General features: G+C 35.5%; 3 protein-coding genes across 6 annotated transcripts; 2 read left to right on the forward strand and 1 right to left on the reverse strand.

The window, feature by feature from the left end:
* The first annotated feature begins 3,392 nt into the window (after positions 1 to 3,392).
* LOC148948309 (heat shock 70 kDa protein cognate 4-like) lies at positions 3,393 to 23,258 on the forward strand. The gene is made up of 5 exons (XM_089094285.1): positions 3,393 to 3,473; positions 13,081 to 13,285; positions 17,240 to 18,357; positions 20,419 to 20,649; positions 22,793 to 23,258. The coding sequence occupies exons 2-5, from the start codon at positions 13,081 to 13,083 to the stop codon at positions 23,180 to 23,182; spliced, it is 1,944 nt and encodes a 647-aa protein (XP_088950411.1). The 5' UTR covers positions 3,393 to 3,473; the 3' UTR covers positions 23,183 to 23,258.
* Positions 9,403 to 11,104, forward strand: LOC148948310 (uncharacterized). Its single transcript, XM_089094882.1, has 2 exons — positions 9,403 to 9,764; positions 9,898 to 11,104. Exons 1-2 carry the CDS (start codon positions 9,403 to 9,405, stop codon positions 11,102 to 11,104), a joined length of 1,569 nt encoding a protein of 522 aa, XP_088951008.1.
* Positions 23,259 to 30,182: 6,924 nt separating the features above from the next.
* LOC148948311 (heat shock 70 kDa protein cognate 4-like) lies at positions 30,183 to 52,507 on the reverse strand. 4 transcript variants are annotated; one of them, XM_089094286.1, is made up of 7 exons: positions 52,492 to 52,507; positions 51,801 to 51,848; positions 47,280 to 47,337; positions 39,460 to 39,664; positions 34,410 to 35,526; positions 32,664 to 32,894; positions 30,183 to 30,524 (listed from the first exon to the last, which is right to left on the reverse strand). In XM_089094286.1, the coding sequence occupies exons 5-7, from the start codon at positions 34,755 to 34,757 to the stop codon at positions 30,210 to 30,212; spliced, it is 894 nt and encodes a 297-aa protein (XP_088950412.1). In that variant the 5' UTR covers positions 34,758 to 35,526; positions 39,460 to 39,664; positions 47,280 to 47,337; positions 51,801 to 51,848; positions 52,492 to 52,507; the 3' UTR covers positions 30,183 to 30,209. The 4 variants fall into 4 exon arrangements, with proteins under 4 accessions (XP_088950412.1, XP_088950413.1, XP_088950415.1 ...); XM_089094287.1 differs by lacking the exons at positions 47,280 to 47,337; positions 51,801 to 51,848; positions 52,492 to 52,507 and adding an exon at positions 51,433 to 51,568; XM_089094289.1 differs by lacking the exons at positions 47,280 to 47,337; positions 51,801 to 51,848; positions 52,492 to 52,507 and adding an exon at positions 44,490 to 44,598.
* Between the last annotated feature and the right edge of the window lie 19,582 nt (positions 52,508 to 72,089).

A 72,089-nucleotide genomic window follows, 5' to 3' on the forward strand; every position in this document is an offset into this window, starting at 1 on the left:
TTAAAACGAACAGAAATTATTACATATATGAGGTGTTTTGCCCCCTCCTTAACACCTCGCTATTCACGCTAAAGCTTTTTGACACTTAAAAAAAGTAACTTATTGTTCTAATTAGACGACCCTTGTGTTTCAGGAGTAATCAATCTACGTAATAAAGGGGTTGGTACTTCCTAATTCGAGATGGCGCTTTTGCGGTGATGGCGCACTGAAATATTTTCGCGGCCTGCCGCCGGTTTTCGGCGTGGCTTTAGGGACTACTTATAGGACCACAAGGAACTCGAGAATATCGAATTAAAACTTACTTCTTAAATGATAGAGCCACTAGCACTGTTTAAGACTATTAGCTACATCATCAATTCCTAAATTACATTTGGGATAAAAATAATCTACGTCTGGGGCTAGCCCATAAATGGATTAATATATAAATTCATCAAATGGTACTGTAATTATAGTTGTTTACAATAAACTAATGATAAATAAATACATCAAATGTAAATGTGTAAAAATAATACATAAATTATACAAATTAGTGCCGTTTATGGGCTCGAAGACTGTGCTGAAAATAGTATATCTCGATAGCGATCTATAGCTTTTTTATCTTATGACGACAATATTCTATTGCCAGCGTTGCCACCGTCCGGGATTAATCCCGGTTTTCCGGGATTTTTTTTTGCGGTCCGGGATTTTTTTGTGTCCGGGACTTTCGGGATTTCTTTAATAAAAACCGGGATTTTTTGCTAAAAACCGGGATTTTTGCTAAAAACCGGGATTTTTTATTAAAAAGAGTTTTTCAACGATTTTGGCTGATAGTCTATTTTTTCTGTACGGTATCACGAATATTCTCTGTTTTTGCTAGTTCCCTCTGGATTTGCGCTATTACACTGTAGAAACAATTTTTTCGTTCCGGATTTAACTTTTGAAAATTGGAGTCGAGCGGCGAATTCGAATTTTAAACGTGCTTTAACCTTGCAGGAAGTATTGAAAGTAGTCTCAACTGACGCCACCGTCAAGAGGAGACTTAAATCTCTCAGGTCAGTGCCCCGTGCAATGCTTCGGGCAAAGTTAAACTCAGAAAAGGTAAGTAAAAAGCGTACGGCATTCTACATATTCTGTATATATATAAGTGGAATAAGTTTAAACAGGGATCTGAATCTCAAAGTAGAGTTTTTCCCTTCGCTTATGGTGCTATTCCCAAGAAGCTTAACTTTATTTTGTTAACTACTGAACTATTGTATTATACAACCTATAAAATTGATCTTTGTTAGGTTACCATGCATAGGCCTAACTTATTAGGTTTCTCCTAATTTTCTTGAACAAGTAGGCTAGCCTAGGCTATTTGATTATGCTGATTATTTTAGCCATATGGATTGCTGAATGTTTTGAATGCATTGATAGTTAATAGTAGAGTATAATGGCAAATACACAATTTAGTTTAAGCATAGCTTAGGCAAATTCAAGAAAATACTGCCCAATCTTAAACACATGATCCTATAGGCCTTGTAGGATACAAAGCCACTCAAACATAAATAGATTCAATCCCAGACATGTGCTGTAAAGAAAAATAAGGCTACTAGGGTTTGCTAACTTTTCTTTAAGCTTAATTTTCAGTATAAAAAAGTTTCTGAGATCACATTGAGCTAATCCCAACAAGGTAATCTAAATCTATACATATGCAAGACTAAGAGCTTGCTTGGAAATGTAGGCTCTATTTGAATCAAATTATGCTCTTTTGTTTGTCCAAAGTTAGTGATTATCCAAACACCAGGGGTGCTTGGATAATATACCCAGTTCTTCATCAGCAGCTGATGTGTATTACCAAATAAAGCTAGTTTAAAGAAAAATCAAACTGTTTTGTTAAGCCTAAAGGTGTATCTGGCTTTGTGTGGGAATAGACAAGGAAATAGAAAATCTAATGGTATATTTCCTTTTTTTCTTTATCTGATTTCTCCCCTTTAATAAATATTAGAGCTAAAAATATGTTTTGCTATTACTAGGCCTAGTCTAGTCTATCTTTACAAAGCCTATCTTTAGTCTACTTAAAATTTCCTTTTCCTGACCTAGCCCCATTTTCCATTTCCTGACTTGAAGTAAAATCAAGTAATTGGAAGCATTGCATCAAGCCACAATGTCCATTGGGCTTGTATACATAATGGGCTGGGGCTTGATGGCAGAATTTGCTTCAACCAACTCATTTTTTTTTTTTTTTTTTTTTTTTTTTTTTTTAAATTACCGACTGGCAGGATCAATACAAGATACTAGGGTATATAGGAGTGCTGTTATTGATGTGAAAAGTAAAGACCACCATCTAGTAGTGTCTAGGGTTAATCTAAAGCTGAAGTCTCGGAAGGGTAACTACCTCCCAGGAAGTTATGATGTTGGTAGACTCCAGGATGAGAATTTGAAACAAGCTTTCCAGGAACAGTTGAATACCAAACTTGAGAGTTTAAAAGTTGACAATGTGGAAGATGGTTGGAATAATTTTAGAAAAGCATTCTGGTAACATGAATTTGTGTGGACTTTTCTACCTCCCACCACCCATTTCCAGACATATTGTAAGATGACCTCTTTTTTTAATTTCAAGGATAAGTTTTTTAGGTAGAGAGGAGGTAACAAGAAAAATCTTTAGTCAGAACTTTTGAGAATCTTTTAAATTTCTTTCTATAAAATGTCCATATAAATAGACTAGCATTAGATTTTATGATTTAGGGGGTCTGCAGTATATTATACTTCTAATCATGACTTATGATGCATATGCAGTGCTCTTTCTTTCTGGAGAAGTTTCTGTTCTCCAATACAGAAAATCCCTATTAGGTTGCGATTCTGCGAACTCGAAATCACGATAGCTCAAACGTCAAAATCGCTGGATGCAAAATTTGACTTTACACAAAAGCAGCAAAAATCGAGGTTTCAGGGAAATGCAAGGATCCCTACAGATCCAAAAGTAGTAGAAAAGCCGAAAGTACTGCGATATGTCCTTTAATTTGAGTCAGAAAAGTTTAAATTGGCCACACAAAGTTTCTGGAAAGTGATTTTGTGCTTGATAGGCTTAGAGAATTAAAAATTAAGTAGAGGAGAATGTTAGCCCATCAACTTTTTTTGTTGGCAGCAGATAGATAGGAATTTCCTGGCCACTCGAGTACCTAGTCTTTAGCATTCTGACTATGTTTCTCTAGCCTGACTATATTTGTGATCATGCATTGAAGGAATAAGACTGTGCAGCCAAAAATCTTATAAGGCTTTATTTCTACATTTAACCTTGGCCTAGGTGGGTCTGAATGAAACAGAAATTCCAGTATCTAGAAAGTATTTGTTAGAAAGAAAAAAGATCATATAATATTCCTCTGACTTATACAGTATGACCGGTGGAAGATTCAATGTATGACCGGTGGACCGTCAATTTGAGTTGAGCTACCACTGGAGGAAGAAGTTTGTTTGAGTTATCTATTCATAAGCATTTATACATTTGGCTACTAGTAAGTTGATTCTTTATTTATGCAACTCTTATTTTGGTGAAATTCTGTATCAGGTGCTCTTCTTCAAAACCTTAAAGTGCTCATAACAGGGAATAGTAACCAAAAGTTTAAAAATGAGTTTCTAGATAACATCTAGTGAGAAAAGGCTAAATATATACCAAATCATTTTATTGAGTTAGGAAGAAAGTGAATACACCATTTGATGCCTTTTATTATGCTGATTACAAATATAATAATCATTTCTATTTGAAATGAATTTCAGCCCCCCCCCCTGGTAAAGTTCTATGAAATCATATTATTGAGTTAGGAATAAAGTGAATACACCATTTGATGCCTTTTTTTATGCTGATTACAAAAAGGCTATAATAATTGTTTCTATTGGAAATGAATTTCAGTCCCCCCCCCCTACATTAAGGGGGGTGGGGTTAGTTTAATCTTACCTCCCATTTACATCAGAAACAAAATTGGTCAATATATACCAAATCATATTATTGAGTTTCATATAAAGTGAATACGCCATTCGATGCCTTTTTTTTTATGCTGATTACAAATATAATAAGCATTTCTATCGGAAATGAATTTCAGCCCCCCCCCCTATATAGGCTATACCTAACCTAACCTAACCCTGAATTGGCATATATAGGGGGGGGGCTGAAATTCATTTCTGATAGAAATGCTTATTATATTTGTAATCAGCATAAAAAAAGGCATCAAATGGTGTATTCACTTTATTCCTAACTCAATAATATGATTTGGTATATATTGACCCAAAATTTGCCACCCCTAATGGAGAAATATATACCCTGAATTGGCATATATAGGGGTGGGGGGCTGAAATTCATTTCCGATAGAAACGATTATTGTATTCATAATCAGCATAAAAAAAGGCATCAAGTGGTATAGGCTATTCACTTTATGCATAAGTCAATAATATGATTTGGTAGAAATTTACCCAAAATGTGCCCCCCCCCCCCTAGGCTAATGTAGAAATATATACCCTGAATTGGCATAGGGTAAAAGACCTCTTTTTGGGAAAGACCACTTTTCTTTGGCATTTTGGAAAAATAGCAATGGGTTTTTGGACTGTCCCTTTTTTACTACTGTTTGACATAATGCAAGTGTAGACCCAATCATATCTCACTAGAGCCAGCCCAGTGGGAGTAATTTGTCATCATAAATCCAATATGTGGTTTCTGTTTTGACAAGCAAGTGAAATGAAAAAAAATATACATTTAATATTTGTGATTTATAGAATAAAAATCAAGAAATAAAAGTTAGATTTTTAGAATCAGAAGACAATCAGCTTTCTATTAATATGTGAATAATACTGAAACATTAAAAAGATATTTACATCAAAATAGGATAATTGGTATTTCCAAAAAGAGGTCTTTCCAGGTAAGTCAATAAACTAATCATTTTCAGTGAATGATCTTAAATAATTTCAATAATAATCATGTTGTTGCATAGCTTGGATTTTTAGCTATACCTTGGCCTATACAAACCTTTTCAACTCTAATTTGATAACAAGATATGAAGTTATAAGTTTTACATAATTTTGCTCAATTGGATACTGGTCTTTTACCCTATATAGGGGGGGGGGGGCTAAAATCAGTTCCAATAGAAATGATTATTGTATTTGTAATCAGCAGAAAAAAGGCATCAAATGGTGTATTCACTTTATTCCTAACTCAATAATATGATTTGGTATTTATTTACCACAGTTCATATAATTATCCAGTAAGCTTATTGCAGATCATTTCTGGTCTTTGTTCTTGGTGCGAACAAAAAGCTCCTCCCACTTCTTTGTGCAGTTATTAATAGCAGGTTTCCACTTGTTTCTAGTTGTTTTGCGTCTGCCTTGTCTACCTGTGAAAAGATGTGATGCTGCTTATGTTTCTATGTTCTCTGGAGCACTTGCACCCTGGTCTGGGTTTTTATAATGGGTGAGATAGGGAATGATCATACTGGATAATTATATGAACTGTGATATTTACCAAAAAAAATTGCCATTTATAGCAGATTTAGGAACATTTTTTCCATTTATATTATTCTTCTTAGCCATAGGCTAATAGTTAAGTGTTGTTTTGAAAACAAATCTTTACCAAATCATTATTGACTTACAAATAAAGTGAATATACCACTTGATGCCTTTTTTTATGCCCTTTCCTAATAAAATAATCATTTTAGTTGGAAATGAATTTTACCCCAACCCCTATATACCAGTTCAGGGTATAAATTTGCACATTAGGGGGGTGGGGGTAAAGTTTAAACTTTCCTCCCATTTAGATCAGAAATAAAATTTGCCCACATCCCCCTAACGTGCAAATATATACCCTGAATCAGTATATATCGGCTAGGGGTGGGGGTACAATACATTTCCTACAAAAATGATTTTTATATTTGGAAAGGGCATCTAAAAGGCATTGAATGGAATATTCACTTTATTTGTAGGCTAAGTCAATAATGATTTGGTAAAAATTTTCCCAAATTTGCACAAATCTTTAAAGCTATAAGCATTTAGTTATGAAATCAGTTTTGCTGTGATGTCATTTTCGAAGGGTTTTGGGCTCTTTTTAAAATTCCTACAAAATTGTTTCAAAACAGTATTTAGCCTAGCCTACTATTTAGACTGCAGAAGAAAAAAATTGGTAAATTTTTCATTATTCATGTTATTGACTTATGAATAAAATAAACATACCACTCAATGCCTCTTTTTATGCTCTTTCCAAATATAGTAATCATTTTTGTCAGAAATGAATTCTACCCCCACCCCCCGAATGTGCAAACATGCATAACAAAAAATTTTGCCATTTTTTTGGAATGGCAGTCTCTTTTCACTAGATAGTTTTTGGAATTGTGTAAGCTTTTGGTTGCTATGGGCTGTTTTGAACCCTTAAAGGTTTCAAAATTAATTTCCTCAGAAGCCACTGTTTGATTATGAAAGGGCCTTAAAAAGGGATCAAATGATGTTCAGTTCTATCCTGGCTAAATATGTTGGAAACTACAAATTTATCTTAAAATAAAGTATTTGGTAAGTATTGAGCAGTTTTATTATTCTCCTGCAATTTAATTCAATATACCACTAGATGCCATGTTTTGTTAACACTAGCAAAGGTTTTGAAAAGCAGTTTTCAACACAATTTAGCTAATATTGAAGTCAAAATCGCTTTGCCTATTTTATGCTATTTCATAGTTCAATTATTGCTTTTAAGAGAAACTTTTCAATACCTTAAAGGGCTAAAACAGCCTATAGTAACCAAAAGTTTCTTACTGAACACAATAATCACTTCTTGCAAATTCAATTTGAAACCCTTTTATGACCCTTTAAAATAATAATTTCATTCTATGTTTTTTTATAAAAATGGGTTGTAGCATTTGTTTCAAACTTACTATTTCATTGCAAATCCATTTTCTAAAAGTTGCACAATTTGCACAGTGATTTGTCAAGATTAAGTTGAAAAATAAAATCCACAAAAATTCTGCCATTTTTTCTATTTATTCTGTTAGGCCACTGAATAACAGCTGTTCTGCCTATACATCAACAAATATTAAAGCTGACAGAAGAAACAAGAGGGATGGAAAAAAGGAGAAATTGTTTTGAATTTTTTTTTCCAACTTGATTGTGACAACTCAATGCTTGTGGACTGCATAACTTTAACAAAATAGATTTAATAATGAAATAGCAAGTTTGAAACCAATTAAACCTCTTGAAACCCTTTTTATGCCAAAAAACAAAGAAATTATCATTCCAAGGGTTCAAAAGAGCCTAAAACTGAATTACAAGAAAAGCAATTATTATATTCAGAAAGGGCATAAAAAATGGTGGTACTTGTCTATTATATAAAACCCACTTGAGATGGGAAGTTTGGTTAATGCTAATGAAAAAAAAATATGATGAAAATAGAATACTTAAATTAGCAAAATTGTGGAAACTACAACTTGTAAATATGTTTCCAGTATGCAGAAATATCCTCAAGAATTGTATTAAAATCAACCTGGCCTTCTGCTTTTACTGCCATCTGCCACATGTACAAATCTAAATATCTTTCACTGGTTTCCCAGGACACTCCACCAACACACACTATTGTGGTAAGATTCTTCCTGCATTATCTTTCTTTTTTGTAAACAAGGATTCATCTATATCCACTACATGACCAATTCCTCCAATTTTCCCACAGTTTTCCTGTTGTGCAGAAAACATGCACACTTCACTGAGGTAGTTATTCCAAATCAACAACCATTTGTTTAGAAATGCCTAGCTCTTGTTGACACCAGGCCACAGAAAACAATTTGTTAATCCAGAAATAAATGAAACAAACTACAGTAAGAAAATGTATTTCACTTTTAGAAAGCCATCCCAAATCTTTTTTGGCAAATCCCAAATCTTAGTTTAAACATCCATGGTGAGACACTATATTCTATCAACAGTCAAAGAAAACTAAGCCGTGTCCTCAAGAATTGCATTAATAATGAACTTCTCTTTGTCTTTGAGATGGTCAGCTGATGCTGAAGCTCCCAATTTAATAATTCACAAATGACTATAATTTCATAATAATTCACAAATGCCTAATTGACAGTAATTTTTATCTTCATCACTTTTTTCATTAGCATTAACCAAACTTCACTTCTTGAGTGTGTTTTATATAATAGACAAGTACCAAAATGGTATCTAGTAGTATATATACTATATTTGCAGGTTTATAATATGAACTGCTCAATATTTACCAGAATTCTAATCCATAATCAGCTATAAATAGCAACTTTTTCTCTTTACTATTTTAGAAACTTATTTTTGCTGTAATCACTTGAAATCAGCTCATGTATTTCAATACTATATCATGACTATAGTTTCTCTACATCAAGGCATGGTAATTGAAATCACATCTAAAATAGAGCATTTTGATATATTCTAGGCCATTTTATTGCAGAACTTGACCAAGTTAAAGCCATATATTAAAAACAGAACATGAATTTCTTGAAAGGTTCCAACAAATAAGAAATGGTTATAAAGCAACTGTATTTACATTATACTAAAGAAAAATATAACCACAAATCAGTATCACAAAAGTAGGCTTAGTCAATGGTTGCTTTTTTAAAACAGTCCATTTTCATGTAGGCACAGAAATGGGAAATCATAAATCTTGTAGTTAAAACTAGTATTTTAGTTCACATAAATTAATCCTATGTGTAAACTATTTAGTGACACAGTAGAAGATACTTCTTGATCTTATACTTGTTCTGTTCCAGCAAGATGCACTTATTGCATCTTGGGAACAACATAAATACCTCAGGTCTTTATTAAACTTGGGTTCAATTTCCAACTTGCAACCACCAACTTCAGGCCATTTAACATACTGCAAGTCTCAAAGCACAGAATTTATATAGTGGTTTCAAGTCAGCCCTTACAATATGAAAAAAGTGGTGAGATTTACTGCAAGTACTTTGTCTACTAGCCTATCAGACAGAGTGAAAAACATAAGTTTCATGTTCCCTAATAAAGGATTAAAAATGTTTTGGCCTGTAGAAGTAATAATATGGGGTTTACATGGGTCCTCAGTGCATGTAATGTGAAATTCAGTGCTCAACTAGATCGTTGAAAACTTATTTTTACTTCAAAGATTTTTTTGCATGGGTAACCCAGTACTAATGCCTACTTTTTCTTCTTTGATTCTATTTTCTTTTCTGTGTTGCTAACAGGACACAAAACATCATTTGTTTACAGTCTTGTTTAAAAGCTAATTTTTGTACCTTGTTAGTTTTGAACTAATTTTCAACTTCAAATCCTATTTTAAAAATAGTCTAGGTAAGAAAGTGTATGGCTTGATATTAATCTTCATGACAAAAAGTCTGTATTGGGTGTATTTACAGAAGCCCTAGCACACCCAGTCTTGAAGAATCTGAATCATCACTTAAAAAAATTATTGATAGAATGGCTTCCTTGGTATCACAAACGGTTGCATCTGATTTGATAATAATTGGCGATTTTAATTTCCCCTCGGTTGAATGGGTGGATGGACTTGGTCATCCGGCATCTGGCGGTGGGGAATCACCATTAGTGTCTTGTTTATCTGCCAATTTCCTTCACCAAATGGTTGAAAAACCCACAAGGCACCATGGTGACCAGAACCCTTCCTTGTTGGATCTTGTAATTCTGAGTGACCCAGACTCTCTCATCAGAAATGAATTTCTTTCTCCAGTTGGCTACAGCGACCACTCAGTTATCCTCTCTGTGCTGTCTATGAATAGTCGTCTTCAAACTAACTTGCACCCTCAAGCTTTTATTGACTATCAGTGAAATACAGCAGGAATTGGTATCAATTAATTGGTCAGACCTCATTACTTCTGATATCAACACGTCATGGTTGAATGTCAAGGAAACTCTCCTGTCAACAGAAAAGAAGCACTCCCGTATTATTTATTGAAGACAACCAAAAACACTTCCGTTTCTCACAAAGGATACAAAGAGGACTATCAATAGGAAAGACAGAGCTTGGAAAAGGTACAAAAAGAAAAAAACACTGGAAAATTGGCTAAGGTATGTGAAGGCTCAGAATCTCGTCTCGGACTCAGTTAGGAAACAGAAGTCTGAATATGAGGAGAAGCTTGCCACTGATATCAAGGCAAACCCCAAATCCTTCTGGAGGCATGTTTCTGCTAAAAGTCCTAACCGTCACACCATTCCTGACCTCAAACATAGTGGGGTAACGCATTCGTCTTGGATAGATAAAGCTACTTTACTGAATGTCCAGTTTGCCTCCGCTTTCACCACCCAGTCTTGTCCAACTATCCCTGCAGCACCATCACATTCTGTATCTACCCCAATGCCTAGCCTGTTAGTTACTGAAGAAATGGTCTTATCTAGCCTCTATAAACTCGATGTTAACAAGTCCAAAGGACCTGACGGGTTACACCCAAGGCTTCTTCAAGAGTGTAGAAATGTCCTTGCTTCTCCTCTGTGCAGACTCTTTCAGCTGTCCCTAAAAAACGGAGAGCTACCTACAGGTTGGAAAACATCATATGTCACGCCAATCCACAAAAAAGGCCCCAAGGATTGTGCTGAAAATTATCGTCCCATCAGCATCACTTCTGCGGTTGTAAAGGTGCTCAAAAGATTTGTAAATAGAGCTCTCATTCAGCACTTTGAAGCTAACAACATACTAACTCCTTCTCAACATGGCTTCAGATCTGGTAGATCCGTGGACACTAACCTAATACAGACATACAAGTATGTAACATCACTGCTGCATTTAGGATTTCCTGTTGATATGGTGCTCCTGGACCTCTCAAAAGCTTTTGACAGGGTATGTCATGAATTCCTGATCACCAAACTGAAGGCAGCAGCTGTTGATGGTGTTACTGTGCAGTGGATACAGAGTTTCCTATCCAAAAGAACACAAGCCGTCAGGGTCTATGATTCTCAAGGTGTTCCTCATTTATCGTCATCCATAACTGTGTTAAGTGGCGTCCCCCAGGGGACCATCCTTGGACCGAGTCTCTTCAATTTTTATATTAATGGTGCACCAAACCTTCTCTCGAACCTCCTCACACTTGCTGATGACTCAAAACTTGTTGGCAAAGTTTCTATACCATCTGATCTCCAATCTATACAAATAGACATTCATATTCTTTGATGATGGGCTGAAAAATGGCTCCTCTGCTTTAATACTGACAAATGTCGTGTCATTCATTTTGGCAAACATAATCCACATCAGCAGTGCCATATCCAAGGTAACCACCTCTCTGCAGTTACTGAAGAAAGAGATCTTGCAGTCATTGTTGATCATCGGCTGAGTTTCAGTACCCATGCAAAATCTGTATCTTCTTCTGCCTTCCAATCCCTTGGACTTATTAAAAGAACTATCTCTAGCCGGTGTCCTAAAGTATTTATGAAGCTCTACAAGGCACTGGTTCGTCCACGCCTTGAGATTGGAATGTCCCTGACGTCCCCCTATTTTAAGAAGGACAGGGAAATGCTAGAAAAAGTACAGAGAAGAGCAACTAAGATGGTTGATGGCCTCAAACAAGGGCCATACGAAGAGCGATTGCGTCATCTGAAGCTCCCTACTCTCACATACCTGAGGAAGCGAGGTGACATGATTCTAACCCACAAAGTCATTTCAAAAAATACTCTTCCTGGTCTCCTTGCTCCCCCAGCTTCAGCAGATTTTAGTCTCTGGATTCATCAGTAAAAGCTTGATTTGTATAGCTTCAATACTTTTCAAGGTTGCAAAAAGCAAATCATTTGCTTATGTCATTTTGAAACAAGTATCACGTTGCACAATGAGGCCTGATGAGCTTTTAGATATTTGGGCCCAAACCATGTTTTTTTCATACTGGATCAATAAATACAATAGAATTCTTGCAAGCCTCCTATTGAGTAAAAAATTCAGAGAACTCACTTTACCTTAGGTCCTCCTGTTCTTCCAGAGGTGCCTAGTGTATCCGAGAAGAGTCGACATTCATCTCTCATTGCTGCAGCTGCCCAGACATCTTCCCATTTGGGTTGGATTGAGGCATTGAGGTCAGCCTGGTAGCTGTATTGTAGGGTGTTTTTGGGGTGTTCTTTTTTTCTGTTTCCAAGTTGCAGCCACTGAAGCCACTGCAGCCACTTTGGTAATCAAGTTTTGTGAATGCAAATCACATGACAAACATATCTCCATTTCCCTATATTTGATCACTTTTGTTAATCAGTGGCTGAGATGTCTTCTGTTGTACAGTAGCATTTGTTATTTTTTGGGTTCCGTGGATATTTAGAATGTACCTTTAACACATGTTTGAATGCAAGGAGTTTCGTTTCAAGTTGACGTGCCAAGTTTCAGAACCATAGCAAAGCATCAAGAGGAATCCTAATTTGAAGAGTTGAAGCATTGCCTTTGGTTAAATGTGTTACATTTAACAGGCCACAGGACCTCTACAAAAATCTTTTAAATTTACAAAAGTTATAGGCACTTTCACTATAGTATTTGTCCAGTTTCTGCTTGATTCTACCAAATTCCAAACAAACCTATAATTCCTTAGACTAAACTAGCTAAGCATGGTAAGCCAAGAAAGTGTAGTAATTCATGAGGTAGAACTGGCTAATTGTGATGACAAGAAAATTGTAAGAAAACTAAGCTAAATCATGGCTTTTTAGAACTTCAAATGTTTCTCCCAAAACCCCTGTTTAGGTGTCCTTGGTAAAGCCAGACAAAGAAATGATGCAAGTCTACGGGGTAATAGAATATGACTGGTCTTTATACCAAAATCTAAAATTGAGGTCCTTTCTTAGCAACGGTCAAAGGATAACTCAGTTTTTGAGCTTTTATCTGTGTTCGTTTTTCTTTCACTACCAAGGATTGCTGAGATATTTGCATTTTTGTCCTTTTTCAGTGGCTGTGACTTCACTTGGTCCCGAAGTTTCTTGATAACCTTGTAATAAGAGCTCAATTGCAACTTTCATTTATTTGACCAGTATGACAACTTCCACTACTGATCAGTATGTATTTAACAAATACTGTTTACACATAATACAGCTATATGGTTGCAATGCCTTTATACATAAAAGGCTTATATGCCCTCATTGTTTGTTTACACTTAATTATGACTGGATTTTTTTTTTTTTTTACAGATGGCAAAGGCACCAGCAATAGGAATAGACCTTGGCACAACATACTCATGTGTTGGCGTTTTCCAGCATGGGAAGGTTGAGATCATTGCTAATGATCAAGGAAACAGAACTACTCCATCCTATGTTGCATTCACTGATACTGAACGTCTTATTGGGGATGCAGCAAAGAATCAAGTTGCAATGAATCCAAATAACACTATCTTTGGTAAGTAGCTAATGTATAATCAAAAGTACATATTTAAAAAATTCAGTTGATTTTAACCCCTTCACTTGGCTTAGCTGTTTTTGTTTTCAAATTTACCCTGAGAAACTCAAAATTCCAAATGCATAATGAAGAATATTTCGTATTCTTCTTGCTTCAAATTTAAAATTGAAGTTAAGAGAGGGACATAAGCAGGAGATATTTTTTGAATTGCCTGGCAGTTTTTATTCAAATTATCAACTAAAATTTGTCTTATGGCTAATCTTGGGCGATATTTTGATATATCGATATTTTTACTCTCGATATTCGATTTTTCGTATCAGTTTTTTGCTAACTCTTGTATTTGCAAAATTTCAGCAACGCAAATTTTGATTAATGGTTATTTTTATTTTTTTTTTTTTTCAAAATTAAAATAATATAAAATACAACAAAAAAAATAAAGTTTTATTAAATAAATGAATATAATAAAAACCCAGATTTGGATTTATTTGGGCCCATGAAAGGAGAAAAATAATCTACTGGCTATTCAAAAACAGCAGCGTGTCAATGTTTTTCTCTGAGAGTCTGTTCCGCCATTCAGTAATTCATCTGACCAGCCTTGGAAAACACTCCTTCAGAAGGGACACTGGTAGCAGGCCCAGACATGAATTTCTGTGTTTTGGGACCTTATAGCACGAGACTTCCACCACTTGAGTGGACAAGTTTCTCTTGAAACTGTTGGCTCCCTATTGAAAGTTTGCAGAGCCATGATATATTCGGCTGCTGTCGAAGCATGTCCTGCATTGACTATAAGGACCTCATCATGTGAACCCCACAAACTGGCTTGATTTTGATATGACTGCATTGCAGGGACTACGATGGTACTTCTATCTTCTGATCGAGATTCTGCAGCCAGCAAGGCCAAATCTATCTCGTTTGCAATTTTGCTCTCAACTTGTAGAAGATCGTCTGGTGAAATATACATTTTCTTGAAACGTGGGTCATAATATGTGGCAATTGTGAAGGGTGTGAATTGACCAAGGCTTATAAACCTGAAATGCATTTATTCAGCAAAGACTTTTGAAGCTCATCAGCCATATCTGAGAATCCACCAAAATCTACCTGAACAAGGTGACGTCTCAAAATCTTAGACAAAGGCAGTACTTTTGAGATGAACGGAAAGCTTTCAGAAGAGATCTCTATAGATGCCTCTTTAAAGGGTATAAACACAGCAATCACGTATAAAATAACACTCCACTCACTATCAGTGAGTATGAGGTCCACTTTACCGAGAAGCACAAGCAAACTTGGTTCCAACTCTTTCAAATCTTGTAGACTATGCAACACAGTGAGAAGCGAATTCCTTCTAGTGGTCACATGAGGTATTAGTTTTTTGGTGCAAACATTGTCAATAGAGATTTGAGCCTGGCGCAACTTGTCGGTAGTTACAACACTAAGTCTGAAAAAGCTGACAATATTTCTAGCCTTTTGGACAAGAGGCAACAATTCAGAAGTATCACTAACAGCACCCTCCACAATTAAATTTAGAGTACGTGCAAAGCATGAAACATGTGTCCATCCTGTACGTGCTTGGGATGCTGCATCCTATACGACCTGAACTACATTTTCTCCATTATCAGTTACTACTGCAACAACATTTTCCTTGATCCCCCACTTAGTGGCAATTTTTATGGTGAGAATTTTTCAGACTGAGAAAATTTACCATGTCCGATCGGCTAGTTTAGCTTTGATAACATTTAAAATCCAAACTTTTCATTCTCATTTGGTAATAATTCTCACGTATCTGACTTGGGAGCCGGAAGTATTTTCATATGGTGGATTTTCTGCGGGGAATATAGGAGGTTAGGGACCCCTAAAATATATCGATTTTGATACTACGTTTCGGTATTCGATATCGACATGTGGTTCGATATATCAATATCGATATCAAATATCGCCCAACATTACTTATGGCTCCCTCCTGCAATTTTTTATTTTTTTACCCCTTCCAGATTCGTTTATTATTGCCCTCCCCCTAGAGGTGGAAGGGGAGAGGACAGAGTGAGCTAAAAAACAAGAGTGAGTAATCAGTTTCTTTTTCTGATGCTTGCCCTTTAATTATAGCTCATAATTTGTCTTATTACTTTTAACTATTTTTCTTATACAATATTTTTTTTTTGCATGTCCAGTGGGAGATGTTGGAGTGAGGGGCTTTGGCAAGACCTTTCTAGTGACTGGATTGCTTGTTTTATGATCCTTTTTTTCTGGACTTGTAAATGTAGTTACAAACTGGAAGATCGGAGATATAGGGATCGTATCCCTATATTCACCATAGCACTCTGACTAATAAAACATTAGTAACTCAATCAGACTATGGTTGTCTCGTTGTCTCATTTATATAGTGATATAACCAGCATTATGCTTGACATATCTAACACGTTCATTTGCATTCAGCAAACATTTTTTTTTTTTTTTTTTTTTTTTTTTTTTTTTTTTTTTTTTTTTTTTGGTAGTATATCACTAAAAATGTAGTGTGTAGAACAGAATTATAATTTAGAGCAATGTTTTAGCTCAGTATTTGTTTTGACCATAAGTTATGTTTTCTACTTATTTTGTTATGTTGATATTAAAGTGAGTGTTCTGTTAATTCAGTTGAATAGTCTCGGTAAGGCCTGTTGTTAGTCTCAGGGGCCAATATTTGTGGAACTGGTAATTTAGATATTTTTTGAAATTGTGAGGGACACGTTTTGCATGAGGAACAAGTGGGCCTGGAATCTAGGCTTGAGGCTCACCATAAACCAGGCCACTAGTGCAATTTTACTCTGGAGAGGGGGACACAAGCTCATAAGTGCTAAGAAAGGAAGAGGGAAAAATTCTCATGGTTTTTGCAAGGGGAGCAAGGCCACCCTTCCAGATGAGGAAATAAAGGTCCAAATTCGTATTTAAGGAATTTAAAATGAAACTTACTAATATGGAAGGGTTCATTGAGCCCAAGATTCTGATTCCGTTTTGAAAACTTGGGACCCGATTCGCTGCTTTCGCCCAGGCCCAGTAGTAGCCTCAGTCAGTCTCACAGTCTGCACAAATTTAGGGAAATCTATTTATTAAAATTTGCTTGTCTTGCGGATAACGGTCGGGTTTTCAATAGTGTAGTCAAATACAGACTGACAAGCTGTTGTTTAAATGCAATTTTATTCACAACAATCGTTGAGAGGATTCGATACTTGAAACATCGTGAGCCTCAACGTCACCTGACCGTCTCAGGCAAAGGGTCCATTAGTGATTTCTCATTTGGGGACTACTTATCATCGCAACCTATTGAGAATTTGTGATTTGATTGTAAAGACAATGAAATTCTGTCGACAGTTTTCAATCAAAGCGGGTTGAACCACAGAAAATTCGAAGAGCTGTCAAATTGATCAAATGAGATTTTTTTTAGGGGATTTTCGGAATTTTCCTAGCAGGTACACTTGAACGTTTTTAGGGACAACCCTGTCCTAAATTTTAAAAAGCAAACTCGGCTCCGTATGATCGATTAAACAAAACTTACGGTTCCTAATGATTCAAGTTTCTCTAAAACTAAATATATATCTCCAGCACAAAACAAGAGAAGTTACAAGGTTTTTCCAAGATTTCAGGGAAAATTGATGTTAGCTTTTAGTTTTCTGCCGTTTATTCGGATTTCTTATCCAAGCTCAACAAGTTGTGGTAAGACCGACCAATCAATTCTAAATAGTTCGGCCACAAACTAAAAAAAGCTTATAATGGACGAGATATGCTGATTCTTTATGATATAGAATCCCCTTAATAGTTCTACAGATAAGGCTTTGAGTAGTTACTTACTGTGCTTAAACTCATGCTACCATTATAAAGATAATATTTACCTTGATAAAAAAAGGTTGGTATTGTTTGAATGGTTTCAACCTGTTGCAGTGTTAAACATAATTTACTCTACAATTGTCTTCTTTTGAATTTCAGATGCCAAAAGGTTGATTGGACGGCGCTTCGAAGATGCTACTGTCCAGTCTGATATGAAACACTGGCCTTTTGACGTGATCAATGATGGTGGCAAACCAAAAGTCCGTGTAGAATTTAAGGGCGAAAAGAAAACATTTGCACCCGAAGAAGTATCATCTATGATCCTCGTGAAGATGAAGGAAATTGCAGAAGCATATTTGGGTTCTCCAGTCTCCAATGCTGTTATTACAGTACCAGCTTATTTCAACGACTCTCAAAGGCAAGCCACGAAGGATGCTGGTGCGATTGCTGGTTTAAATGTTCTTCGTATCATCAATGAACCAACTGCTGCTGCAATTGCGTACGGTCTTGATAAGAAGACAACTGGGGAAAAGAACGTTCTCATCTTTGACCTTGGTGGTGGTACCTTCGATGTATCAATTTTGACTATTGAAGATGGAATTTTTGAAGTCAAGTCTACAGCTGGAGATACCCATTTGGGAGGTGAAGATTTTGACAACCGTCTTGTGAATCATTTTGTACAGGAATTCAAACGTAAATATAAGAAAGATATTGCCGTAAACAAGCGTGCTCTTCGTCGCCTACGTACTGCATGCGAGCGTGCAAAGAGAACCCTTTCGTCCTCAACTCAAGCTAGCATTGAAATTGACTCCCTCTTTGAAGGTATTGATTTCTACACCTCAATTACTCGTGCCCGATTTGAGGAGCTTTGTGCTGATCTTTTCCGTGGCACACTGGAGCCCGTTGAAAAATCCCTTCGCGATGCGAAAATGGACAAAGGCTCTGTTCATGAAATCGTTCTAGTCGGGGGATCTACTCGAATCCCCAAAATCCAAAAACTTCTTCAAGACTTTTTCAATGGAAAGGAATTAAACAAATCCATCAACCCAGATGAAGCCGTTGCCTATGGCGCTGCTGTTCAAGCTGCCATTCTTCATGGTGACAAATCGGAGACTGTTCAAGATCTGTTACTCCTTGATGTTGCCCCTCTTTCCATGGGTATTGAAACTGCTGGCGGCGTGATGACTGCCCTTATCAAGCGGAATACTACCATCCCAACAAAGCAAACTCAAACCTTCACAACATACTCTGACAACCAGCCAGGCGTAATGATTCAGGCAAGTTGCTCTGTTTTTGTTGATATTTTGTAGGGAGGCATTATAAATATAATAATACCCATAAAAAATTTGTATATGCATGTCTGGTTCAGTATTGTTACCAGCCAAAATGTTGTTTTTTTTTGGGGGGGGGAGATAGAGATTTTACCAACTGGCTGGTAATATTTACCGACTGCTTTTTGTCAATAATTAACATAATGTCCGTTTCAAATACAATATGTAAAATCACAGCACAAGTCAGTAAAACCGCGGGATTTATCAACCGCGATTTAGATTTCGGTACATATCCTGTAACTATTTTAATGCTGTTTATTTAACCAAATGGAAAATATTGGCAACATTCGTAAAACTATGGCAGGAGTCGGTAAAACTGGTGCGTTTACCGACCAAGTTCAAAATTTCTGTAGTTCAAAATGTCAGTATTCTCGAGGTCTTTACTGAACTGAACAAAGAATTTTAGCGGCATCGGAAAAATTGTGGCGTTTTGCTTCACAATTTTAACGAATTTTTTTTTTACTGAGTGACCAAAAACACTGAGGAGGGCATCCCTCCTCCCCCATATGTGACGGCTCTGGTCTGGGTCAATGTGGATTAAATCTTATTCGAAAAATAACGTGAGCAGGCCTGGAGGAAAAATAGGTTTTGGAAGCTTTTTTTCGAGGATATGTCACAAACTTGTATATTTATATATTTGTATGCATATATATATAATAAGTATATTTTTAATTTTTGATAGTATCCTATTTAGTTCCTTAAGTTAGTGAGTTTTGGGGTTTAAATTAAGTTTCATGTGATAATTTCATCATACCTCAGGCAGCCCACTTGGGTGAGCTCGAAGTTTTAAAGTCAAATGGGTTAATCTGATAAGGATGATAATTTTGTTTTGGCATGGAAAGATGTTCCTGATTTTTTTTTTTTTCTGACAATTTACCACCATTGTAATGTCTTATGAATCGCAACTATGTTATTGAGAGACTATGATTGTTTCTTCATTTTTTAGCATCTAATTATGTAAAATAACTTTTATAGTTACTTTATAGTTACTTTTTTATAGTTGATTTTATAGTTACTCGCACTTCCTCACCTTGAAAATATTTAAGAGAGTATTTTTCCAAAAACTTTTCCATAATTTTGTTGAAACAGTAAAGAGCAAGAGCTCCAGATAACAAAAATTTAGGTCATCTATCAACCGACTAAATGTAAGGTGCAAAGAGTGATGTAATTAACTTGAAATTTTATTATTTTTATCTTTGGACGTATTTTTGTGTTTCAAAAATACGTCCATAGATAAAATTTCACCCGAAAGGGTGTTCTCGAAATACGGCAAATCCTTTTTCTCCTGCACCTCCTGGTCCGGAAAAAGAGGCGACACTGTGTTTTAATTTTGGTGCTTCAAGTTCAGTTTAAGCTGCTTTTTTGGTCTATATAACGTTCTGATGGATAAGGTTGATAGTGGCCCTATACCTCTCAATGGGCATAAATTGAAAAAAAACTACCTTTGCTGATTTTTAAATTTTATTTGCGTCAGTTCAAACTATTCTTGAAATAATCTTAGTAATAATTTTAAGTTTAAAACTTAGCTGCAAATTTGGTTTTTATAGTGTACTCGTTGATTTGAGTCTCCATGAGACATTACTTGGATTAGGGGCGAATTCCTGATACTTACTTTTGGCAACAGTACTTGTAATGTAATTAGACATTCAAGAAATTACAATATAATACTTAAAGGTCAGAGGATAGACAGGCTGGAATTTGTTTTCAATCTTTGATGGGGGTAACATTGGCAATAATCGAATATGAATTGTTTTTGGTTAACAACGCCCTTTTCTGATATAAACATCAGTTAACTTTTTTCATTGTATGCTTGTTTTAGAATCTGGTTAAGTTGGCAAGTACTATTAAAATGATGAAATTTTGGACCCAACATTCGCGGGACACGCTAGACGCCTTGCAGGTGTATGATTAGTGTGTGTATCCACCCAACGTCTGATTGTATTCCTCAGTTGTTGTTTTTATTCAGTCTGATCATTACTATTTTTGATTCCCAGATTTTCATTATAGGTTTACGAGGGTGAGCGTACTATGACCAAGGACAATAATCTCTTAGGAAAGTTTGAGCTCACTGGCATTCCTCCTGCCCCACGTGGTGTTCCCCAAATTGAGGTCACCTTTGATATTGATGCCAATGGAATCTTGAATGTGTCAGCCGTGGATAAATCAACTGGCCGCGAAAACAAAATAACGATTACTAACGATAAAGGCCGTCTTTCTAAAGAAGAAATCGAGCGCATGGTAAAAATACCATTTTCTTATTTTTTATTTTGAAAGAAGTAAAAAGGCAAGCAATTTAGTTCCAATTTGTAGCAATTTAGTTCCTTAAATTGCGATTTTTCAATCTCTGACAAAACAATGACTCTTTGCAGTGCCAATTCCCCTCAGCCCAAAACAGCACTTACACCAAAAAATCACGCCCTTGCGACCTCTCCTGTTTGTCACTGGGTGAATGACCAATAAGCACATGGATGGCTATCAATTTAAAAACTTGGCCTACCCATCATAAGCAAGTGTGTATCCAGGATTTTGGTGTGGGGGGAGGGGGTTACAGAAAACGCCTGAAAAATTTATTGACATGCATTTTTATTACGTTTGTATGATTCGGGGAAAAATTTGAGCAGGTTTCACGTTTCCCTCAACCTTTCGAAGTACTCAAGTTTCATGGCCATGCTCAACCGGTGTCATCACCATGTCTTCCAGTAATCTAATATAGGTTCAGCTTTTTCTTCCTATTCCTTTTAAGTGTTTGAACTGCTAAAGAACAGCTGCGGCCTTACTATTCAATTTTTTTACTTTTCTTAATATTCATTTTTATAATTTTTCAAGTCGTTAAATAGTATCAAGGTTCTAATAATTGAATGTGGAGGTTATTGCTTCAAGTTCAGTTAAACAAATAGATTACGACCATGAATAGGGTTTGAGCATGGTTTGGGGCAGCCAATCATGTACAGTTTTTTTAGCCACTATATTGTAGGTATTTGCTCTACGGCTATCACATCTTCAGATTTTTGCTTATTTTAGGTTCATGTTGACTTACTTGTGTCATGTCCAACAGTTTCTCTTCATCTTTTCATCCTGATGAGTCGTGGCTGTAATACTGTATGTTAAACAAAGTATGATGATTTTAATAATTGAATTTTGAAATCTATTTTTGAAGCTCATTTGTGGAACCAAAAATAGGAGTATAACAAGGATTTGGGGATGAGGTGGGATCCAATCATAGAAAATCTCTTTATAATGAAGTTTCTTAGATTTTTGTTCAAGTTAGCTGTTATTGACTGTTTCTTGTGCTATTTTTCACTCTTCTTTTCAACTAATTTATCTTGCGTAGAATTTGTTTCTTCTATGTTTGAATATCTTTCAATATGTTGAGATTTCTGGATTATCTTTAGGATTTTATTGGAGATTATTGGCCTTTTAGGCAGCCCCATCTCCGACTGAAGTTGGTAATAAACATGCTTTTCGACGCAGCGGATGACAGTTTGTGTATTTCATGTCCAATAAATACTTAAAAAACAAAAATACTCAAAGCTCAATAAGATGTAAGGAAGCTTAAGTTCGTTTTTATATTAACTTAGATTGGAATTCCACAAATGGCCTGAAGATTTCCGTTTTCAGTATACATCAGACAAAAATAAAATAATCAAAAGATACTAAACCCAAACTTAACAGAGATGGTTTCGTAGTTTCGTTGATGCATTGAAGAATAAAATTGAGTGAAAAAAATTTCCGTCCTCAAATTAATAATATTCTAAACACTAAAAGTAATTAAAAAAAAAACTTTCGCAAGTTTTATTATATTAAAACATCCCGACAAGAATCAATCATTGTTCAGCAGTAATTATCATTTTTTTATTATTTAATAGATCATAATTAAGTGGCTAATTAAGCAGCTCAGCATGTAAATTTAATTATCCTTCCCAAAAAACTGAAATAATACGTTTATTGTAAAAATTACAAGTTTCTTAAGGAAAGCTAAATTTACATAGTGGAACATTTGTTTGATTTTTTATTCGACTCTGATCCTCTAAGATCACGATTTTCACGGTTCCGGTTCGTTATTCCATTATCATAATGACTTACACTAGCTAATTCTCATATGATGAGCTAATAATGTAGATACGAATTGGCTAATTTAGAGAACGAACTAGATGCTAAATAAAGAGCCTGACAGAAGACTGCTAATGCTCATGTAGCCTATTATATTTCGGAATATTTGGAAAATATGATGAAACTTCGAGCCTATTCATTCGCGAGATCCGCCAGACGCTACTAGGCAATGATTAGTGTGGATTAAAACTCGATGTTTGAATTCCTGTAACAGTAAGAGTTTACTTGCTGTTTTATTTTCGTCTGCTCAGTAATGATGAAATTATTTCAGGTTAACGATGCTGAAAAATATCGTGCAGAGGATGAAAGACAGCGTGAGGTTATTGCTGCTAGGAACTCCCTCGAATCCTATTGCTTTAATATGAAATCTACAATGGAGGATGAAAAGTTCAAGGATAAGTTACCTGAAGCTGATAAGAACACTATTCTTGACAAGTGTAACGAAACCATTAATTGGTTGGATGTGAATCAGTTGGCCGAGAAAGAAGAATACGAAGAGAAGCAAAAGGAAATTGAAAAAGTCTGTAATCCCATTATTACCAAGCTCTATGGCCAAACTGGAGGTATGCCGGGTGGATTTCCTGGTGGTCCTGGCGGTTCAGCTCCCGGTGCTGGTGGTGCTGGAACAGGGCGTGGCCCAACTATTGAAGAAGTCGATTAATATTTCTGTGTTCAAGCTTGTTGATCACATTCCCATTGGATATTAGCCAAAATTCAGAATAAATTATTTACTCATGTCTTATTTTCCTTGGAGTTAATTTAAGAAAGGTGATGTTCTCTTGAGTTGTAAGGAGAGTAAAGTACGATTCTGTTGAGGATAATCTTATCATAGCATGAAAACTGGTTCTGGAGTTATCTATTTTTTGACCGATTTTTAATAAGATTTAGTAGCACCCATTGGTGTCATGTACTTTGGTATAGAAGCAACTAATGCATTTTCTTAAATTAATTAGTTTATTGGAGAAAAGGGATATAGTAATGTTTTCATCTGAGGAAAGACTGAAGCCTTCAGCAAAAGTGATTTTCTTTCCTTCCTTAACTTGCTACAGTATTTCATGTAATTTTTTCCTTAGGTCCTGCTGGCACTGTGAAAAAGCAGATGGATTCTGAAAGTTTAACCTTAGTTTTTGGAAAAGCTGCCTCAAGATTAATTGGTTGTTCGCATGGTCCTACCGACGTGCCTCAAGTCTTATTTGTGATTTCGAGAACGGGATGTTAGGGCTACTTTTCCCCCCAAAGTCGACTGATAGTAGATAGAACAATTATAGGAGGAAACGGCTTCGTGAAAAAATTTTGATTCTTTGCATTAGGAAATTCGATTATATTAATTGGCTACATTTTTGTAAAAAAGAGTCCTCCCTGTCTTTATGTGCTTTACGTAGAACAAGACAGAGCACTATATTAGGTGGTTATTCATTTTTCCAAACAATTTCGGGTCTAATTGTATTTTCAATAAGACGCTCTATTAGTAGGCGGCATTATTATTATTAAGCTCAAGTTTTGGTAATTGTAACTGCAATGCATTTTATTACGGGAAATCCTGTTAGAATTTGAACTACGTAATTCTGAATGAAGTTCAGAATGACCGTTTTATGAGGCACTACACGAAACAGTTTGGATCAATGCTGTCACAGTTTACTAAACTCATTTTACGAGGGCCACAAAGGATGAACAACTAGTACTATATTACAAAAATTAGCACACTAGAAATTAAACTGGGGCCCGGTAAAATTAGGAATTTAAGACAAAAAGATAGCACGGGGTAATTCAGACGTCTTGTAACTAATCAAGAGGGAATTCTTTATCTCATGCCCGCCACTTACTTCCAGTTCACACTTATCGTGTGAAGCCATGGTAGTTCCATTCCATAAGAAAGGCTCGAAAGCAATATGCGATAATTACCGGCATATAAGCCTTATGAGCCACGCCGCTAAAATACTCACTGGAGTAATGCTGGAACGTATAAGAGCTACAGCTTCAAATTTTAATCCAGAATATCAGGCCGGTTTCCGTAAAAACAGGTCAACAATTGATCAGATATTTACGGTCCGTTTTACGGTCATGGAAAAATATCTTGAACTTGGACGTAGTATTTTCCACCTTTTCATTGACTTTAAGCAGGCTTAAATGGCTTTTGCTGAATCTTTAATCAATTATCATACTGTAGCATTTTATCCAAAATCATGTCTGCCTTTCTTAGCAAGTGATCAAAAGCTATAGTAAGGCCTGTAAACAGGTATTGGATTTACTCTATCCTAAAAAGATGACGGTTAACAAGACCGTTAAAGAAATCGCATCCTTAAATTTTTTTTCTCTTTAAACAACAATGAAACAGTTGTGCAATATATAATTGCAGTAGGAGAAAATATCGACTCATCTTAAGTTTCATATGCGGCTGCCACCAACGAAACTCCAGGGAGAAAATATCGACTCATCTTAAGTTTCATATGTGGCTGCCACCAACGAAACTTGGAAAGAAACTTGACTTTTATGGTTGGAACAACTAACTAGGTGGATAAAAGTTGTCTTGATAAGGCATGTTCTGTCGAAGAAAGAACTAAGCTCAACACGTTAGAAGATACTGGTGTTAATTTTCAGAGATGAATGCAAAGCCAAAATTTCTGACTTCGATTGCTTCATCCCCATTGAGACCAATCACAATTTTTTTTTTCTTCATTTAACTGCACAGCTGCTAAATAAAACCATCAAATTGGGTAATATTACAAAAATCTGAGATGTATCAAAGCTGAAATCAGGTTTTTCATGCTAAAATCGATTTAACTGAATTTTTCCTTCAAAATTTAATGTCTACACATTAGGCCCCTTAGTCTAGTGTACTTACTCCAAAAGCTTCTTACCGATCAGGGAAATTTATTGTCGGTTTTGGGGAGCAAGGAATCGATGCAATTTTTTTCAAAATATCTCCCCCCCTTAGGCTCGTAGAGTAAGTTGCTAGCCGATCAGAGACAAAACAAAATTATGCATCACTCATCAATTCAACACACTGTTTTTATCTTTCTTTCCTGAAACATAACTTATTATTTGTATCTGATTTATTTAACGGTAAGAACAACTTGGTCCCAGAAATGATTTTTTCCTCGCTTGAAATGCACATCAGAGCACAAATACATAACAACTCTTCCTGTGTTTGAACGTGCTACATGGTTCTTGATTGCGAGCACAGTATATAAATAATAGACAGTGTGATCGTTCCCTATCTCAACCATTAAACAAACCAGGACCGGGATACGAGTGATCCGCAGAATATTGAAACAACTATAAACATAAGCGACATTCGATTTTTTTCACGGGTAGACAAGTCACATTTCTCTTGAACGCGAAACTTGGCTTCAACGTTGTAACACTAATTTTAAAGAATCTAATTTTAAATTAATTTATCCAATTCATATTTGAAAATCGGTAATTAGAAGTAAAATGTTATTATTAGATGTTCTTAGGAATTACAGGTAGGCTTCGAAGTCTCGAGTTGGTTTTAAAGGCATTTTGAGAAAGTTTCTGCCAAAATGCGTGTTCTAGGGTAATTGGACCGCTGATGGCAGATCAAATGAGATGAGCTGTTTGTACTTGCCGATATATATATATATATATATATATATATATATATATATATATATATATATATATATATATATATATATATATATATATATATATATATATATGCTTTTCTAGCGTAAAGCCCGTAAAATTGTGGATCTACCACTGAACTGTGTGATGTTCTTAAATTTTCTGAAAACTCACTAAGAATTTTACGAAAAACACTTCTTAACAAATGTTTGGTATTTTCTTGGATAGGGCTATTGTGGCAACTTTTACCACAGCAACCAATAATTAGAACCCAAGTCCTATCTCAATCAGGAACCCTTATCGCTATGTAAATTCACAAAGTGTAAAGATTTTCAAACAGAGGTGTTAATTCTTTAAAGCTTAGGAAAGGTCTGAGAATTTCATACAAAAACTTTCATACCGAAACTAGATCTAATCTCGGCTCTCCGCCAAAACAGGTAATTAGCCTTTTTCAAGTCACACACGAACTACAATCTGAGAAAATAAATATCACGACGTGAAAATAACAAAAAAGAAAAATGATAAACCATCACAGCTATTCCACCAGTTATTAGAAGAAAAACAAAAGATCCTTCCTTAAGTTTCGAAAAACAGTTTCGTTTAGCGATTTATCATCATATTCAAATGACCAGCATAAAATTGAAGAGAACATATTTGTTTTCAATGAACTAAATTTAAATAAATTAAAAGATCATTTAAGAAAACTAGAATGGAGCGATGTTTTGAGTCGGAATGACCCTGAAGTAGGTTATGCTTTGTTTTCTGATAAGAATCGTGAAGCAATGCATCAGTTCTGCAAGATTGAAGGACCACATGAGAATCGATCGAAAAAGAAAAATAATTTTAAACCTCCGTGGTTAACGAAGGAATTACAAAACATGATAAAATTAAGAATCAAGCTTTATAGTAGAATGTTGAAGAAACCGTCGAAAGAAAATCGAGATATTTATGTTAGTTACTGAAATGTTGTCAATAAGAAAAAACGAGATGCTAAGATTATTTTTTTAATGCCTTTGAACTTGCAAAGAATGATGTATCTTCAACGTTGAAAATTATTAACCTAATTTCAAGGCTAAATAAACATAAGGATATTGAGACTTCCAATGAGGGAGTTAACCTAAAATGGGAAAGAATAGAAAATTATTAATCTATTGCTGATAGTGTTTGTAATTTGTAACTGATACTAATCAGAATACTCCATCACTATTTGATAATGATGCTAACATAGAAGACGGAAGTCAAATTTCTTCAAATTTTGATAATGATGGAAGCATTTTTGTTTTTGAACCGGTTTCCACAAACGATTTAGAGAAGATAATGAATTCTTTGGGACCATCAGAGGCTCCTGGAATTGATCGCATGCCGAAACGGGTTCTAAAACATGTTTTGCGGGTGAAACCTCATATTTTGATTTTTTTTAATCAATTTGTCTTTTCAAAAGGGAATTGTTCCAAAAGGTCTAATGAAAAGCCGTACTATACCTTTATATAAGTATGGAAATAAGGAAGAGATAAATAATTACCGCCTTATTTCAATTTTACCAGTTATTTCGAAGATTTTTGATAAGATTATGCATCATAAAATTAGTAAATTTGCGGAAAAAAAAGGAATAATACCACCAAACCAATATGGATTTCGGAAATGGCATTCGACGGATCACGCGATTACCGATTTTATTTGTAAAGTGAAAGATTTTCTAGATACGGGTTTTTATGCCTCAGCTTTATTTATTGACCTGTCGAAAGCATTTGATACAGTAAACCATAATCTTTTGGTTAGAAAGTTAAAAAATTATAAATTTCCACCGTGGATTGTTAGTTGGATTGAGTCATATCTATCAGATAGGTCACAGGTCGTTATAGTTGGACCAAAAAGATCACAAGAGCACCTAATAACTTGCGGAATTCCAGAGGGGTCGATTTTAGGGTTACTTCTTTACCTCATCTAAACCGCGGATATAGTAAATTTTACGAAAAATTGTTTGATAATACCATTTGCAGATGATACAGTTTGATTTTTGCGAGCTTTAAGTTTAGAAACCCTTGTTAAGACCATGTAAAGCGCCTTAAGTGATCTAATAAAATATACGAGGAGTAATCCTTTATTGATTAATATTAAAAAAACAAATTAAATGATTTTTTCCACTATTAAAAAGGTAAATACTGAACTATCTTTAACAGCTGATGGATATTTAATATATAGGGTTTCAAAATTTAATTATTTAGGTTTAATCATTGATGAATTATTGTCATGGAAAGAACATGTAAATTTGTTGTCTATAAAAATTGCACGAGGAGCTGGGATTTTGTATAGATTTAAAAATTTCCTTTCCGCAAAAAGTTTTGCGAACCCTTTATTTTACTCTTGTTTATCCTTATATGCATTATAGTTGTTACGTTTGGGCTAATTCTTTTTGTCATAATTTAAAGAGAATTCAAATCTTACATAATAGAGCTGTAAAGTAAATTCATTTTAACAATCTTACTACTATACAAGTTTTTCTTAAATCTCATTGCTAACAGTGAGACAAGTTTCCCAGGTCCAAATTGCTGTTTTCAAGTATAAATACTTGAATAGTCCCTCACCCGCAAAGTCTAACACTCGTAGGACTAACACAACTTGTCCTTTTTCATTTATCGTCATATTATCATGCTTATCCAACGTCGTCATCTACAAATTTTTCTCTTATCTCGGATATTTGTCAAACACAAAGAGCAGCCTTTTCTATCCAATACGTTGGAGTGAAATTATGAAACAGTATTCCGCTGAAAATAAAAGATTCTGTTCCAGTTCCGTCATTTAAATATAATTATAAGAAACATCTTCTTTCTGCTAGTACAAATAAAGTTTTCAGGAGGATTCTCTCTCTTTTTTATGTAGTGTACAGTGCCTTTTTTTTCTTCAAAGTTTGTTTGTTTGTCAATCTTAAATAGTTGCGGGTTATCAGGTGTTTGGAATGAAGGGAAGGGAATAATATTGGAACTAGAAAATGGAGCAAAATTAGTAAACGGTGAGCTGGAAGATCAAGCAATTCAGAAATGGCAGTGTAAAGTCGAATCCTCGGCGTTCCTCGGCGTTTACCAGCTATTGACGGGGGTCTGGGGATGTGATATTTATTTTATAGCGGGTTTAAATAGTGAAGAAATTAAGTGGTATATATCAGGGAGGGGTAATTTTCTAGCACTTGGAGAAAGGAGGAATTATTTAGGGAGTGTAAGGGTAGAGGACGGTCCTTACTCATGCCCTCTGTACGGAGAAAATAGTGAGGATCTGTTTCACTTCATTGCCTGTTGTCCCGAATTACTAGATTTAAGGAAAGAATTGTTTTTTTATAATGTGTGGACAAGTAAGTGGTTTGTTTCAGTAATGGGATAAAAAAATTATGGGACAATAAGAATGATTGCAAAATATATAAAACCGGGTGTGTCACATAGAGATAGATTTTTGTAAAGGGGGTGGGGTGAGTGTTGAAATTATTGTTGTATGTGTGTAAGTTGTTTTCGTGTTTGTTATTTTTTGTAGTCATGTCCCTTGATAGATGTAACATACATCTATCTATGCATGTTAGTTTAATGGTATTGTGTGCTTTATTATGTTTTGTAATTTTGCGTTGTTATTGTTATGTAGGCTACTATACTTTGCTATGAGTGTTATAACCATGTGCTATTATTTTGTGTGATTTTCCATTTTTTTTGCCATGGCCCAAAGAGGCTTCTATTGCAAAAAATTTCTATCTATCTATCTATTCGAGTTCTCCAGGGACAACATTTAGATCCTAGAGATCATTGATCAGTCCCAGGAGTTGTGTTTTATTTGTTTGTTTATATTGAATAAAGTCAAAGCTCTCCAATAAACTGATTAATTTAAGAAAATGCATTAGTTGCTTCTATACCAAAGTACATGACACCAATGGGTGCTACTAAATCTTATTAAAAATCGGTTAAAAAATAGATAACTCCAAAACCAGTTTTCATGCTATGATAAGATTATCCTCAACAGAATCGTACTTTACTCTCCTTATAACTCAAGAGAACATAGCCTTTCTTAAATTAACTCCAAGGAAAATAAAACACGAGTAAATAATTTATTCTGAATTTTGGCTAATATCCACTGGGAATGTGATCAACAAGCTTGAACACGAGCTTGGTAATAATGGGATTACAGACTTTTTCAATTTCCTTTTGCTTCTCTTCGTATTCTTCTTTCTCGGCCAACTGATTCACATCCAACCAATTAATGGTTTCATTACACTTGTCAAGAATAGTGTTCTTATCAGCTTCAGGTAACTTATCCTTGAACTTTTCATCCTCCATTGTAGATTTCATATTAAAGCAATAGGATTCGAGGGAGTTCCTAGCAGCAATAACCTCACGCTGTCTTTCATCCTCTGCACGATATTTTTCAGCATCGTTAACCTGAAATAATTTCATCATTACTGAGCAGACGAAAATAAAACAGCAAGTAAACTCTTACTGTTACAGGAATTCAAACATCGAGTTTTAATCCACACTAATCATTGCCTAGTAGCGTCTGGCGGATCTCGCGAATAAATAGGCTCGAAGTTTCATCATATTTTCCAAATATTCCGAAATATAATAGGCTACATGAGCATTAGCAGTCTTCTGTCAGGCTCTTTATTAAGCATTTAGTTCGTTCTCTAAATTAGCCAATTCGTATCTACATTATTAGCTCATCATATGAGAATTAGCTAGTGTAAGTCATTATGATAATGGAATAACGAACCGGAACCGTGAAAATCGTGATCTTAGAGGATCAGAGTCGAATAAAAAATTAAACAAATGTTCCACTATGTAAATTTAGCTTTCCTTAAAAAACTCGTAATTTTACAATAAACGTATTATTTCAGTTTTTTGGGAAGGATAATTAAATTTACACGCTGAGCTGCTTAATTAGCCACTTAATTATGATCTATCAAATAATAAAAAAATGATAATTACTGCTGAACAATGATTGATTCTTGTCGGGATGTTTTTATTTAATACTACTTGCGAAATTTTTTTTTTTTTTAATTACTTTCAGTGTTTAGAATATTATTAATTTGAGCACGATAATTTTTTTCAGTCAATTTTATTCTTCAATGCATCAACGAAACTACGAAACCATCTCTGTTAAGTTTGGGTTTAGTATCTTTTGATTATTTTATTTTTGTCTGATGTATACTGAAAACGGAAATCTTCAGGCCATTTGTGGAATTCCAATCTAAGTTAATATAAAAACGAACTTAAGCTTCCTTACATCTTATTGAGCTTTGAGTATTTTTGTTTTTTAAGTATTTATTGGACATGAAATACACAAACTGTCATCCGCTGCGTCGAAAAACATGTTTATTACCAACTTCATTCGGAGATGGGGCTGCCTAAAAGGCCAATAATCTCCAATAAAATCCTAAAGATAATCCAGAAATCTCAACATATTGAAAGATATTCAAACATAGAAGAAACAAATTCTACGCAAGATAAATTAGTTGAAAAGAAGAGTGAAAAATAGCACAAGAAACAGTCAATAATAGCTAACCTGAACAAAAATCTAAGAAACTTCATTATAAAGAGATTTTCTATGATTGGATCCCACCCCATCCCCAAATCCTTGTTATACTCCTATTTTTGGTTCCACAAATGAGCTTCAAAAATAGATTTCAAAATTCAATTATTAAAATCATACTTTGTTTAACATACAGTATTACAGCCACGACTCATCAGGATGAAAAGATGAAGAGAAACTGTTGGACATGACACAAGTAAGTCAACATGAACCTAAAATAAGCAAAAATCTGAAGATGTGATAGCCGTAGAGCAAATACCTACAATATAGTGGCTAAAAAAACTGTACATGATTGGCTGCCCCAAACCATGCTCAAACCCTATTCATGGTTGTAATCTATTTGTTTAACTGAACTTGGATAACAACCTCCAAATTCAATTATTAGAACCTTTATACTATTTAACGACTTGAAAAATTATAAAAATGAATAATCAGAAAAGTAAAAAATTGAATAGTAAGGCCGCAGCTGTTCTTTAGCAGTTCAAACACTTAAAAGGAATAGGAAGAAAAACTGAACCTATATTAGATTACTGGAAGACATGGTGATGACACCAGTTGAGCATGGCCCTGAAACTTGAGCACTTCGAAAGGTCGAGGGAAACGTGAAACCTGCTCAAATTTTTCCCCGAATCATACAAACGTAATAGAAATGCATGTCAATAAATTTTTCAGGCGTTTTCTGTAACCCCCTCCCCCCACACCAAAATCCTGGATACACACTTGCTTATGATGGGTAGGCCAAGTTTTTAAATTGATAGCCATCCATGTGCTTATTGGTCATTCACCCAGTGACAAACAGGAGAGGTCGCAAGGGCGTGATTTTTTGGTGTAAGTGCTGTTTTGGGCTGAGGGGAATTGGCACTGCAAAGAGTCATTGTTTTGTCAGAGATTGAAAAATCGCAATTTAAGGAACTAAATTGCTACAAATTGGAACTAAATTGCTTGCCTTTTTACTTCTTTCAAAATAAAAAATAAGAAAATGGTATTTTTACCATGCGCTCGATTTCTTCTTTAGAAAGACGGCCTTTATCGTTAGTAATCGTTATTTTGTTTTCGCGGCCAGTTGATTTATCCACGGCTGACACATTCAAGATTCCATTGGCATCAATATCAAAGGTGACCTCAATTTGGGGAACACCACGTGGGGCAGGAGGAATGCCAGTGAGCTCAAACTTTCCTAAGAGATTATTGTCCTTGGTCATAGTACGCTCACCCTCGTAAACCTATAATGAAAATCTGGGAATCAAAAATAGTAATGATCAGACTGAATAAAAACAACAACTGAGGAATACAATCAGACGTTGGGTGGATACACACACTAATCATACACCTGCAAGGCGTCTAGCGTGTCCCGCGAATGTTGGGTCCAAAATTTCATCATTTTAATAGTACTTGCCAACTTAACCAGATTCTAAAACAAGCATACAATGAAAAAAGTTAACTGATGTTTATATCAGAAAAGGGCGTTGTTAATCAAAAACAATTCATATTCGATTATTGCCAATGTTACCCCCATCAAAGATTGAAAACAAATTCCAGCCTGTCTATCCTCTTTGCACCCGACATTTAGTCGGTTGATAGATGACCTAAATTTTTGTTATCTGGAACTCTTGCTCTTTACTCTTTCAACAAAATTATGGAAAAGGAGACTCTTACATATTTTCAAGATGACGAAGTGCGAATAACTATAAAATCAACTCATACAAGAGTTATTTTACATAATTAGATGCTAACTTAGATGCTAAAAAATGAAGAAACAATCATAGTCTCTCAATAACATAGTTGCGATTCATAAGACATTACAATGGTGGTAAATTGTCAGAAAAAAAAAATCAGGAACATCTTTCCATGCCACAACAAAATTATCATCCTTATCAGATTAACCCATTTGACTTTAAAACTTCGACCTCACCCAAGTGGGCTGCCTGAGGTATGATGAAATTATCACATGAAACTTAATTTAAACCCCGAAACTCACTAACTTAAGGAACTAAATAGGATACTATCAAAAATTAAAAATATACTTATTATATATATATGCATAAATATATATAAATATACAAGTTTGTGACATATCCTTGAAAAAAAGCTTCCAAAACCTATTTTTCCTCCAGGCCTGCTCACGTTATTTTTCGAATAAGATTTAATCCACATTGACCCAGACCAGAGCCGTCACATATGGGGGAGGAGGGATGCCCCCCCCCCAGTGTTTTCGGTCACTCAGTAAAAAAAAAATTCGTTAAAATCGTGAAGCAAAGCGCCACAAATTTTCCGACGCCGCTAAAATTCTTTGTTCAGTTCAGTAAAGACCTCGAGAATACTGACATTTTGAACTACAGAAATTTTGAACTTGGTCGGTAAACGCACCAGTTTTACCGACTCCTGCCATAGTTTTACGAATGTTGCCAATATTTTCCATTTGGTTAAATAAACAGCATTAAAATAGTTACAGGATATGTACCGAAATCTAAATCGCGGTTGATAAATCCCGCGGTTTTACTGACTTGTGCAGTGATTTTACATATTGTATTTGAAACGGACATTATGTTAATTATTGACAAAAAGCAGTCGGTAAATATGACCAGCCAGTTGGTAAAATCTCTATCTCCCCCCCCAAAAAAAACAACATTTTGGCTGGTAACAATACTGAACCAGACATGCATATACAAATTTTTTATGGGTATTATTATATTTATAATGCCTCCCTACAAAATATCAACAAAAACAGAGCAACTTGCCTGAATCATTACGCCTGGCTGGTTGTCAGAGTATGTTGTGATGGTTTGAGTTTGCTTTGTTAGGATGGTATCATTCCGCTTGATAAGGGCAGTCATCACGCCGCCAGCAGTTTCAATACCCATGGAAAGAGGGGCAACATCAAGGAGTAACAGATCTTGAACAGTCTCCGATTTGTCACCATGAAGAATGGCAGCTTGAACAGCAGCGCCATAGGCAACGGCTTCATCTGGGTTGATGGATTTGTTTAATTCCTTTCCATTGAAAAAGTCTTGAAGAAGTTTTTGGATTTTGGGGATTCGAGTAGATCCCCCGACTAGAACGATTTCATGAACAGAGCCTTTGTCCATTTTCGCATCGCGAAGGGATTTTTCAACGGGCTCCAGTGTGCCACGGAAAAGATCAGCACAAAGCTCCTCAAATCGGGCACGAGTAATTGAGGTGTAGAAATCAATACCTTCAAAGAGGAGTCAATTTCAATGCTAGCTTGAGTTGAGGACGAAAGGGTTCTCTTTGCACGCTCGCATGCAGTACGTAGGCGACGAAGAGCACGCTTGTTTACGGCAATATCTTTCTTATATTTACGTTTGAATTCCTGTACAAAATGATTCACAAGACGGTTGTCAAAATCTTCACCTCCCAAATGGGTATCTCCAGCTGTAGACTTGACTTCAAAAAAATTATCTTCAATAGTCAAAATTGATACATCGAAGGTACCACCACCAAGGTCAAAGATGAGAACGTTCTTTTCCCCAGTTGTCTTCTTATCAAGACCGTACGCAATTGCAGCAGCAGTTGGTTCATTGATGAGACGAAGAACATTTAAACCAGCAATGGCACCAGCATCCTTCGTGGCTTGCCTTTGAGAGTCGTTGAAATAAGCTGGTACTGTAATAACAGCATTGGAGACTGGAGAACCCAAATATGCTTCTGCAATTTCCTTCATCTTCACGAGGATCATAGATGATACTTCTTCGGGTGCAAATGTTTTCTTTTCGCCCTTAAATTCTACACGGACTTTTGGTTTGCCACCATCATTGATCACGTCAAAAGGCCAGTGTTTCATATCAGACTGGACAGTAGCATCTTCGAAGCGCCGTCCAATCAACCTTTTGGCATCTGAAATTCAAAAGAAGACAATTGTAGAGTAAATTATGTTTAACACTGCAACAGGTTGAAACCATTCAAACAATATAAACCTTTTTTTTATCAAGGTAAATATTATCTTTATAATGGTAGCATGAGTTTAAGCACAGTAAGTAACTACTCAAAGCCTTATCTGTAGAACTATTAAGGGGATTCTATATCATAAAGAATCAGCATATCTCGTCCATTATAAGCTTTTTTTAGTTTGTGGCCGAACTATTTAGAATTGATTGGTCGGTTTTACCACAACTTGTTGAGCTTGGATAAGAAATCCGAATAAACGGCAGAAAACTAAAAGCTAACATCAATTTTCCCTGAAATCTTGGAAAAACCTTGTAACTTCTCTTGTTTTGTGCTGGAGATATATATTTAGTTTTAGAGAAACTTGAATCATTAGGAACTGTAAGTTTTGTTTAATCGATCATACGGAGCCGAGTTTGCTTTTTAAAATTTAGGAAAGGGTTGTTCCTAAAAACGTTCTAGTATACCTGGTAGGAAAATTCCCAAATTCACCTAAAAATAAATCTCATTTGATCAATTTGACAGCTCTTCGAATTTTCTGTGGTGCAACCCGCTTTGATTGAAAACTGTCGACAGAATTTCATTGTCTTTACAATCAAATCACAAATTTTCAATAGGTTGCGATGATAAGTAGTCCCCAAATGAGAAATCACTAATGGACCCTTTGCCTGAGACGGTCAGGTGACGTTGAGGCTCACGATGTTTCAAGTATCGAATCCTCTCAACGATTGTTGTGAATAAAATTGCATTTAAACAACAGCTTGTCAGTCTGTATTTGACTACACTATTGAAAACCCGACCGTTATCCGCAAGACAAGCAAATTTTAATAAATAGATTTCCCTAAATTTGTGCAGACTGTGAGACTGACTGAGGATACTACTGGCCCTGGGCGAAAGCAGCGAATCGGGTCCCAAGTTTTCAAAACGGAATCAGAATCTTGGGCTCAATGAACCCTTCCATATTAGTAAGTTTCATTTTAAATCCCTTAAATACGAATTTGGACCTTTATTTCCTCATCTGGAAGGGTGGCCTTGCTCCCCTTGCAAAAACCATGAGAATTTTTCCCTCTTCCTTTCTTAGCACTTATGAGCTTGTGTCCCCCTCTCCAGAGTAAAATTGCACTAGTGGCCTGGTTTATGGTGAGCCTCAAGCCTAGATTCCAGGCCCACTTGTTCCTCATGCAAAACGTGTCCCTCACAATTTCAAAAAATATCTAAATTACCAGTTCCACAAATATTGGCCCCTGAGACTAACAACAGGCCTTACCGAGACTATTCAACTGAATTAACAGAACACTCACTTTAATATCAACATAACAAAATAAGTAGAAAACATAACTTATGGTCAAAACAAATACTGAGCTAAAACATTGCTCTAAATTATAATTCTGTTCTACACACTACATTTTTAGTGATATACTACCACAAAAAAAAAAAAAAGAAAAAAAAAATGTTTGCTGAATGCAAATGAACGTGTTAGATATGTCAAGCATAATGCTGGTTATATCACTATATAAATGAGACAACGAGACAACCATAGTCTGATTGAGTTACTAATGTTTTATTAGTCAGAGTGCTATGGTGAATATAGGGATACGATCCCTATATCTCCGATCTTCCAGTTTGTAACTACATTTACAAGTCCAGAAAAAAAAGGATCATAAAACAAGCAATCCAGTCACTAGAAAGGTCTTGCCAAAGCCCCTCACTCCAACATCTCCCACTGGACATGCAAAAAAAAAATATTGTATAAGAAAAATAGTTAAAAGTAATAAGACAAATTATGAGCTATAATTAAAGGGCAAGCATCAGAAAAAGAAACTGATTACTCACTCTTGTTTTTTAGCTCACTCTGTCCTCTCCCCTTCCACCTCTAGGGGGAGGGCAATAATAAACGAATCTGGAGGGGGTAAAACAATAAAAAATTGCAGGAGGGAGCCATAAGTAATGTTGGGCGATATTTGATATCGATATTGATATATCGAACCACATGTCGATATCGAATACCGAAACGTATTATCAAAATCGATTTATTTTAGGGGTCCCTAACCTCCTATATTCCCCGCAGAAAATCCACCATATGAAAATACTTCCGGCTCCCAAGTCAGATACGTGAGAATTATTACCAAATGAGAATGAAAAGTTTGGATTTTAAATGTTATCAAAGCTAAACTAGCCGATCGGACATGGTAAATTTTCTCAGTCTGAAAAATTCTCACCATGAAAATTGCCACTAAGTGAGGGATCAAGGAAAATGTTGTTGCAGTAGTAACTGATAATGGAGAAAATGTAGTTCAGGTCGTATAGGATGCAGCATCCCAAGCACGTACAGGATGGACACATGTTTCATGCTTTGCACGTACTCTAAATTTAATTGTGGAGGGTGCTGTTAGTGATACTTCTGAATTGTTGCCTCTTGTCCAAAAGGCTAGAAATATTGTCCGCTTTTTCAGACTTAGTGTTGTAACTACCGACAAGTTGCGCCAGGCTCAAATCTCTATTCACAATGTTTGCACCAAAAAACTAATACCTCATGTGACCACTAGAAGGAATTCGCTTCTCACTGTGTTGCATAGTCTACAAGATTTGAAAGAGTTGGAACCAAGTTTGCTTGTGCTTCTCGGTAAAGTGGACCTCATACTCACTGATAGTGAGTGGAGTGTTATTTTATACGTGATTGCTGTGTTTATACCCTTTAAAGAGGCATCTATAGAGATCTCTTCTGAAAGCTTTCCGTCCATCTCAAAAGTCCTGCCTTTGTCTAAGATTTTGAGACGCCACCTTGTTCAGGTAGATTTTGGTGGATTCTCAGATGTGGCTGAAGAGCTTCGAAAGGCTTTGCTGAATAAAATGCATTTTCAGGTTTATAAGCCTTGGTCAAGTCACACCCATCGCAATTGCCACATATTATGACCCGCGTTCCAAGAAAATGTATATTTCACCAGACGATCTTCTACAAGTTGAGAGCAAAATTGCAAACGAGATAGATTTGGCCTTGCTGGCTGCAGAATCTCGATCAGAAGATAGAAGTACCATCGTAGTCCCTGCAATGCAGTCATATCAAAATCAAGCCAGTTTGTGGTGTTCACATGATGAGGTCCTTATAGTCAATGCAGGACATGCTTCGACAGCAGCCGAATACATCATGGCTCTGCAAACTTTCAATAGGGAGCCAACAGTTTCAAGAGAAACTTGTCCACTCAAGTGGTGGAAGTCTCGTGCTATAAGGTCCCAAAACACAGAAATTCATGTCTGGGCCTGCTACCAGTGTCCCTTCTGAAGGAGTGTTTTCCAAGGCTGGTCAGATGAATTACTGAATGGCGGAACAGACTCTCAGAGAAAAACATTGACACGCTGCTGTTTTTGAATAGCCAGTAGATTATTTTTCTCCTTTCATGGGCCCAAATAAATCCAAATCTGGGTTTTTATTATATTCATTTATGTAATAAAACTTTATTTTTTTTGTTGTATTTTATATTATTTTAAGTTTGAAAAAAAAAAAAATCAAAATACCCATTAATCAAAATTTGCGTTGCTGAAATTTTGCAAATACAAGAGTTAGCAAAAAACTGATACGAAACATCGAATATCGAGAGTAAAAATATCGATATATCAAAATATCGCCCAAGATTAGCCATAAGACAAATTTTAGTTGATAATTTGAATAAAAACTGCCAGGCAATTCAAAAAATATCTCCTGCTTATGTCCCTCTCTTAACTTCAATTTTAAATTTGAAGCAAGAAGAATACGAAATATTCTTCATTATGCATTTGGAATTTTGAGTTTCTCAGGGTAAATTTGAAAACAAAAACAGCTAAGCCAAGTGAAGGGGTTAATATCAACTGAATTTTTTAAATATGTACTTTTGATTATTAGCTACTTACCAAAGATAGTGTTATTTGGATTCATTGCAACTTGATTCTTTGCTGCATCCCCAATAAGACGTTCAGTATCAGTGAATGCAACATAGGATGGAGTAGTTCTGTTTCCTTGATCATTAGCAATGATCTCAACCTTCCCATGCTGGAAAACGCCAACACATGAGTATGTTGTGCCAAGGTCTATTCCTATTGCTGGTGCCTTTGCCATCTGTAAAACAAAAAAAAAAAAAATCCAGTCATAATTAAGTGTAAACAAACAATGAGGGCATATAAGCCTTTTATGTATAAAGGCATTGCAACCATATAGCTGTATTATGTGTAAACAGTATTTGTTAAATACATACTGATCAGTAGTGGAAGTTGTCATACTGGTCAAATAAATGAAAGTTGCAATTGAGCTCTTATTACAAGGTTATCAAGAAACTTCGGGACCAAGTGAAGTCACAGCCACTGAAAAAGGACAAAAATGCAAATATCTCAGCAATCCTTGGTAGTGAAAGAAAAACGAACACAGATAAAAGCTCAAAAACTGAGTTATCCTTTGACCGTTGCTAAGAAAGGACCTCAATTTTAGATTTTGGTATAAAGACCAGTCATATTCTATTACCCCGTAGACTTGCATCATTTCTTTGTCTGGCTTTACCAAGGACACCTAAACAGGGGTTTTGGGAGAAACATTTGCAGTTCTAAAAAGTCATGATTTAGCTTAGTTTTCTTACAATTTTCTTGTCATCACAATTAGCCAGTTCTACCTCATGAATTACTACACTTTCTTGGCTTACCATGCTTAGCTAGTTTAGTGTAAGGAATTATTAGTTTGTTTGGAATTTGGTAGAATCAAGCAGAAACTGGACAAATGCTATAGTGAAAGTGCCTATAACTTTTGTAAATTTAAAAGATTTTTGTAGAGGTCCTGTGGCCTGTTAAATGCAACACATTTAACCAAAGGCAATGCTTCAACTCTTCGAATTAGGATTCCTCTCGATGCTTTGCTATGGTTCTGAAACTTGGCACATTAACTTGAAACGAAACTCCTTGCATTCAAACATGTGTTAAAGGTACATTCTAAATATCCACGGAACCCAAAAAATAACAAATGCTACTGTACAACAGAAGACATCTCAGCCAATGATTAACCAAAGTGATCAAATATAGGGAAATGGAGATATGTTTGTCATGTGATTTGCATTCACAAAACTTGATTACCAAATATTACACTTCAGTGGCTGCAACTTGGAAACAGAAAAAAAGAACACCCCAAAAACACCCTACAATACAGCTATCAGGCTGACCTCAATGCCTCAATCCAACCCAAATGGGAAGATGTCTGGGCAGCTGCAGCAAAGAGATATGAATGGTGAATCTTCTCGGATACACTAGGCACCTCTGGAAGAACAGGAGGGCCTAAGGTAAAGTGAGTTCTCTGAATTTTTTACTCAATAGGAGGCTTGCAAGAATTCTATTGTATTTATTGATCCAGTATGAAAAAAACATGGTTTGGGCCCAAATATCTAAAGGCTCATCAGGCCTCATTGTGCAACGTGATACTTGTTTCAAAATGACATAAGCAAATGATTTGCTTTTTGCAACCTTGAAAAGTATTGAAGCTATACAAATCAAGCTTTTACTGATGAATCCAGATACTAAAATCTGCTGAAGCTGGGGGAGCAAGGAGACCAGGAAGAGTATTTTTTGAAATGACTTTGTGGGTTAGAATCATGTCGCCTCGCTTCCTCAGGTATGTGAGAGTAGGGAGCTTCAGATGACGCAAACGCTCTTCGTATGGCCCTTGTTTGAGGCCAGCCACCATCTTAGTTGCTCTTCTCTGTACTTTTTCTAGTATTTCCCTGTCCTTCTTAAATTAGGAGGACGCCAGGGACATTCCAATCTCAAGGCGTGGGCAAACCAGTGCCTTGTAGAGCTTCATAAATACTTTAGGACGCCGGCTAGAGATAGTTCTTTTAATAAGTCCAAGGGATTGGAAGGCAGAAGAAGATACAGATTTTGCATGGGTACTGAAACTCAGCTGATGATCAACAATGACTCCAAGATCTCTTTCTTCAGTAACTGCAGAGAGGGGGTTACCTTGGAGATGGTACTGCTGATGTGGATTATGTTTGCCAAAATGAATGACATGACATTTTTCAGCATTAAAGCAGAGGAGCCATTTATCAGCTCAGCTTCCAAGAATATCAAGGTCCGTTTGTATAGATTGGAGATCAGATGGTATAGAAGCTTTGCCAATAAGTTTTAAGTCATCAGCGTAAAGCGGGTGGAGGTTCGAAAGAAGGTTTGGTGCATCATTAATATAAAAATTGAAGAGACTCGTCCCAAGGATTGTCCCCTAGGGGACGCCAATTAACACAGTTATGGATGACAATAAATGAGGAACACCTTGAGAATCATAGACCCTGACGGCTTGTGTTCTTTTGGATAGGAAACTCTGTATCCACTGCACAGTAACACCATCAACAGCTGCTGCCTTCAGTTTGGCGATCAGAAATTCATGACATACCCTGTCGAAAGCTTTTGAGAGGTCCAGGAGCATCATATCAACAGGAAATCCTCGATCCAGCAGTGATGTTACATACTCGTATGTCTGTATTAGGTTAGTGTCTATGGATCAACCAGATCTGAAGCCATGTTGAGAAGGAGTTAGTATTTTGTTAGCTTCAAAGTGCTGAATGAGAACTCTATTTACAAATCTTTTGAGCACCTTTACAACCGCAGAAGTGATGCTGATGGGACGGTAATTTTCAGCACAATCCTTGGGGCCTTTTTTGTGGATTGGAGTGACATATGACGTTTTCCAATCTGTAGGTAGCTGTCCATTTTTTGGGGACTGCTGAAAGACTCTGCACAGAGGAGAAGCGAGGACATTTCAACATTCTTGAAGAAGCCCTGGGTGTAACCCATCAGGTCCTTTGGTCTTGTTAACGTCAAGTTTATAGAGGCTAGATAAGACCATTTCTTCAGTAACTAACAGGCTAGGCATTGGGGTAGATACAGAATGTGATGGTGCTGCAGGGATGGTTAGACAAGACTGGGTGGTGAAAGCGGATGCAAACTGGACATTCAGTAAAGTAGCTTTATCTATTGGTGACGAGTGCATTACCCCGCTATGTTTGAGGTCAGGAATGGTGTGACGGTTAGGACTTTTAGCAGAAACATGCCTCCAGAAGGATTTGGGGTTTGCCTTGATATCAGTGGCAAGCTTCTCCTCATATTCAGACTTCAGTTTCCTAACTGAGTCCGAGACGAGATTCCGAGCCTTCACATACCTTGCCAATTTCCCTGTGTTTTTTTCTTTTTGTACCTTTTCCAAGCTCTGGCTTTCCTATTGATAGTCCTCTTTGTATCCTTTGTGAGAAACGGAAGCGTTTTTGGTTGTCTTCGATAAATAACACGGCTTCTTTTCTGTTGACAGGAGAGTTTCCTTGACATTCAACCATGACGTGTTGATATCAGAAGTAATGAGCTCTGACCAATTAATTGATACCAATTCCCGCTGTATTTCATGATAGTCAATAAAAGTTTGAGGTTAAAAGTTAGTTTGAAGACGACTATTCATAGACAGCACAGAGAGGACAGCACTGAGTGGTTGCTGTTGCCAACTGGAGAAAGAAATTCATTTCTGATGAGAGAGTCTGGGTCACTCAGAATTACAAGATCCAACAAGGAAGGGTTCTGGTCACCACGGTGCCTTGTGGGTTTTTGCAACTGTTTGGTGAAGGAAATTGTCAGATAAACAAGACACAAATGGTGAATCCCCACCGCCAGATGCTGGATGACCAAGTCCATCCACCCACTCAACCGAGGGGAAATTAAAATCACCAATTATTATCAAATCAGATGCAACCGTTTGTGATACCAAGGAAGCCATTCTATCAATAATTTTTAAAGTGATGATTCAGATTCTTCAAGACTGGGTGCACTAGGGCTTCTGTAAATACACCCAATACAGACTTTTTGTCATGAACATTAATATCAAGCCATACACTTTCTTACCTAGACTATTTTTAAAATAGGATTTGAAGTTGAAAATTAGTTCAAAACTAACAAGGTGCAAAAATTAGCTTTTAAACAAGACTGTAAACAACTATGATGTTTTGTGTCCTGTTAGCAACACAGAAAAGAAAATAGAATCAAAGAAGAAAAAGTAGGCATTAGTACTGGGTTACCCATGCAAAGAATCTTTGAAGTAAAAATAAGTTTTCAACGTATCTAGTTGAGCACTGAATTTCACATTACATGCACTGAGGACCCATGTAAACCCCAGATTATTACTTCTACAGGCCAAAACATTTTTAATCCTTTATTAGGGAACATGAAACTTATGTTTTTCACTCTGTCTGATAGGCTAGCAGACAAAGTACTTGCAGTAAATCTCACCACTTTTTTCATGTTGTAAGGGGTGACTTGAAACCACTATATAAATTCTGACAGTACTTTGGAAAAAAAGTTGGAAGGGAATTCAAAACAATTTCTCCTTTTTTCCATCCCTCATGTTTCTTCTGTAAGCTTTAATATTTGTTGATGTATAGGCAAAACAGCTGTTATTCAGTGGCCTAACAGAATAAATAGAAAAAATGGCAGAATTTTTGTGGATTTTATTTTTCAACTTAATCTTGACAAATTGTGCAACTTTTACAAAATGGATTTGCAATGAAATAGTAAGTTTGAAACAAATGCTACAACCCATTTTTATAAAAAAAACCTAGAATGAAATTATTATTTTAAAGGGTCATAAAAGGGTTTCAAATTGAATTTGCAAGAAGTGATTATTGTGTTCAGTAAGAAACTTTTGGTTACTATAGGCTGTTTTAGCCCTTTAAGGTATTGAAAAGTTTCTCTTAAAAGCAATAATTTCACTATGAAATAGCATAAAATAGGCAAAGCAATTTTGACTTCAATATTAGCTAAATTGTGTTGAAAACTACTTTTCAAAATCTTTGCTAGTGTTAACAAAACATGGCATCTAGTGGTATATTGAATTAAATTGCAGGAGAATAATAAAACTGCTCAATACTTACCAAATACTTTATTTTAAGATAAATTTGTAGTTTCCAACATATTTAGCCAGGATAGAACTGAACATCATTTGATCCCTTTTTAAGGCCCTTTCATAATCAAACAGTGGCTTCTGGGGGAAATTAATTTTGAAACCTTTAAGGGTTCAAAACAGCCCATAGCAACCAAAAGCTTACACATTTCCAAAAACTATCTAGTGAAAAGAAACTGCCATTCCAAAAAAATGGCAAAATTTTATTTTATGCATGTTTGCACATCCGGGGGGGGGGGGTAGAATTCATGTCTGACAAAAATGATTACTATATTTGGAAAGAGCATAAAAAGAGGCATTGAGTGGTATGTTTATTTTATTCATAAGTCAATAACATGAATAATGAAAAATCTACCAATTTTTTTCTTCTGCAGTCTAAATAGTAGGCTAAATACTATTTTGAGACAATTTTGTAGGAATTTTAAAAAGAGCCCAAAACCCTTCGAAAATGACATCACAGCAAAACTGATTTCATAACTTAATGCTTATAGCTTTAAAGATTTGTGCAAATTTGGGAAAATTTTTACCAAATCATTATTGACTTAGCCTACAAATAAAGTGAATATACCACTCAATGCCTTTTAGATGCTCTTTCCAAATATAATAATCATTTTGGTAGGAAATGAATTTTACCCCCACCCCTAGCCTATATATACCAATTCAGGGTATATATTTGCACATTCGGGCAAATTTTATTTCTGATCTAAATAGGAGGTAAGTTTAAACTTTACCCCCACCTCCCTAATGTGCAAATTTATACCCTGAACTGGTATATAGGGGTTGGAGTAAAATTCATTTCCAACTTAAATGATTATTATATTGGGAAAGAGCATAAAAAAGGGCATTAAGTGGTATATTCACTTTATTCGTAAGTCAATAATGATTTGGTAAAGATTTGTTTTCAAAACAACACTTAACTATTAGCCTATGGCTAAGAATAATATAAATGGAAAAAATGTTCCTAAATCTGCTATAAATGGCAATTTTTCTTGGTAAATATATACCAAATCATATTATTGAGTTAGGAATAAAGTGAATACACCATTTGATGCCTTTTTTTTATGCTGATTACAAATACAATAATCCTTTCTCTTGGAAATGAATTTCAGCCCCCCCCCCCCTATATTGGGTAAAAGACCAGTATCCAATTGGGCAAAATTATGTAAAACTTCATATCTTGTTATCAACTTAGAGTTGTAAAGGTTTGTATTGGCCAATGAATATCTAAAAATCCAAGCTATGCAACAACATGATTATTATTGAAATTATTTAAGATCATTCACTGAAAATGATTAGTTTATTGACTTACCTGGAAAGACCTCTTTTTGGAAATACCAATTATCCTATTTTGATGTAAATATCTTTTTAATGTTTCAGTATTATTCACATATTAATAGAAAGCTGATTGTCTGATGATTCTAAAAATCTAACTTTTATTTCTTAATTTTTATTCTATAAATCACAAATATTAAATATATATTTTTTTCATTTCACTTGCTTGTCAAAACAGAGACCACACATTGGATGTATGATGACAAATTACTCCCACTGGGCTGGCTCTAGTGAGAGATGACTGGGTCTACACTTGCATTGTGTCATACTGTAGCAAAAAAGGGACAGTCCAAAAACCCATTGCTATTTTTCCAAAATGCCAAAGAAAAGTGGTCTTTCCCAAAAAGAGGTCTTTTACCCTATGCCAATTCAGGGTATATATTTCTACATTAGCCTAGGGGGGCACATTTTGGGTAAATTTCTACCAAATCATATTATTGACTTACGCATAAAGTGAATATACAACTTGATGCCTTTTTTTATGCTGATTATGAATATAATAATCATTTCTATTGGAAATGAATTCCAGCCCCCCCTGTACCTATATATGCCAATTCAGGGTATATATTTCTACATTAGGGGTGGGGGCTAATTTTGTTTCTGATGTAAATGGAAGGTAAGATTAAACTTTACCCCCACCCCCTTAATGTAGAAATATATACCCTGAATTGGCATGTATAGGGGGGACTGAAATTCATTTCCAATAGAAATGATTATTATATTTGTAATCAGCATAAAAAAAGGCATCAAATGGTGTATTCACTTTATTCCTAACTCAATAATATGACTTGGTAGAAATTTACCAAAATATATACCCTGAATTAGCATATATAGGGAGGGGGCTAAAATTCATTTCCAATAGAAATGATTATTATATTTGTAATCAGCATAAAAAAGGGCATCAAACGGTGTAGGCCTATTCACTTTATTCCTAACTTGGTCAATAGCCTATATATGAAATCATATTATTGAGTTAGGACTAAAGTGAATACACCATTTGATGCCTTTTTTTATGCTGATTACGAATATAATAAGCATTTATATCGTAATTGAATTTCAGCCCCCCCCCCCTATATCGGAGATACCTAACCTAAACCGGAATGGACAGATAGAGGGGGGGGGGCTGAAATTCATTTCCGACAGAAATGCTTATTATATTTGTAATCAGCATAAAAAAGGGCATCAAACGGTGTATTCACTTTATTCCTAACTCAATAGCCTAATATGATTTCCTATATATTGACCCCTAACTCAATAATGATTTGGTATATATTTACCTTTTTCGCACTAGATGTTATTTAGAAACTAATTTTTAAACTTTTGGTTACTAGGCCCTATAGCCTATTTTGAGACTTTAAGGTTTTGAAGAAGAGCACTTGATACAGAATTTCACCAAAATAAGAGTTGCATAAATAGAGAATCAACTTACTTGTAGCCAAATGTATAAATGCTTATGAATAAATAACTCAAACAAACTTCTTCCTTCAGTGGTAGCCAGTGTGGCCAGATTGTGAACAAAAAAGTAAGCCGCAGCCTTTGAAAAACAAGCCAGAAAATTTTTTGCCCAAAATCTTACTTTACTTTTAATAGTGTCCAAGTTTTGACGGCCGTTTTATAGAAATGCTCAGCACTATTCAGGTCCTTTGATCCTACTGGCATTATCCACCTTTCAATTCGTTCCCTGGTTTGCGGAAGTTCAGTTCCAGTGTAGAGATTATTTTGAGGCTGCATTTAGTAGAATTGCGATAAACCGCTACCCCATGTGGAACTCTAGAGACTTTACAGAAATTCCCGCGCGCTTTGTTCAGAAAATGCTCGACCATGCTTACTTTCCTGTCCAACAGTTCAGGGAAAATTATTGACGAGGATGCCCACCAGCTCGATTTCTCCTGTGTTAGTTTGAGCACTGTCCATGTGTGCGCTGCAATTTCTGTATCCCATAATTTCACTGAGTCGGACCTCCGATTACTATAATTATACTCTGTGACCCAATGCAGCACAACTTACAATGCCTGCCCCAGGCCCTGGGGGGTAGTGATGACCCCTGAATTTTTGCTATCTGAATTTTGAGCAATTTTTAAATTAATGGCTATCTCAAAATTTTTATTGGATGTATTTGGGGAAAAGGAGCATGGGGGGGGCTAGTTGCCCTCCAATCTCTTTTTACTCTAAAAAACTGAACTAGAACTTTCAATTTCCAATCAAAAGAGCCATCTCTGAAGTTTTTACAAGCATCCCTTCAAGAAGAGCCACATAGTCCCCAGGGCGTAACGGACACCCCCTGCCCCGGGGGGCTGTGTTGACCTTAGAGTATTTTTTATATGATCTATGAACTATTTAAAAAAAAGCTATCTCAAAGTTCTGATTAGATAGGTTTGATTAAAAAAGGAACTGGAGGGGAGGGGGGGCTAGGTGTCTTCCAGTCTCTTTTGACTCTTAAAACTGAACTAGAACTTTCAATTTCCAATTAAATGAGCACTTTTTGAAGTGAATATGAGCATCCCTTCCATAAGACTCATATATGCCCCCAGGACACAACTTACAATGCCTGCCCTGGGCCCTGGGTGGTTGTGTTGGCACCAGAATTTTTGTTATATGATCTTTGAACATTTTTACTGGAAACATTAAAAATTTTTATTGGATGCATCAGGAAAAAAATAGGTTTGGGGGGGGGAGCTGGCGACCCTCCAATATCTTGTGATGCTTAAAAATTGAACTAGAACTTTCAATTTCCAAACAATTAAGCCTTCTCTGAAGTTTATATGAGTCTTCCTTCCCGTAGGCCTCATGCCCAAAACCTCCCCCCCATTGGAAAAATTAATATATCTTTCTCACGAGCAATACTTTATATAAACACTGGATAAATTTCAGAACTTAAATACCGTTTTCCAGGGGTTTTGTGAGGTAAACTATCACTCGTAGTTGTTATTCTAACAAATTATATCTTTTAAAAATCAATATTTTCCTGGTTAGTTTTTATTATAAGCCCACCCAGCATGAGCAGTCTGGAGGAGAGTATGGAGGAGTTGAATTCAAATTTAATTGGGGATCAATCACCCCAGGGTTAAACTAGAATTCCTCCCCTCAATATAGGAACAAATTGAATCCCAAACTGCAATCCATGATTTCAAACAGCTCTTAAAAAGGGAATTTAATGGATATGCCCAAGTATATGTTGATCTATCTTTAAGTGAAGAAGGATGTGGAAGTGGATGCTTTTTAAAAGAGCTCAGCCTATGCATTGTGAAAAAACACAAGGCAGGAACTAGCACGCTAACAGCTGAAGTAGCTGCAATCAATTTGTGCTTAGAGACTCTAATTAAACTGAAACAGAACAATTAACATATAGTAATATTCTCTGACTCTAAATCTGCTCTCTATATCCTATGAAACACTAAGTTTGAAACACTGGGCATAGGCCTACATCAAACCAAAGAAAACCTATGCAGCCTTGGAAGATTAGGCTTTGTTACTAAATTTCAATATATACCTAGTCATCTAGGTAAAGAAGGAAATGAAAAAGCAGACAAGATAGCAAAACAAGAAGCAAAAAGCCAGATGGAACCAGTGAAATCTCTAACTATAAGGGATACAACTAGATTATGACTAAAAACATTGCTTGAATTAAAGCCACCAAATTTATCCCCCTTTCCAGCCAGTATACAATCAGTCTGGTTCAACTGCCTGTGTTCAAATACAGCTAACTTCAACCACCACTCTCCTTCATACAAAATAAAGCAGCCAAATGGAGAAGTTGCCAATAGCCCATTTTGCAGGTACTGTAAAAACACAGAAGAAACCCCTGAGCATATACTGTTGAATTGTAAAATACTGGAAAGAAAACTGCCAATGGATCTAAATCTACAACACCATATATAATAGGTCAAAATATGCTGACTATGTTGAATTAGATAAACCCTACTATGATTTTACCTCACATTATTAGCTAATAGCAGATTTATATCTTTCCATATTCATCCACATTTTGAATATTAATAAGCAGTGTTTACAAAAGAAACTATGTAGTAAGGGATTATCTCATTCAGTAAAAATTGAATTCTCACAAGAAGAAGTGTTATGAACTTATCATGAGAAAAGAAGAACAAATTAAAGATTAGGATATATTGTCAAACCAGCCCAGAAAGAAGAGCGGCCAATGATCTGATTTTCAGGACACTTGCCTTGATTGTCTACAGTTGATTGATTAAATTTAATATAACAATGAACCTTGTTTATTTCAAAATCTGAAAGGTTTTTTTCTAAATAACAAAACTATAGGATAACTGCCATAGTTGCTGTCTGTTAAAGGTAATGTCTCATGTTTAATTATCAATGTTGTGGTCAAGATTTGTAGACCATTGGCCAAGATTGATAATTCTGAAGATTAGTAGTGGTCAATATTAAAGTCTCATACTCCTTTCTAATCAGAGATACAGCTCAGATTAGGCACTGGCTAATCACTAGGAGTCTTACCCTATAGGCCCAGGCTACAGCAACAGTAACAAAGAAATCAGACATCAAAGCAAGGGTAACTCTTCTACTTATCCTGCTCCTGTACTTATATATCTCTTTCTGATATTTACATTAGTATTATATGGTACTTTATTACATATTATCTATTAGCCTATATTATATATAACTAATTTCTCTAGTATTTAACTATAGGCTAACACATTGGGAAAAATGAATAAAAGTGAGTCTGAAACAAGATTGATTGCTTCAGGTTTGCTTGTCACAAGCTGATGCTCATCACTGCTGAAAATGGGGGTGCAAACCAGTCATGTACACCAGCTATTTTTCTGTGGCATGTACCCAATATGCTGGTAGCCAATGCATTGAGGTACACACCTCAATGAATTGGGTACCCCCCCATACCAGTTAGGGTTTCATGTACAACCATCAACATATAATGTACTCCTTCACCACTGTAGTAGTATACCACAGGATCTGTACCTCATAATTTGATACGTACTTCTAACCAAGTGTCCTACTCCATATATAGCATAGCAGGACCTGCTCCATACATAGCGTAGTAGGAACTATCCATGTTTAATGTAGTACTGATTGTGGGGTGTAGCACTCAAATTCTTAGGTACAGATCCCGTGGTGTACTACTGCAGGGGTGAAGTAGTAGGATACATTATGTTGATGGTAGTACATAAAACAATTAATATCCCCAACTGACCTATAGTGATTTTCACTTTTGCATGTATTCTGAGAAAACCAATGACCAATTTGCTTCTTCTTTTGAGCATATTTAAACTGAAGTGATGCAAAGAAAACCTCAAATATAAATAAATGTTTTTTCTAAGAATAGGCCTGGACAAAAAGTGAAAATTGGTATGGGGGTACCCAATATATTGGAGGCAGTACTCCATGCATTGGGGTGTGTACCCGGACGGCTAGGCTGTCTACCCAATCTGTTTGTACAGAGATACAAACCACAGAAAATAGCTAGTGTACATGACGACTCACATGAACTAAACAGTTAAACAGGATCTGTAGAGGTTACAGACATGCCTGTTATGAGTTTGATTCCTGGCGTTATTCTATACTAATAAGTAACAGCTAATATACTGTACCTTCAGCTGTAGTTCAACCCCACTACTTAATGGCTAATGCTTTTTATGCTGTTGTTACGAAGCCACGTGTCTCTTAGGATTTGAAAACTTCACCGCAGTGCCGCGGTTAGATTCGTATTTTGAACGTAGAGGTAAAACGGGATTTTGACCTTTCATGAGCATTAGTTCGTTTGTTCGTTCGTTGGAAAATCGGATGAATTGCCAAAAAATATAAATTCTTCCCGAAAAAGTAAATCACGCCAAGAAATAAGCCAATTCGAAATAAAAATAGCCAAGTTTTAAGCCACAAGCCAGTTCCAAAAATTTTCACGCCAGTCGCCAACAAAATAAGCCAGTTTGGCGTAAAATAAGCCAATCTGGCCACACTGGTGGTAGCTCAACTCAAATTGACCTAAAAACTCACTTTCAAGGGTATATATAATCCAGTGTGGCCAGATCGTGAACAAAAAAATAAGCCACAGCCTTTGAAAAACACGCCAAAAATAAGCCAGACAATTTTTTGCCCAAAATTTAACTTTACTTTTAATGGTGTCCAAGTTTTGACGGCCGTTTTATAGAAATATTGAAAAAAACTACGTTTTCTAAAGAGTTAAAGAGGCTGAGTTACAAGGTCGAACCTTAAAACGTACAGGGATTAGGAGGCAAAGTTGGGGGGCTGCCGCCCCCAAACCCCCCGCTTTCGCAGCCTATAAATATAAAAAAAATTTCTTTAAACTGAAAGTAAGGAGCGACATTAAAACCTAAAACGAACATAAATTATTCCGTATATGAAAGGGGCTGTGCCCTCCTCAAGCCTCGCTCTTTACGCTAAAGTTTTTATTGTTTAAAAAAAAGAGTTGTGAGAAAGTCAAACTTTAGCGTAAAGAGCGAGGCGTTGAGGAGGGCACAGCCCCTTTCATATACTGAATAATTTCTGTTCGTTTTAAGTTCGATTAACTCTTTAGAAAACGTAGTTTTTTTCAAATAATTTCTGCACGTTTTTGTACAGTTTATTACTTATCAAGATAAAGTCGGAAGAGGATGAAATTTTGCAATAATCTGAAATTTTTCAGATTATATTATAATCTGAATCTAGAACATTCTAGTCCAAGGGATTTGATTTCGATATTTCTAGAAAAATCTGAAATATAAAAGAATTTCAGCAGGTAGCGCTGCAATAGAATATTGTCTTCGTAAGATAAAAAGAGCTATAGATCTTATCAAGATATACTGTTTTCAGCACAGTCTTCGAGCCCATAAAAGGCACTAATTTGTATAATTTATGTATTATTTTTACGTATTTACATTTGATGTATTTATTTATCATTAGTTTATTGTAAACAAATATAATTAAAGTACCATTTGATGTATTTATATATTAATCCATTTATGGGCTAGCCCCAGCGTAGATTATTTTTATTCCAAATGTAATTTAGGAATTGATAATGTAGCTGATATTCTTAAACAGTGCTAGTGGCTCTATCATTTGAGAAGTAATTTTTTAAGTCGATATTCTCGAGTTCCTTGTGGTCCTATAAGTAGTCCCCAAAGCCACGCCGAAAACCAGCGGCATGCCGCGAAAATACTTCAGTGCGCCATCACCGCAAAAGCGCCATCACGTGTTGGGAAGTACCAGCCCCTTTATTATGTAGATTAATTACTGATTATTTAAGTTCTAGTGTTGTTATTTACTTTTATACGATTTTTCTTATACTTTCTAACCTTAGCTTTTACGCCAAAGTGAGGTCTTAAATGCCATCACCAACACTTTTATCTTGAGCTTCATCCTCACTGCCCTGACATCGTCTGATCAAGCAGCCTCCTTTTCATTGATGTATGATCATGAATCATGAGGAAATTTAGAGTTGCTATTCTTTTGAAAAACCCAAAAGCCGCATTCACACAACTGATTGGGTTTTTGATCCATTGCCAGGACTAAGCACCTGAGATTACAGCCTTTTCTTCAGCCTCAGGTTGTTACGCTTATGTTTCGTCACCTGAAAGTGGTTTTGCCGAATCTGTTTTTCAAAAAACGCGAGAAAAGATAAAACATAATCTGCGCTTTACTGAAAACAAAACAAAACAAATAACAGTGGATTGTCAGTTTAATTGACATATACTGATACTTAATCTTTAAACTTTTGATAATTTTTTTATTTATGAAAGTAAAACAAGTAAAAACCTTTAAAATTTATTTTGTTTTCAGTAAAGCGCAAATTATGTTCTGGTCTTCAGAAAATATGGGGGTTATCAGCCCTACTCATGTTAGTTTGTGCTCATAGTTTGACTCGGGTGTTTATTGTAATATCTGTTCGCTTTGAGTTTCATTTATTTATTGATAGTGATTAATGATAGTTTTATGCTTGGAAGAATATTTTACTTTATTTCTGCTCATTTTTGGCTAAATTGAGCTCTTTAATTTTCTTTGAAAGACTTGTTTTTTGGAATTAAAAAAAAATTAATTTATGTTAGTTGTTTATTGACATAGTCTTTTTCATGAAAAAAAAATTATATCTTTCCAGTTTTTTTTTTCAAACAGTTCGTGGTAACAAACTGTAATTAAGGAGCGACACGGGTTCCATAGTAACCGAAGCTATAAAAAACAGAATTTTGATACCAATAGATATATTAAAAGAATTGGCTTATTATGCTGATTCCAAATATATAAATTTCATTAGGTTTAGTCTTACCCATCAAAAGCTAAGAGCCTAAGAAAATTTGTCTGATTATCGAATAAAGGGCAAAGACCTCCTAGAAATCACAGGATTCTAATGAAAATCATACCATCAGCTTTAGCACATCAAAGGTCCATAATGTAGAGGTTCCAAGGCCCTATCGGCAAATGTGGAATTTTGTAATTTTTACCCAAGAAAGATCACGGATGCGTGTTTATTTATTTGTTTTTGTTTTTGTTTTCCCCAGACGTGGTGATCGTACCGACCAGGTGACGACCCTTGAACTTCGAGAGAGGGCTCATTCTAAGGGAAATAAAAAACAATCTAGTGCCCTTTTTTAGTGACCAAAAAATCGGAGGGCAACTAGGCCCCCTCCCAGGCTATTTTTTTTCTTGAAATAGTCTGATCAAAATTTTGAGATAGCTATTTTGTTCAGCATAGTTGCATTGTCCACTCCACGTGTTTTTGGAGATAACATGACCCACCACAGCCCCTGGCGAAAGGTCTTTAAATTACAAAATTTGCCCATTGTTTACGTATAGTATTTGTTACTGGGAAGTATGTATACATATTTAGGGCGGGGAGGGGAGGACGAATTTTCTGCTGGTGGGATTTTGCACTGGGAGAATTTTCCATGTAGAGGGAGTTTGCAGGAGGTGAACTCTTCAGGGAAAATTTTATACTGGAGGAATTTGCCAGAATTCCTTTACGAAATAACTTTATATGTCTCGCTTTAGATTTACCGATTCAATTTTACGTGTGGAGAAGTTAAGGGTAATTGTCCTGGGTAAACTTTCGCGAAGATTGAATTGCCCAGGGGATATTTCCGTGCAGAGGGGGATTTTCCATGGAAGTTGAGCCGCATATCCTGGTGTTCTTTTTTTAAGCAATTAGAAACTAAATAAAAGAAAAAACAAGTTTTTTTCAACTTAAAGTAAAGAGCAACATTAAAACTTAAAACGAACAGAAATTATTATATATATGAAAGGGGTTGCACCGGTCTTTAACACCTCACTCTTTACGCCACAAGTATAAATTTTGTCCCAATTCTATGAAAGCGACTCCTGAAACACAAGGGTCGTTTAATTAGAACAATAAGTTACTTTTTTTTAAGTGTCAAAAAGCTTTAGCGTGAAGAGCGAGGTGTTAAGGAGGGGGCAAAACACCTCATATATGTAATAATTTCTGTTCGTTTTAAGTTTTAATGTTGCTCCTTACTCTCAGTTGAAAAAACTTGTCTTTTTTTATTTAATCTATAAGAATCCATGGTTTGGGTTGCTATTTGTATGTTGGAGAAAGTTTTTCTGCAATTTTTGAAAAACAAAACTTGATATCGTTCAAAAAAAATCTACCTGTGATCTCTGACAACCTTGATACTCTTACACTCTTTTTATTTATTGAAATTGTAAAAGGAAAATTTGTATTAGTAGTATCCACAAAAGTTTTAACATAATACCCCCAGTCGTCCTCGATATATTTCTGAGGTGTCTTATTGGTAACCATAAACAGAATGCCTTTTGATTTTGTTTAAAGTAGCATTTAGTGGATTTTTGACTGGATGAGTTTGGAAAATCAATGGGCTTGAGAGAAAGGCTGTTTACCCTCCAATCTCTTTTTACTCTTAAAAAGGGTTCTATAACTTTTAATTTTGAATCGAACTAACTCCTTTACAAGTTTCAATGATATTTCTAATAATTTATATAGTGTTACTATCTATGATATTGCTTATATGCTCTTTTGAAAACCTGCATGCATACAATTTTTTTGCTTTAATTGAAACTCCTCCTAAACGTTCCCTAAAAGTTTCACCTTAATACCCTTAGTGTCATTAGTTACAGTAGCTGTAGGGGTAGTATTAAAAGTTTACATACAGTGCCTTCTGGCTCGTTCAAAAACCCCACAACTTACCCTTAAAGGTCTAACTTAAACTTAGTAATATAAGTTGTTCTTCAGATATTGCTTTGTCACTATTTTAAAAGTCCACATGCTCATAGTTTGTTTTGATTTAGATCAACATGCACCTAAATATTCCTTAAAAGCTTCACCTTAATGCCCTTAGCGTGCACAGTAGCAATAGTTGTAGTAGCATTAGTAGCAATATGCACATAGAGCACCTTTGGTGTCTTCAAAAACCCCTTCAACACACACTGAAAGTTTCAGCTTAATACCATCAACCAATCCGAAAGCATTTCTGATGTGTCTGCTTGACAACCTGTGTTGACAAAGTGTGTTTTGAATTAGTTCCATAAAGTTGCTATATATCCCAAAATTTTCGCCTTAATATCCTTAGTTTTAATATCAGTAGTAATAGTAGCATTAGTAGCATTAACGTTTTGCCTTTTGGTCAGTAGAACATCCTTCTCATCAAATCCCGGAAGTTTCAACTTCATACAATTAGCCATTGCTATGACACTGCTGATATGGGCTTTTGATAACCTGTATCTTCATATACTTCTTGGAATTTTCATGTCAATGGTCTTAACCTTACAAGTAGTTGAAATAGAAGTAGTAGTAGTAGTAATAGGTAAATATAGCAGTAACAGTAGTATTTGCAGTAGTACGCATATATTCCCTTGGTGAGACAATTTTCCCCTTCAAGCATTCTCTGAAAAAAAAGGTAAGGAATACGGCATAGGGCTTTACAGTCCCTACCGGCGGTACTAATCTCTGTTTCTTGGCCCTTCAGCCAGGAAGTGCAATAGCGGTTGGGGGCCAACCATCCTGTGCTTTCGCAGGCCCTTTCTTTTCACCTTTCCCAGATTTCTCCAGGTACCCATTTAGAGCTGGGTTGACTCTGGCTGAGCTTACAGAGTCACGCCACTGACCCCCGTCCCAAGCCACATAATTGGATACACTAGGATTCCAACCCTTACCCTCTCGGACAAAGAATCCAAAATCCAGCATACCAATCCATTCGGCTAGGACTTTAGCCTCTCTGAAAGTTCCAACTTAAAACCTAAATCGATTCTTGAGATACACTATATTGACATTGTGCATGCGCATAGCGTCTTTTAATTTAGTTCAAATTCCTCCTCAGTATTGTAAATGGATTAGTGTGGAAGAAGTAGTGGTGGTAGTTGTAGTAGTTTTGGTAGCCTACAAATATTGCCTTGTTGATCCTATCCCTTTTCATTTCCTAAATTTTCCAAATTAATATGCTCAGTTTTTACCGTGTTGCACCCTTTTGACAATCTGTATAGACATAACCAGTTTTGATTTAGTTCAACACTTTCTTCAACATTCTCTGAAAGGATCACCTGAATGCCCTTCGTATTCTTGGAAAGTAAAGTTCAAACATGCATACTTTTCTCAATAACATATGCTATATGTAAACAATGAACGAATTGCCTGACTTAAAGCCCATGTCCTTAGAACAGTGGGGAGGTTGACATCCCCAAAGACATTATTACCGGACCTTTCATCAAGGCTGATGTTTTGGGGAATGATAGGCTTGGAGGGGGGGGCTGATTACTCTCCATTCATTTTTGACTCTTAAAAAGGGCACTTACACTTCCAACTTTAAACCAAATGAGCTGCATTTAATTCAAAGTTTATTCGACCACCCGTTCCATAGAAGCCTTAAATGCCCCCGGGCATAACCTACAACCCTTCTTCGTAGCCTCGGGTGGATTTTGTTCACCCTAAAGACATTGTTACATGATTTTTGACTACTGGTAGCAAAGTATAACTTCTGTCATCCTCAAAGACCTAATTTCCATACCTTTTAACTACACTGAACAAAATAGCTATCTCAAAATTTTAATTGGATTTGATTTGAGATTGATGGGCTTTGGGGGTTGTTGCTCCCTATTCACTTTTGGCTATTAAAGAGGGCACTAGCCATTTCAATTTCCAGTCGATTGAGCCTTTTTCGAAGTTTCTACGAAAAAAAAATGGTCATCTCAAAGTTTCTATCCGATGCATTTCAGGAAAATAAGTAATATTCACATGATGGTTTTAAACGGACAGTACCCCCACATTTTAAACGAACTAGTGTTTTAAACGGACGGTCCTCCCACAATTTAAATGAACAGGATCCACGACAGCAAGCACCTGCATGTTACGTCACAGGGAATGTTTACATTTGAGAAGACACTCCCTCGGATTCCCATGACAGCCCTGTTTTAAATGGCCAGCAGGTGTTACATTACAGGGTAATGTTTACTTTTGGTTGCTACGTAATTGGAGTTGTGGGCCTTTCGTGAATTGATAGATTTATAAAAGATGGCGTAATTCTTAAGTGGCATGGTATATTTATTGGGAATAACTTAATGACGGTGCAAACTTGGGTTTTGCGTAATAGGACTTGTTAGGGTCCACTAGTCAAGTGAGGGAGTCCCGCTTGTAACTGAGAAGGAGCTCACGTGGGTGTTACGTAATGAAAGCGCACACGTGGGTGTTACGCAATGACAGCGGACACGTGGGGTGTTATGTAATGCCAGATCACACGTGGGGTGCTACGGAATGACGGCGCACACATTGGTGTTACATAATACTTTTTGAGATGTCATTTTCTTTCAAGGTGTTGTTTCTTTTTTCCAAAACCTTTTTAAGACAGTTTTTTTCGAGATGTTTTTCAAGATATTTCAGGACGTTTTTTCTAAGACGTTTTTCAACATTTTTTTTGTTCTTACGTAATGGGGAATGTTTAAGGATAACGCATTCACACGTGACATTTTTTAGGCCCCATGTGGAATCCCCGGTTGTAACTGAGAAGGATAAACACGTGGGTTCTTACGCAATCCTTTTTGGGATTTTATTTTCTTTTAATGCGTTTTCTCAGGGAAGCTTTTTGTTCTAATGATTTTTATTCCCGTTATGATTCGAAAGGACATTTCCATTTAATAGAACAGAACTCTAGAGTCCTGGACCCCAAATCTATTTTTAACGAAATCAATAAGAATTCAAAATAGGGATAGGTCCTTTTATTAGACAGTGAAAGGAAAATATAAAACAAAGACTCTAAATATTTCGATGACACAGTCGGTCATCATCATCAGTAGAGTTACTTACTTATCAAAATTAAAACAAACTGCTTTTATACTAAACAAAATAATCACTTCCGGGTCAAAGCAAGTTACCGGTCCATTGACTTAAAAAGCTCACTAACTGTTCTTGAATTTTTTAATACTGCCTTGAGTAAAGGTGGTACAAATTTCTTCGAAATTGCAGGTCAAAGCAGGTTACCGGTCCATTGACTTAGAAAGTTTACTAACTGTTTTTGAATCTTGTAATGCTGCGTTGAATATTCTTCTAATTAAAAATGAAATAATGCTGAATTTACAGGTGCTAAATTTATCATGTTATTCTTCTAATAGCAAATGAAATGTTGCTGATTCTGAAATTGGTCTGTCATCCCCATATATACGACGTTACTATTATTCTCCATGACCACACTGCCTTTTCTATGACGAAATCAAGAAAAATTCCAAATTGGGATAGGTCCTTTTATTAGACAGTGAAACGAAAATATAAAACAAAGACTCTAAATATTTCGATGACACAGTCGGTCATCATCATCACTAGAGTTACTAACTTATCAAAATTAAAACAAACTGCTTTTATACTAAACAAAATAAATTGTTTATTATAAAACAATTTAATTGTTTAGTATGTTATTTTTTTTAGTATGAAATCAGTTTGTTTTAATTTTGATAAGTAAGTAACTCTACTGATGATGATAACCGACTGTGTCATCGAAATATTTAGAGTCTTTGTTTTGTATTTTCCTTTCACTGTCTAATAAAAGGACCTATCCCTATTTGGAATTTTTATTGAATTCGTCATAGAAAAGGCAGTGTGGTCATGGAGAATAATAGTAACGTCGTATATATGGGGATGACAGACCAACTTCAGAATCAGCAACATTTCATTTGCTATTAGAAGAATAAAATGATAAATTTAGCACCTGTAAATTCAGAATTGTTTCATTTTTAATTAGAAGAATATTCAACGCAGCATTACAAGATTCAAGAACAGTTAGTAAACTTTCTAAGTCAATGGACCGGTAACCTGCTTTGACCTGCAATTTACAAAGAAATTTTTACCACCTTTACTCAATGCAGTATTAAAAATTCAAGAACAGTTAGTGAACTTTTTAAGTCAATGGACCGCTAACTTGCTTTGACCCGGAAGTGATTATTTTGTTTAGTATAAAAGCAGTTTGTTTTAATTTTGATAAGTAAAAAAAGAGTAACTCTACTGATGATGATGACCGACTGTGTCATCGAAATATTTAGAGTCTTTGTTTTATATTTTCCTTTCACTGTCTAATAAAAGGACCTATCCCTATTTTGAATTCTTATTGATTTCGTCATAGAAAAGGCAGTGTGGCCATGGAGAATAATTCTATTTTTAACATTTTGTTTCTGCTAATACATTCTTCGAAATAACCTATTGCACGCAGATAGAGCCCCCCTTTTCAAGCATGCTAGAATGACGATTGCGTGTTTGTTATAGCTGCAATAATTGACACGTAGAGGGGAAAATTGATTACTAGAAATTACACCTGTTGGTTAAGTAATGCTTTTAGAGAGTGGTATCAGATAATACTGCGGGTAGCTGCTAGCGTATTTTTTAAGTAATAAAGGCGAGAGGGGCTACAAGATGCTTAAATTACGTAAGCGATTACGTGTTGAAGATTCGCCCTGGAACTAGGAATCTAAAAAGATACATGCTTTTGAAAATACAAAATTTATTGATAAAAAACGCTATAAAGTCATGAAATCACAGCAAAAGCAGTTAAAACTCAACAAACGGAAAGAAAACGTGAAAAAAACTTATAAAGGCTACAATATTAGCAAAAGGAACTATGAAATCACAGAAAAAGCAGTTAAACCTCAACAAACGGAAAAACAAACATGAAAAAACTTATAAGGGGTAGAATATAAGCAAAAAACATGCGTGAATTAAAGAAAGGCGGGGGTTCTAGCAGACACTTCCAGGGGGCGGGGGGGGTGTTAAAACAGGTAAGTTTAAGCTCTATTAAGATACTTTGAGAGCTTTAATGAAAATACAACATTTCTTTGAACCATGACTATGAATATTTGCCTAACCGTGGCAATATGCGGCTGGTCCATCCCTAAGCAAACAAGTTCCAGAGGGGGGGGGGGGAGAACGCTTTTTGTAAATGCAAATTTTATTACCCTACGACACATATTATGATTCCTAAGACATTTTCATGATATTTTCTTGTTAAAAATCATGCATTCCATCCAATGATTCATGTTTTCGCCAGCCAATCCTTTCATGGTGCCTCCAAAAACATCTCACACCAAAACACCATTCCACAGCGGTCCCCTGCCACGTGGCATCCGCCATCATCCCTAAACATTTTCAACCTTTTCCCTATAATAAATAAGCATATAAATCTAAAATAGAACACTGTTCTTATTTGAACAGCGGATTTCACCATTTCATTGTTAGAATGTGATAGTCCAAGGCAATTCATGCCACTTAGAATTTCATAAATTTCATGAAAGATCCTTTTCCTTATTTCCAATCGTTTTATAAATATTTAATGCATTGTGGCACCCTGCAACACCCGTCATCATCATTTGAGCGTCTTTCTAACGCTTGAATGCCCCAATAGATATATTTATTATTGCTATTATTTTCCGACAATTCCCAACCTGTGCCATACTATTAGTCACCCACTGGCACCTTATACCATTCCTCTCATCATTCCCAAGGCATTCTCCTGATATTTTCTTGTTAAAAATTATGCTTTAACACCAATGGTTCATGTTTTCGCAGGCCAACACTATCATGATGCCTGCCAAAACACTTCACACCACCACGACATTATGTGCTTGGCCCCGTGACATCCATGTGGCATCCACCATCACCCATAGAGCATTTTCAACCCTTTTCCCACAAAGAAATAAGCTAATAAATATCAAATTGACCACCGTTTTAATTTGAATAGCATGACTTAGTATTTCATTGTTAGAATGTGATAGTCCAAGGCAATTCACGCCCCTTAGAATTTAAAACATTTCTTGAACGAGCCTTCTATTTATTTCCAATTGCTTTATGAAAACTGGTTGCATGGTGGCTCCCTGCGACAACCATCATTATCCCTTAAGCGTTTCCTAACGCTTGAATACCCCAATGGATATATTTTTATTTTTGTTGGTATTATTTTCCAGCAATTCCCAACCTGTGCCAAACCATTACTGATTCTATGGCAGCCTCTACCACCCCCTCATCATTCCCAATACATTCTCCTGATATTTTCTTGTTAAACATCATGCATTCAACTCATTGGTGTTTGGCACTTTTGCCCCCCTACCTCCGATTCCACAATTCAGATTTCACCAATTCCGCTCATAATTCTGCCAATTCCAAGATTTTGTATGCGGCTGCCTCTGTGTTAATCTATGCCTGGAAAATGGCACCCCTCTGGTGCAAATTGTCACACCTAAGGGTTTTCCAACCTTCCCCCCCCCACAAAAAACAACTTTATAAACTAAAATGACCTTTTTTTTTATTTGAACAGCGGAAACTTGCCATATTATTGTTAGATTGTAATGCTCCACGGTAATTCCTAGGCAGTTGCACTAAATGGCTAACATTAGGCACCCTCTGGTATACATTATCAAACCTAAGGAACTTGTTGCATGCAGAGTTTTTGTTCGTGAAACTTGTACATATATTTTTCTCCTCGTGAAACTGGTTTCGTTCGTGGTACACTAAATACAAAATACTTTTCGTAATTCTAAATTAGTTCTAAAAAAATGAAAAATAGTTGGTGTAGAACACAAAACACTTGCAAGAAAACACAAAATACCAACAACATCCTAAGTACTTCTTATAGAACTCTAAAAGTTCCTACACAAATCAAAATAATTCCTACAAAACAGATATAATTCTTTCAAAATAGAAAAATGCTTCGAACAGTTCTAAAATAATTCTAACAGAATACAATATAGATGGTGAGGAAAACAAAATATTTGCCAAAAAACATAAGATTCTAATAATATCCCAAATACTTCTTATGGAATACAAAACAGTTCAAACATAATCGAAATAATTCCTACAAAAGCGAAACAACTCTTTAATAGAACGCAAGTCGTGAAATACCTGAATGTATATTCTGATCCCTCCCAATTTATAATGGTGTGCCCCAAGGAACCCTCTTAGGTCTAATTTTATTCCTACAACCTTGGTGTCGATTTCCCAGATAGATGGAAATTTGTTGATGATCTAACTGTCTTAGAGACATGTATCAAAAATTTAAAAAGTAACCCAATGGACATCTTGGAATCGATATCAGCCGAAGCTTTTACTAATGATATGAAAGTCAACCCTTTAATGTCAACTGTTCATACTATTAATTTTCTTAAAACTCACCCTTCTTTCTCCTGTCCAATCCCCCCTGAAATGTCTGTTACCATAATGAAATTACTGGGTGTTACCATCTCAAGCGAATTAAAACAGGGTTGTCATATTAATGACATCTTGAAACGTGGAAATGCCACATTTTCCCTCCTTAAACTCCTTAAAAAAATTAAATGCCCTAAATCGCATTGTTTGAGGATTATCCTCTCATTTGTGAGGATTTTCTGCCCAACCCTTGAGTACGCCTGTCCTGTTTGGCATTCTGGCATCTCTATTAAATTGTCAGACAGAATAGAGGCAGTCCAAAAAAGGTGCCTAAGAATTATCTTCAATGAGGGTAAAGTACCTATATTTTCATTCTTAGGAGACCTAATCTTGTCACCCTTAAGGAAAGGAGAGCAAAAATTACCTTGCGTTTTGCTAACAATGCCCTTCATAACCCTCGAACAACTCCTCTTTTTCCTGGTCAATATTCACCCCTTCGACCCCGCCTCCCACGTTCTGTTTCAACAAAAAAACCCCTTCTAGCCCCAATAAGAGTTTGCACTGAAAGATATAGAAGAACTTTTATCCCTTAAATGGCTAACATTTTCAATCGGTGAATCTCCGCAGCCTCCCCAACCCCTCCTCACTCACTTTTTACCTCATAATGTACAATTTTAATGTCCATTTTGCAAATTTGGAGGTTTTTCATTTATGTTTTTTAGTCTCTAACTAACTTATGTTTTTGTTTTAATTTGTTTATCCCATTTTTAATTTTACGAGTTTACATTTTTTGGCATTTTTGCTGACTTGACATTGACCTTCTAATTTTATAAGCTTAATTTGTTTTTGTTATTAACATTTTTACGTATTTGACATTTGCCCTTTTACAATTTTCTGCTGTTGCTTGACTGTTTGTTTTTGTTGTTCTTTTTTCGTTTTATTTGACGCTTGTAAGGTGGCCCTTTACTTACAGGACTAATAAATTTGGTAGCGTGATACAAACTGAGGCGTTAGGTAAGAAATTAGTACTCGGAATTCAGTGACAAATGATTGTATTTACAAAATAAGATAACAGGGAAAACTTCCTAATTCTGTTTATGTTTAATATTTCCAAACTTCGTCTAAGTATCAGTTTTATTTATTTAATAGTCCAATGGAACAAAGCTTACTGAAAATAAAAGATTAGTGTAATATAAGGATCAGAATTGTTTCTACTGGAAAATTCTAAACTTGAAAAGTTAGTCAAAACTTGAGCTCTGAGTTATTAAAATCCTTTAGTTTAAGCAATTTTTGAGCTAAGCTAAGAATAACCGTACTTGCTTTTAATTCAAATTTTCATTAACCCAAACCAAGAGATTCTTTTATTATTTCTTGAAAGGGCTGTGTAGTGTTTGGACCTTTATTAAGCTTTAACTTTAGCAGGGAAAGCTTAATCGAAAATATCTGGATATAAAAGTTTGGAAATTCTTACGTTGATAATATTGTTCCCTTTTCCCCTAAACTTACCTGTATAAACATTAAGGTTACCTTTGTATAAACATGCAGTACGGGTTTAACGAAATGAAAGAATGATTAAAAAGGGAACGGTGTTCTTCTTCGTATAAACGTCTGAAGATTGCCCAGAGGGGGGGGGGGTTGTTAATCAATGTTATTGTCCAATAATTCCAATTTTTGGATATAAGATCTTTATAAAGTCAAGCTAAGCCTCAAGGGACTCTTTGCTGACAAGGGGAAGCACAAATGGCTCTCATAGCCTTCTCTTCTTGGTTAAGGTTTCCTTTCCTCTTTAAACCCTCAGTTATTCAAAGCTTAAATTTCTGGGAAGAAATTTAATTTGGCTTATTCTAACCTTAAAATACTGTTTTGTCCAAATGGCTCAAGCCTTTGCTAATTGAAATATATTAACTGAAATACCAACCACCAAATGAATAAAACCTAATTAGAGTCTTAAGATGTTTCCGCCTCTAATCAATTTTAATTAGATTACACATCCTTTTATTAATCACGAAGGACCTCAGGATTACATCACTATTAGTAAGATTCAAAACCCTCTATAAATCTATTGGCAACCCTCAAAGGGGAATTTTTGCCCTAATTACAGTTTATGTGGCTTAAATGAAAGTATTAAATTAATTCAAAGTAGGATCTTGATTTAATCCCAGTGACAGAAATCTCTCTGAAGTTTGTTACTTTATTTTAGTGTTATTCTCAAAGGAAATTTCTGCAGGTTAGTAGTAGCTTTTCATCTTAATTCATAAAGAAAGCACTTACTCATGTTCGTTAGTTCTGAGGCAAAACTACCTCGGTTTGTCTCTCACCCGTAAGCTATATTTACTTTGCTACTTGATCCGTTTAGCGACCTTCCCTCCCTCCTAGCCAATCAACCACCTTTTGTCAAAAGTAGTTTCTTTCCAGTCTTTCAAGGACTTGCGAAACTGGTCTAAATTAGGTCTTAACATATCACGGGTTCAAAGTTCGTTTGATTCTTGGACAAAGAGTGTCACTAAAAGATTTATGACTAGTTATGCAAAGAGAAGCTATTTCCAAATTATAGTTAATTTGTAATTGACGCTATATTTATTATCCATTAACGGAAAGGGAAGTTCAAGCTGTAATAAAATTTAACTTCAAATTTTACACAAAATAAGGGCTCTTTACAATCTTCCCCAAATTAAAATATTATTATTATTTTTTTTTTAATGGAATAAAAAAAAGGAAACACAAATTTATAAAGATCTAGTGTAACTCAATTTCTCCTCATACTACTTCTAAATTTAATCCCTGAGACTTTTGGTCTCTATAACCTGTATATAAATTTCTTAATTTTCTGAATATCAGTCCTACTGACAGAAATCATATTATATAATATATAAAGAGTATAAACACGTTATACCTTGATGCTCAATGTGCTGTTCCATCTTTCCTTTTCTTTTTTCAAGGAAACTTGCATGTCACTCACTTCATCAAGGCTAATAGTTGAATTAAACCTAATTTAAATATACATAAAAGTTAAACATTCAGTTTCGTCTTCCTAATGTTGTATAAGTTGTACAAATTTCTCAGCGAGAACATTTATAAATTCATGGATATAATCCTTATCTTCGGGTTTTTTTTTGTCATTTCGCGGCATCCGAAATCAAACCTAATAAGAGTCTTAAGATATTTCCGCCTCTAATCAATTTTAATTAGAATCATTTATCTGTGCTAAGCACAGATAAATCGACTATTTGATTACTTAGGTTTAAAATTGAGCACATCTTTAATAAAAAGAAGATATATTAATTGACCTTTACGAACAGCTGAATTTTATTTTCTTATTTGGGCCTTTTCAAACTTTACTCATAATTTTTTTTTAAATTATAATTGAATACTTGAAAGAGTATTTAAAGGTGCCAAAAGGTCTAGTAACAATATAAAGCTTGAAAAATCAAAGGCAAATACATTCTACAATGAAAGGAAAAAAAAAATCTGTACCCTTTCTCTATTTTTTTTTAAATTACGAGTTATGAAAATTTCGAACCTTTCGAATATTCTGAATTCATCTCCTTTGTTGGAGACAGAAATCATAAATTATTACTATTTTAAGTTATTGTATGGCTGTATTATAAGAAGTCTCTTATATAATTTCTATAATTCTTATCCTTTATTTGACGGATTTTTTTCAATCCTATCGGCAGTGCCTTTTATATTCAGCAACATTCTGAATCCTATGGGCAATGCGATTTAGTTTTATCATTGTTCCTTAGATAGTCCTACTAATATATTTTTACCAATGTGCATTGATAACTATTCGCGCTAAGTAGCAATTTTTCTTTGGTATTACTTGGCCAGATATGAAATAGTTCATAAGGGACAATGTTATCCCTTAAGAGTGGGGAAATTATCGCCTAACTTATCTCTTATAAAACATAGTTCATAATTCCTTACTGCCTGTTCAAGCTTGCAGTACATATATGAAAAGACACCATATTGTCTTAATTTATTTAAGGTTTTTACAGCTCCCATCTTGGCCCCCTAAAAAAAGACTTGAATGCAGGAAACGGATGACTCCATTAACTAGTTTTTTTTTGATAAAATGATCTTAAATTGACGTCTTTTTTTTCAGAATCATCCAGTGTATACAATAGGCCATTCACGGGAACCAAACGGAGATTTCCTAACCTTTTCCAAAAAATGGGATTTCCTTTCTTTCCTAAATTCGAATTTTTCGGTTCTGAGCTCTACCCAAAAATGTCAAATCTTAGAAATATTTCGGTATCTTGTTTACTTTAGAAGCCATTTCAGCACTTTGCTAGCTTTCTTTGTCTCAATTTTTAGCCTGGGAGACTCTAATCCAGGTTCATGATCATGAATACTCTGTGAGTATATACATATGCAGCCTTTATGCGTTGGGATACAACCCTTTTTCATATCCCTATGGATGCAAACCTTTTTGCTTCCTTAAGAGGTAGACGCAACCCTTTCTTGCATCCTTAAGAGGTGGAAGCATCCCATTTTTGTATCCTTGAGAGGGGTCCTCTCAACCTCCCTCTGAAGTACATTACTCCCTGTCATGACATGTCCGTGACTTCTAGTCTCTCTAGGTCTACTCAGAACGGTTAAACTATCTTTACAAAACTACGGACTCTGGGCATTTGCCTTCCAGTGGGTCCCTAACCATTGCTTAAAGGCCGTCGTGTTTTTGGTAAAATTTGTCCTAAAATTTTTCTTGGGGTTGGGTTATATGTGTTGGGGCAAAACACTATCTTGTTTTGTGTCCTGTTTCACCACAGCGGATACATGTTGGAGGTTTTTTACATTCCGAATGTCTATGTGGACCCCAACAAGTCCAGCATTTTATGCGGGCATTTTTTCTTTTACTAAATATATACCTGTAATAATTATCCCACGTTAGTCCTGACACATCTTTCTTTCCACAGTCCAAACATTTCTTGGGGTTATTTTTATAATTTTCTATGTTTTGAAATTCTACTCTGGAGTTATATCTTTGTTCTCTAGGGGAAGTCTTGTCTCTTGAGTCAACCATTGTTACTCCCAAGGACATGTCTGAAAAGTCCCTATACATAAAATCAATATATTCAAATTTATTTGCTCACGCTAATAATTCATCTTTGTCGTCTGTTGTTTTAGTTTCTTTATGAACATTCCGTCCAATTGAAAGGAGCTTACCAATTTTAAAAATACAAATAATTAATGTAATCTGCCCTTACACCAGGAGCAGTTTTTGCATACTCTAGAGCCTTTTAACTAATTCGGGAGTAAAATTGATGTACCAACTCAGATCGTCTTTGTTTCTTGGAAAGCAGTTCTTGTAGTTTTTGTGCGGCTTGTTTTTCATGTAAAAAGGTTTCTTTTAAAAGTTTTTCTAAATGGTATAAATCTTTTATTTTAGGAATATCTAAGCTCGTTGCGAATCTTTGCATTTCTCCTCAAGTATAACAAAGAGCTTGATTTATCATAGCAATGCCATTTTTTCTAAACTCCTTTGTATTTGTTTAAGGGTGGAAATCCATGAATGGATTTCATTTGGGTATGTCAGTAATGGGATGGGAGGCGCTTGCTCCACAAATAAGCTTTGAAGCCTACTTGTGACTGTGGCATCTCTATATTGCCCCTATATTGCCCCAGAGTGTTTATTCTAGACTGCGCGTCTTGTAGTGCAATTTCTAAATCTTTGATTTTGTTTTCATTTGAACTCATGATTGTTCTATCCTTATAAACTCTTAATGTGGGAAACGTTTTGAACTTTTAAATTGTTTCAAACTACTAAAATGAGTTAGTTTATAATTTGCATAAGAATTAGCTCAATGTCTCGATTTAAATTAACCCTCAAGGCTAATAGTATGCTTACTCCTTTGAAGATGATTTAACTATGACACTAGTGTTAAAAAGGATTTAAGCAAGCTACATATGATACGGACACTAGAACTTGTAGCAAAGATAAAGAAAAGGAGAAGAAAGAAAGAATCTTAGGAAGATAAAAGGCTGTCTGAACTTCCCTTTAAGGTTAAAATTTTCTTTAATGAACACTTTTTCAAACTTTTCTGTCTTGGATAGGTTTGGAAAACTGAACCCACACCGTCTTGTGAGGAACAGGACTAAATTTTACCAAACTTTTTAAATTTAATTAATCCTCCCCCACCTAAACGAAAGTTGCACCGAACTTGAGTACCGCTGCGACCAGTTGTAAGGTTGCCCCTTACTTACAGGGCTAATAAATTTGGTAGCGTGATACAAACTGAGGCGTTGGGTAAGAAACCGGTACTCGGAAATCAGTGACAACTGATTTTATTTACAAAAGAAGATAAAAAGAAAAATATTCTAATTCTATTTATGTTGAATACTTCCAAATCTCTTCTAGGTCTAAGATCTAATGATCTACTTGTTCAATCCACCAATGTTTACTGAAAAGAAAAGATTAAGTTAATCTTAGGCTAACGATTGTTTCTACTTAAAAAGGTTACACTTGAAAAGCTAGTCAAGGCTTGAGTTCTGGGTTATTAAAATCCTTTAGTTCAAGCTATTTTTGAGCTAAGCTAAGAATAACCGTACTTGCTTTTAATTCAAATTTTTATTAACCCAAACCAAGAGATTCTCTTATTATTACTTGAAAGGGCTGTGTATTGTTTGGACCTTTACTAAGCTTTAACATTAGCAGGGAGAGCTTAATCGAAAATATCTGGACATAAAAGTTTGGAAATTCTTACGTTGATAATATTGTTCCCTTTTCCCCTAAACCTACCTGTATAAACATTAAGGTTACCTTTGTATAAACATGCAGTACGGGGTTAACGAAATGAAAGAATGATTAAAAAGGGAACGGTGTTCCTCTTCGTATAAACGTCTGAAGATTGCACAAAGGGGGGGGGGGGTGGTAATTAATGTTATTGTCCGATAATTCCAATTTTTGGATATAAGATCTTTATAAAGTCAAGCTAAGCCTCAAGGGACTCTAGGCTGACAAGGGGAAGCACAAATGGCTCTCATAGCCTTCTCTTCTCGGTTAAGGTTTCCTTTCCTCTTTAAATCCTCAGTTATTCAAAGTTTAAATTTCTGGGAAGAAATTTAATTTGGCTTATTCTAACCTTAAAATACTGTTTTGTCCAAATGGCTCAAGCCTTTGCTAAGTGAAATATATTAACTGAAATACCAACCACCAAATGAATAAAACCTAATTAGAGTCTTAAGATGTTTCCGCCTCTAATCAATTTTAATTAGATTACACATCCTTTTATTAATTACAAAGGACCTCAGGATTACATCACTATTAGTAAGATTCAAAACCCTCTGTAAATATATTGGCAACCCTCAAAGGGGAATTTTCGCCCTAATTACAGTTTATGTGGCATAAATGAAAGTATTAAATTAATTCAAAGTAGGATCTTGATTTAATCCCAGTGACAGAAACCTCTCTGAAGTTTGTTACTTTATTTTAGTGTTATTCTCAAAGGAAATTCATGCAGGCTAGTAGTAGCTTTTTATCTTAATTCATAAAGAAAACACTTACTCATATTCCTTGGTTCCGAGGCAAAACGACCCCGATTTGTCACTCACCCATAAGTTATATTCTTTTTGCTACTTGATCCGTTTAGCGACCTTCCCTCCCTCCTAGCCAATCAACCACCTTTTGTCAAAAGTAGTTTCTTTCTAGTCTTTCAAGGACATGCAAAACTGGTCTAAATTAGGTCTTAACATATCACGGGTTCAAAGTTCGTTTGATTCTTGGACAAAGAGTGTCACTACAAGATTTATGACTAGTTATGCAAAGAGAAGTTATTTTCAAATTCAAGCTAATTTGAAATTGTCGCTATATTTCTGATCTATGAAGCGAAAGGGAATTCCAAGCTTTAATAAAATTGAGTTACGAAATTTACACAAAATAAGGCCTCCTTACACGCTAAAGTACGAATTCGGCCCTTTTGGGCTTGTGACAGCCGTATTTCAACAATAAATCTTATCTTACCTCAGCAGAATATCGAGAACGACTTGGGTATTAAGTTGAAACTTTTGGGGATACTACTATTACTAATTCTACTCTTACAATTTAAATAAATAAAAAGAGTTTCCTGATTGTTTAAGAGCATAGATAGAATCTTTCGAGAATGACAATAAGTTTTACTTTTAGGTCAACTTCAGAAGTTTGTGCTACAAACACTTGACATTTTCGTGTCCTCTTGTCTCTTTTCGCCTGGAATTTGGGAGAAAAAAGCTAGACAGTTTTTATGGAAGAATCCCCCCTTTCCTTCCTCTACGTGGACGTATACTTCTATGTGGATGTGTCGAAATTCCAAAAACTAGCTTTATATTTATGTATTTTTTACATGGCAGAAAACGAGTTTAAAGAAATTATTATTTTGTAGATATTTTTTTTGCTACAAACACTTGACATCCTCGTGTCTTCTTGTCTCTTATTAATTTTTTTTTTTCACCTGGAATTGGAAAAAAGCTAGACAGTTTTTATGGAAGGAATCCCTCTTTCCTTTCTCCTCTACATGTATGTATCAAAATTGTCAAAAACCAGCTTTATATATATATATTATATGTGTATGTATATATATGTGTATATTGTATTTGTCTATGTATATGTATATATATGTATACATATGTATATATTTTATAATGAAAGAAAGTGTGTTTAAAGAAACTATTATTTTCTAGAAATTTTTAAGTACTACA

The sequence above is a fragment of the Artemia sp. Qi Xiang Cuo genome, chromosome 9, assembly GCF_049724085.1.
Source record: "Artemia sp. Qi Xiang Cuo chromosome 9, ASM4972408v1, whole genome shotgun sequence".
Classification (NCBI taxonomy): Eukaryota; Metazoa; Arthropoda; class Branchiopoda; order Anostraca; family Artemiidae; genus Artemia; species Artemia sp. Qi Xiang Cuo.

What these genes read in the sequence shown, in the direction of transcription:
- LOC148948310 (XM_089094882.1), top strand. Translation starts at nt 9,403, where the DNA reads ATGGCTTCCTTGGTATCACAAACGGTTGCATCTGATTTGATAATAATT. An exon ending in CAAGCTTTTATTGACTATCA is followed by an intron (nt 9,765 to 9,897) that starts GTGAAATACAGC and finishes TATTTATTGAAG; the next exon opens with ACAACCAAAAACACTTCCGT.
- LOC148948309 (XM_089094285.1), top strand. Translation starts at nt 13,081, where the DNA reads ATGGCAAAGGCACCAGCAATAGGAATAGACCTTGGCACAACATACTCA. An exon ending in AGCCAGGCGTAATGATTCAG is followed by an intron (nt 18,358 to 20,418) that starts GCAAGTTGCTCT and finishes TTTTCATTATAG; the next exon opens with GTTTACGAGGGTGAGCGTAC. An exon ending in AAGAAGAAATCGAGCGCATG is followed by an intron (nt 20,650 to 22,792) that starts GTAAAAATACCA and finishes AAATTATTTCAG; the next exon opens with GTTAACGATGCTGAAAAATA.
- LOC148948311 (XM_089094290.1), bottom strand. Translation starts at nt 39,664, where the DNA reads ATGGCAAAGGCACCAGCAATAGGAATAGACCTTGGCACAACATACTCA. An exon ending in TCCAAATAACACTATCTTTG is followed by an intron (nt 35,527 to 39,459) that starts GTAAGTAGCTAA and finishes TTTGAATTTCAG; the next exon opens with ATGCCAAAAGGTTGATTGGA.